This window comes from Phascolarctos cinereus, unplaced genomic scaffold, assembly GCF_003287225.1.
Source record: "Phascolarctos cinereus isolate Bilbo 61053 unplaced genomic scaffold, phaCin_HiC Scaffold_7;HRSCAF=346, whole genome shotgun sequence".
Taxonomy (NCBI): domain Eukaryota; kingdom Metazoa; phylum Chordata; class Mammalia; order Diprotodontia; family Phascolarctidae; genus Phascolarctos; species Phascolarctos cinereus.
The window spans coordinates 79868961-79941049 of record NW_027556180.1 but is presented as its reverse complement, the minus strand read 5'-3'; the positions used below and the strand labels follow the sequence as shown (position 1 = coordinate 79941049).

General features: G+C 39.1%; 1 long non-coding RNA gene across 1 annotated transcript; it reads left to right on the top strand.

Moving 5' to 3' along the window:
* The first annotated feature begins 17143 nt into the window (after nucleotides 1-17143).
* LOC110223316 (uncharacterized) lies at nucleotides 17144-28342 on the top strand. Its single transcript, XR_002328665.2, has 4 exons — nucleotides 17144-17312; nucleotides 17818-19938; nucleotides 22298-22552; nucleotides 27744-28342. It is a non-coding gene; the product is annotated as an uncharacterized LOC110223316 (long non-coding RNA).
* Nucleotides 28343-72089: the final 43747 nt, after the last annotated feature.

Below are 72089 nucleotides of genomic sequence, written 5' to 3'. Positions count from 1 at the left end.
AAGATGCTTTTTATTGACTTAATGTGAATATTATTACCATCGTTTATTATAGCGAAGTATCTTGTAGTAATTGAAATACAATATGGGGCCATTAATCATCCCGAATACAAAATGCTAACTTTAAACTGGTCACACTGTATTAAATGCTCCTCTAACCATAAAACAATTTGATTTGCAATTTGGGGGAGAGTTTATAAAAGGTAGATGCTTAGGATTGGCTATAACTAGTCGTTGGAATATATTTCCTATTCCTTCAGTGTTCCAGTAGTTCGTTCTTGAATGAGGGCTGATGCTTGAAGTGGGAGTTTTCTTATTCTTCAGTATGGATGTGATCTGATGGTGACATCTAGGTGAAATCCTTCCATGGCCAGGCTTTTATTTTCCTTTGTATTTCCTGTTCCTATCTTTGAGGAGCTAAGGGGATTGGTTGAGAGGAGTTACTTTATTTATTTTTTGGGGGGGTGAGGCAATTGGGTTAAGTGACTTGCCCAGGGTCACCCAGCTAGTGAGTGTTATGTGTCTGAGGCCAGATTTGAACTCAAGTCCTCCTGACTCCAGGGCTGGTGCTCTATCCACTGCACCACCTAGCTGTTCCGGGGAGTTTCATTTTTAAAACAGTGCAGGGGAATGCAAAGGAAAACCCAAGCAAGGATGGGTTCCATGAGCATATAGAAACTGGCCACTCCAGAAAATCCCATTCCCAAAACTATGCATTTAATAGCCCACTATACATAGCAAACAACTTAAATCTAATGAAACATGTTCAAACTTATAGCTCTATCATCATACTAGTTGTTGGCATTGTTATGGTGTTTGAATGGTTTGCCAGGTGCTTTACCCATTTTCTTGGGTGTTCCTTTGTAGCAACATGATGGCAAGGAGCACTGACAATGCAATTTTTCTTGATTCTGAGTCTAAGCAGTATCAGACAATGCTTTAAACATTTACATGCGCCACCCCCCCCCCCAATTAAGCCTCGAGTGCTGATGTCAGACATAGAAAAAGGAATGAGAATGAACAGGCCGGGCAATGGTATGTCCCTGCACACATATGTCATTTCTGTTGTGCGGAGTTCCAGAAACCCTGTCAACTGTCATGTGGAGCCTGGGACTTGTGGAGTGAATGATTTGGATATCACACATTTCCTTTACCAAGATGCCTGGTTGGAATGACAAGTGCGGAGGCTAATTAGAAGAATCAGACAAGACTGATAACAAACCACAGCACTGGGTTGGGAGCATTTGCCTTTGCTTAGGTCTGTCTATTGGTAGTATAGAAGTATACATTTAGAGCTGGAAGGTACCCAGAGGTCATCTAGCCCAACCCCCTCATTTTACAGATGAAGAGACCAAGGGCTAAAGAGATGAAGTGATTTTCCTGGAGTCATACAAGTAGTAAATGTCAGAGGCAGGATTTGAACCTAGATCCCTGGAATCCAGAGTCATTTTTCTATGGTTCCTATGGGCAGCATATATTCACTCATCTAAGCCTGAGAATGATATATCAGAAAATATTCCTGAGGTTTACAACTCCATACTTTTTATCGTTTAGTCATTTTTCAGTCATGTCTGACTCTTCATGACCCCATTTAGGGTTCTCTTGGTAAAGATACTGGAATAGTTTGCCATTTCCTTCTCCAGCTCATTTTACAGATGCAGAAACTGAGGCAAATAGGGTTAAGTGACTTGCCCAGGGTCACACAGCTAGTCTGAGGACACATTTGAACTCAGAAAGATAAATCTACCTGACTCCAGGCCCAGTGTTCTATCCACCATGCCATCTAGCTGCCCCTAGCTGAGGTTTACAACTCCATACTAACTCCAAATATAAACGTTTCAGATATGTATTTAAGGGACTTTCTTTGTTATCATAATACTTTGGTAATTCACTGGGTTGTATTTCAAAGCTCTATAGTCCATCTTGAATGTTCTAGAAAGCTGGTTGAACAGTTTATTATACCTATCTATTTTTCTTTTCTTGGGAATTAAGATATAGGAATATTTAGGAAAGCTCTATCACTGGATAGATAATAGAAAGTGATAACTCATCTTTTCAAATTAGACTTTTCTTGGTAGCTTCCCTATGGAAAAGCAGTATTCACTTGTTTTACTGATTTCAAGGAGATGAAAATAAGAACAAACGAAGAGTCCCAGAAGGCAGCTTGGAAAGGCTTCCAGACCCTGTTTACTTGCCTTTGGCATAATTTGAAAGGTCAAAGGTGAAGTGAGTCATGATGAAGCCCCACAGGCTAGCCTCTCATGCCCTGCTCAATAGTCTTTCATCTCTCCCTGTTTCTGTTGACACCAGCTGTGTCTATCTTAATCCTCTCTGTAAGTTTACATTTCTTTCCCAGTAATCTATAAGCAAACCCTAACCAGAAGTGTGGCAGGTGATAGCTAGAAAAAAATGGATGGGTCAGGGAGAGAACTGCAAAAAAGGAAGGAGAGTGTCGACTAGTAGACTGTCTTTGGGTTTGTTGGTTTGGTTTTAAAAAAATAGCACATTTGAAAAGGAAAATTCTGCCATGCAACATCAACCAAGGCAAAAGTGCTTACCATCCACGCCTGAAAAAAATTATGAAATGTTAAATGTCTTCCAAAAGCTCAAAGTGCTTTCCATAAATCGTCTTTTTATTGAATAGGTGACAAACACTTTTTATGCTTTTGAAGGCTTAAAGGAGGGAGATCCATTAAGTCTAAAAGCCATAGCAGGTTAGGCATAATGTTTACATTTTCACGTTTATGTTTACAATAGACCCTGCACACACCTAAGCAAGATGTTATACCTTAACCAACTTTCTTTTCCCCAGAAAAGTTAAGGCAAGGAAAGAGACAGAGGCAGCAGAGAAAAACAGAGAGAGAGAGAGAGAGAGAGAGAGAGAGAGAGAGAGAGAGAGAGAGAGAGAGAGAGAGAGAGAGAGAGAGAGAGAGAGAGAGAGAGAGAGAGAGAGAGAGAGAGAGAGAGAGAGAGAGAGAGAGAGAGAGAGACAGAGACAGAGAGACAGAGACAGAGACAGAGAAACAGAAAGACAGAGAGACAGAAAGACAGAGAGAGAGACAGAGAAACAGACAGAGACAGAGAGAGATTTTAATGGATTACAGGATGCTCTCTGATCGAAGAGAAGGGGATGTCTGGTAGAAGGAAAATCTAGGAACCCTTGGCCGAAAGGAAGATCTAAAAGCATTGATGGGCTAACAGAGCAGTGGAAAAGAGAAGGAAAATGAAGGCTGTTTTGCTTTCTGAAACATGTAAACAAGAAAGTAGAAATCTCCTGATCTGAGTCTCTATTCCCAGACTCATTTATGCACAATATGCTCTTGTCTTGTGGTTCCATTAGTGGGAAACAACAACTTGGAGCCCCACATTGAAACTTAAAGAAAGAGAAGTACTAGAGAATGAGAGACAAATGCAGAGACACAGGGACAGATGGACAGACTAGGAGAGATGGGAGAGACAGGTAAAGAAACAGAGGCAGAGAGAGACAGATAAAGAGACAGGCAGAAATAGGCAGGCAGAGACAGAGGAAAGAGACACAGAGAGACAGATAAAGAGACAGAGGCACAGAAAGACAGACCAACCAGCAGAGACAGGGAAAAAGAGACAAAGAGAGACAGATAAAGAGATAGAGGCAGAGAGAGCATGATCTACAAGATGAAATCAAAAGCAACTCAAGTATCAAAAGCAGCCATATCATGAAAGCTCCCATCTACTGAGTGTTTGGTGCATTACCATTTCATGTCTCTCTCAAAGAAAAAAAATACTTTAGCGTGTGCAACAAAAGGGGAAAAGAAAGGAAAGGTCATCTCTCTAGAGAGACAGCAGCTCAGTAGAGGATATGACGTAGAAGATCATCATTGTCATGTGTCCTGCAGTAACCCATAGCAACTGTCCTCCCCAGAGTGTCTGTCAGGCAGTGATTTAAATAGATTTTCTAGGTACCAGACTTAGAACACACATACACACACACACACACACACACACACACACACACACACACACACACACAATACACACAATGCCCCCATTCAGATTATTTCACTCTAAACATTTAGAGACACCTCTCTTTGGGAAGAGATGAGTTTGCAAATATGTTGTTTCCAATATCAGGCCAGAATGTTCCTTTTCCAACAGGAAAACCATTTCTGTTACAAGCCATAATTACTTGTGGGCCAAAAACAATGCTCCAAATTGATTAAATATGTTTTCCTTTAAAGCCTAAATCCCCCTCAAATCAGTGCATACATAGACTGTGCAACAGTAACTCCCAGAGTCTCTAGCAAGAACTAAGAGGTTTTTTTTCACTGTATTTATAGAACAGAGGCAGCAATGTGTCTCCTCCCATCCTTACCAACTCCGAAGCCTCACTTGTGACCTAAAAACCTCCTGTCCATACCTCTAAGAGCAGAACCAACTGTGTATTTAAACCATATTTACAAATGGCCAGAAGACTCTCTGAAATGGTTTTACTTGGGAAATGCAGAACATTGGATACTTGAAATGAAACTCTTTTTAAAAATGTCAAGACTACCTTATTCAGCCAAACAATGATTACATATTAAGCATTCACTGTGTATGAGGTACTGTCCTAGGTAGTAGGGAAAAAAGACAGTTGTAAAAAATATCCCTGCCATGAGAGGATTTAATTCAATTCAAGGGAGAGAACATGTGTGCACATAAGCATAGAAAGAAAAGATATAAGATAAATGCAACATAATTTCAATGAGGAGGCATCTAAGCTAAACTTTGAAGGAGAACAGTGATATTATGAGGCAGAAATGAAGAGACAGTACATTCCACGCCTGTGCTGAAGGATGCATGTTGCCTTTTGCTTCTCTTTAAAAATAAAATAACAAGATTTGGCAACAGGAAGAGACCTTAGAATCTAACCCTTTTATTTCACAGAGATAAATGATTTACCCTAAGCCACTTATTTTTATCAGGAATGCAGAGGTAGCTAAAACACTTATCTAACTACCCACAGTTGCATGTTTGTAAGAAACTCCAAAGGTTTTTCAATAAATGCCTGCCCCTTCCCCCATTCACATTTACGAAGAAACTGCACGACGTGATGGATAAAGAGATCACTGAGAGCTAGAATAGACCTGGGTTCAAATCCCACTCTTGACAGTTAGCAATTCTATGACCATAGGGAAGCTATTTAATTTCCCTGAACTTCAGGATAGTAACATGAGAGCCTTGGATTAGATGACCTCTGAGGTCCTTTCCAGTTCTAAATCTATAGTCTTGTGCTAGGTAACTCAAGTGATGGCTACATAGAAAACCAATTCTCTTTTTGCCCTTCTATCTGGGATGGAAAAGATAAATGCATGAAGACAATTGCAGCTGGACACCTGTCACACAAGAAGCATTTTTGATTCCTCTGGTAGGGGATGAGTGGTTAATTACCATGTGCCACTGCTGTTAACCTCTGCAAATAAGTCTAATTATCACAGATTAATGAACAGAGCTCAGGCTCATCCAAAGAGACTTTGCTAAGGGTTTTTCATTTCTGCATTTCATTATCTTCATAAGCACTGTTGTCCTCCATACACACAGTTATACTGCTACTACTATTATTATTATTATTATTATTACTGTTTATTATTATTATTATTACTAGTATTATTATTTTAACAGTGCTCTGTGAAATATTGAGAGAAGGGTTCATGTAATTGCTCAGGGCAGGAAACTCTTTCCAGGAAATCTTTAGCAAGCCCTCAAGTTGCATAGTTGTTGCCTAGCTCTTTCCTGATGAATCACATTACACTGGTTCACAGAGAATCGAGTCTAGGTGGTCACCAAGGAAACAGCCTAAGATTTTGGAAATTCCCGCAACAACAGTGAAATTTCTAGGAAAAATCAATTTCTTATTCAAGAGTCAGGTGGGGCAGCATCTGCATCAGGGTGAGTTAGGGGGATGAACACGCATTTTAATGTGATTTGTTCCTGTCTGTAGTGAGCCTGAAAAACCACTGCAGGATTCTGTTCTCACAGAAGAAACAGGGCTTTGTGGAGTCACCTTGAAAAACATCCAGCTGAGCAGGCATTGCAGAGTTGGGCTTGGCGGCCATTTTTGAATACAGGGGCAAGGCTGAAGGTCTGATTGTCCCACTTGGCCTTGGGCAGCCTAATGACAACCCATGGCTACAGAGTCATTCAACACTCAGAGAAGGGCTCTGGTCAAACAGGTGACTTTCTTGAGGAAGATCCTGGGTAACTCTCAAGATTGCTAAGGCAAGGTACATTAATAAATTATTAGATTTGCAAATCTTGTCAGGAGAGATTGCTGTCATGGAGCTAATGAAATAAATAATGAAACCCTTTTTGTGTGTGTTTCTTGGCTTGTTTTCAGAACTGAGCATCTTCTTAAGTTTGTTAGGATGTACTGCTGTCCCTTGATCAAAGGCTGCCAACTTCAAGAGATGACATCGATGGGCCTAATGACTACTTTCTGCTTTTTAGCTGTGATCTCTGAAAATATGCCTTTTTGTATGACATTCTTGTTCAAGCAAGAGACTCTATTTTAAAAAGTTTTATATATGGTCTCTGATTTTTATAGGACATTTCAGGATATGGTCCCACACTCTCCTGCCTCCTCTGAACTGAACCCTCCCCTGAAACAAAGAAAAACAGTCAAGTAAATATAACTGATATGATGACCACTTCTAATAATGCATGCAATATTTTGCTTCTGTGGTCCCCTAATTCTCTACCAAAAGGAGTGAATATTCTTAATTATCTATCCTCCAGGACCAAGATGCAAAGCCTCTTCGAGAAAATATCAAATGTAGAAACCTTAATGAGCAAATAATCTAAACTCTGGAAATTTTGAATTATGTTTTTAAAGAACAAAGGTGATGAACATTGAATTAAAGGGACAGTAATAGGGAAAGATCTACAATATGTCAGGAAAACTCACAACTTTGTTCAAACAGCTACAGGGTCTAGGGGGCAGCTAGGTGGCACAGTGGCTAGAGTGCCAGTGCTGGAGTCAGGAAGACTCATCTTCATGAGTTCAAATCCAGCCTCAGACACTTATTAGTTGTGTGACCCTGGGCAAGTCACTTAACCCTGTTTGTTTCAGTTCCTCATCTGTAAAATGAGCTGGAGAAGGCAATGGCAAACCACTCAGCATCTTTGCCAAGAAAAACCCCAGATAGGGTCATGACGAGTCAGATACAACTGAAAATGACTGAACAACAAAAATAGGGTCTAAGCTGCATAGTCCAAAACTTGGAACACTTCCTGTTCCAGAAACAACCCAATGTGTAGAACAAGAGAGATCTGTTTTTCCATGGTTCTCTCCAGCATTATGGTGATTTTTCATTCCCATGAGTTTAACTTTCTGGTTAGTCTTTTGGATCAAAGCAAGGGATCAATCAACAATATTTTATTAAGTGCCTACTATGTGCCAGGCTCTGTGCCAGAAACTGAGGCTACAAAGATAAAAATGAAACAGTGTCTCCTCCAATTAGTTTACATCCTATGATGAGTAGATGATACGTTCACAGACATGTTAATACCGGATATAACCAAAATAAATGCAGAGGCATTGTGGGGAATGAAGGGGGATAGGTGGTGAAGAAATTAACTGCTAAGGACATCAGTAATAGCCCCTTGAAGAATCAGAGTGAGGAGAGAGTGCATTCCAGGCATGAGAGCCAGCCTGGGCAATGGAAAGACAGGTTAGACCAATCTTTAAGGGGCTTTAAATATCAGACAGAAGGGTGTGAATTTGACCCTAGAGACAATAGGGAACCACTAGAGCTTCTTAAGCAGGGGAGTGACACGGACAGAGCTGCTCTGATGAGCCAAATGTGCTCTTGAGCATTTTTCTTTCCTCCTATACTATTTCCAAGAAATCTTAGCTATTGTTATATTGGATACATTGGGACCTAGAATCACAGGAGGTAGAACTGGGAGGGACCTGAGGGATTATCCAGTTCAACTTACTTTACAGATGAGGAAACTGAGGTTTAGAGAGAGGAAATTATTCAGCCCACAGTCACACAGGAAATAGTGACTTCGAATCCATTGTTCTTTCTGCTACACAACTACTGTTATTCTTAGGGTGAGGACATAGAGACTGAAGAGACAGAGACAGATGGGCAGACAAAGATAGAGATAGATAGGGACAGAGACAGAGACAGAGAAAGAGAGAGATTTTATAACAGGAGAGGAGAACTATGCTGGAGGAATTTTATTGTGAAATTTGCACTTAAAGTAATGGGGCCATAATGTTAGCTTCCATATGTTCAGGTGTGTTGTTTATTAGGTCTGAATTCAAAGCAATTCAATTCAATATAGCAAGTGCCTACTCTATGCAGTCACTGTCCAAGGTACTGAGGATAATTTTTTTTTTTAAAGAAACAATACCTGCCTTCAAGGAGCTTACTTTTAGTGGGGGTGGGGAAGTGGGTGAAGCATGTGCTCTAGTAAATAAATGCAAAGTAATTTCAAAATGGAAAAAATATTCATATTTGGGGAAACTGAGAAGACCTCCTATACATGATGCAGTGGACAGAGTTTTGGATCCTGCCTCTGACCCTGATTAGCTGTGTTACCCTGGCCAAGCCACTTAATCTCTGTTTGCCTCAGTTGTAAAATGGAGATAATAACAGCACCTACTTCACAGGATTGTTGTGAGAACCAAATAGATAATGTATATAAAGTACTTCTTAAACTTTAAAGCATTATCTAAATATTAGCTATTATCATCATCATTATTATTAATGTTATTATTATTTCAGTAGTAGCACCTGAGCTGTACTTTGAAGAAAGATAAGGATTCTGCCAGTTAAAGGGACACAGTGGGTAAGAATATCATACTTGAGGTCAGAAAGACCTGAGTTCAAATCCCACCTCGGATACTTACTAGCTATGTGACCCTATGCAAGTCATTTAATTTATATCTGCCTTAGTTTCCCTGTAAAAAAAAAACTCTAAAAATAATAATAGCACCTCTCATACAAGCATTGTGAGATCAAATGAGATGACATATATACAGTGCCTTGCAAACCTTAAAACACTACACATAAATGTTGGCTGGCTATTATTATTTAAGGACCCCTAAATAGCCAATTATTATTTTAAGGGGCAACTAGATGGCACAGTGGATAGAGTGCCAGGCCTGAAGTCAAGAAAACTCATCTTTCTGCATTTAAATCCAGCCTCAGACACTTACTAGCTGTGTGAGCCTGGACCAGTCACTTAACCTGGTTTGCCTCAGTTTCTTCAGCTGTAAAGTGAACTGGAGAAGGAAATAGCAAACCACTCCAATATCTTTGCCACAAAAACCCTAAGTAGAGTCACAAAGAATCAAAAATGACTGAACAACGACATTATTTCAAACTCCCATTGAAGCCTATTGAAGCAATACAGTTTAATGACTGTTTTTTAGCCTTTCTCTGAATCCCCAGTGCTTAGCACAGTGACTGGCACATAATAGACACTTCATAAATACTCCTTGACAAGATGACTAGTGGACAGAATGTTGAACTGGGAGTAAAGAGAGATCTGTTTTTTGGGAAAGGCTTTCATTTCTCTGGGTCTCCTTTTCTTACCTAAAAGATTAGGAAATCAGACTGGATGACTTCTAATCTATGATTCTATAACTAAATCACCTGTAACTGTAATATCAAAGTCCTACCCTGATGCCTCATTGTGCCATGGAGGTTGTCCTGGACCTGCAAACTAGAACAACTTTGAGTACAGAACCATTTGGATGGTGCCTAAACTGGTGGACAAGTTCATCACCAGGTTCTTGATCACCAGGCAAAAAACATCTTTAGCTTCTGAAATTCATAAAGACTACGTGCTGAGATCAATAATAGAAAAGAGAGAAAGAGACAGAGACATAAAGACACAGAAATAGAGTCAGAGACAGATAAAGAGAGAGAAACAGAGATGAGAGAGGGGGGAGAGAAAGACAGACAGAGAGATACAGACAGACAGAGAAGGGGGGGAGAAAAAGACAGAGAGAGAGACAGAGACAGAGAAAAGAGAAAGAGAGAGAGACAGACAGACAGACAGGCAGAGAGAAAGACCAAGAGAGAGAAAGAGAGACAGAGAGAAAGACAGAGAGAAACTCAGAGAGAGAGCCAGAAACAGAGACAGACAGAGAAAGACAAAGAGAGAGAGCCCATACCAGTAAAATCACAAATCCTTGATGTACTGAATTAGAACTTTATATCACATTTTCACTTGGGTCAAGAAATAACCAAGCCTCTCGGTTCCAAGAATTTCCATGGTGGGATTTTTAATTGTGTTAGATTGGAAAGGGGGAGGAGATTGGTGTCGAGGGAGGGTGAAGATTTTGTCTTAGATTCAATATATTATCAAAACTTGATCAGAAAGTAATGATGGAGTGCTTCTGTTCTACCCCAGGCCTGGATCAGGGCTCAGTCAATATCCCCATGTAATCTCTGCTTTATGAGTCTTGCCACTGCTTGGAGTCATTGCTGAGGTAATATTGTGCATTTCTTGTTGGCAGTCTAGGATAAGGATACAAGCAGAAAAATGAAAGCCCAGAGGCTGAGCTTGGCTGCTTTTCCATACACAGCTGGTACATTCATTAACAGCTCCTGACTCCTCTCTGATACCTCCTTGTCGGCTACCAGAGTGTGAAAGTGGGCTGCACAGTGCTTGTTTTCACAATCTTCCCCACACACACACCACCACCCTTTTTCTGGTTTTTGAAAGACAAGCGTTGACATTTCCCAAAGAAAGAAAATTCTTTAGGGTACAGGAGAGAGAATTATAGAATAACCTTCTATAGCTGGTTTGAATTATCTTGAAGGGAGATAGACTCTCTCAGGCTCCCTGTCCCCCACCCCCCTTACCTGGGTACATCAACTCCACAGTTAGTTACTATATCTGGTAAGAAAAGGAGGCCCACTCACCAATTTATTATTGATATATCCTTGTCCCACTTCTTTCAGGTAGATTTCCATGGTAAAAACAGCCTAAAAAATCTGCTAAGCTGCATCTGGGTTGTACATAAGGATAGCAAAGCATTAGAGACTGCCATAAATCAGCTTGATTTTACTTTGTTTTCCTTTCCAGATTTCCTCCATGTTGGCAAATCTTGAGACAAAAGACTGGCCCCATACCCATTATGGGTAGTTTCCCTATTTTCCCCAGAAAGATAGGGTAGAAGCCAGAGTTGAGAAGACATACTGAACTTAGCCATTCTCACAGAATCATCAACCCTTTGGCACTGACTCCATTTTATTGGCTAATCCCAGTGTTAGTGAACCCTACAAAGATGTAAGCTATCTGCTTTCATTGTTAAGTATTTAGGACATCTCAGATTCATTGCATTTTCCTTCACAAATGAGGAAGACATATAATGGAAACTTGTTGGTCACTCATTCTTCCTATCCATCCTCCTCTGTAGTGACTCTTCTCATTATTCAGGCATCCTTCTTTTCTTAGTTAAAGGCATTCCTTTTTTTCCTGATTATGATTGGGTTTCATTGTCCTACAAGAGTGAAAGATCTTTTCACACTGTAGCTCATTGATCCTGATCTGGGTAATATTCTTATATTAGTTGTGGGTCCAGGGCTTGAATTAAGGGAAATTAAGCAGGGGAGATAGAGAGGAAAGAGCAGTTCCCCTTGTTAAAATAAATTAATTAGCTGGATATATAGGAGGAGACAGAAAGGAAGATGCCTTGAACGTGTCCTATATTAATAACTCATGTGGGAGTAGCCGGATTGGATTAAAAGTGGAAGAAAAAAAATGCTGCAGAACTGCATCTCCAAAGAGTAGTTGACTTGATTTTTCCTTCTGACTACTCCTTTACCCCTTCATACACAAACACACATTCCCATTCCTGACATGAAAATGATGTCATCTTTCTTGTTGACTAGCTAGCCGGGCTACATTAATCCCCTGCAGTGTGATGGCCAGCAGGAGGCTGCTTAAGGGACTTTGGGCCTGTGAATAAATGATGACCTACTGGTTAGAGGGAGGCAGCCTAGATACATTCAGGATGCATTAAAGCAATTAGCTAGAAACAAGAGGGAGAGAGCACAGTTATGAGTCCGAAAGAAAGATCATGCCATGCCTGGAGCAGGATTGGGATCCTTGGTCCTTCCAGAATGGCCATCAACCACCATCTATGAAAAGGGAATGTATTTAAAATGATTGTGGAAATTGGCCATTGTTAACTCAAACTATTTTCATAGAACTCTGTGATCAATCTCCTTTTGCACCCAAGAGACAGCCACATCATAGATGATTCTAAATGACCCCTAACCCCAAGTTTGACCAGGACCATCAGTTTCCAATCTAGACCTCTAAGGAAAATTTTGAAAAGAGATACTCCCCCCCCTAAAATTATTACTACCCTGAGATACCTCCACCATGAACTCTATGGCATCCCCAAACTCTTTAAGAATGAATTTATTAGGGGCAGCTAGGTGATGCGGTGGATAGAGCACTGGCCCTGAAGTCAGGAGGACCTGAGTTCAAATCTGGCCTCAGACCAAACATTTGACACTTACTAGCTGTGTGACCCTGGGCAAGTCACTTAACCTCAATTGCCTAAAAAAAGAATGAATTTATTGTTTACTCTGTGCCACTCACTGTGTTAACCATTGGTGATACAAATATAAAAGTGAAAACACTCCTTACCTTCAGGAAGATTACATTCTAAGAAGGGAAAACAACACTATCAGGGGAGTGGTAGCCAGGGAGGAGCATTTTGGTTAGGAAAGTTACAGAGATGGTCAGTGGAGCCATTAGGGAATAGATTGGTGTGCCCTTTCCAGTGGCAATGGGATTTGACTGTTGTTCTAGAACTGGAAAGGAGATTGGTGTGGGGAGTGGCAGTAGAGGATTCCTATCACTATGGCTATTAATTACAGTGCAGATAAGGTGGCCAGAGAGAAAAAAATGAAACATGCTTAGGGTCCGTCTATATAGAGGGCCCCTTGAGGCGTTTACCAGTCATACCAGCAAAGGGACTGGGGGGAATGAGGCAGAGGCAAGGCCCTGTAATTCTCCAGCTGAAAGATTTAAGTCTTTAGGGCATGGTTTATGGTCCCTTTACCAGAAAGCCTCCTGAAAAGATAGTTGGGGAACACAGTGAAGCTTGTTTGGGGTCATTTGGATATAGTGGGCCATGGGAAGCACTCACCAGTCAGACCAAGGTGGGGGGCATGGGGGACTGTCAGACTGAAGGGGGATAGCTAGCTAAATGGTGTAGTGGGAAGAGCAGTAGGCTGGAGTTTGAATTTCTTCTCTTACACATATACGCTAGGTAGCCATAGGTACATCTGTCAAACTCTCTAAACCTCAGTTTCCTCATCTGCAAATTGAGGATAACAGGGCTTGCTCCACCATCCATCCATCCACCCTTCTGCCTTTCTGCTGTTCCACCCTCAAGAACTTTCTTCACTACTTCAGAGACCATGCTTTCTCTTTCATGGACAGGAAAGGAGAAGGAATCCTCTCAATGTAGGATTCGTCTAAGGATTGAATGCTGAGCCAAGGAGAGTAAACTCACCTAAAGCACAATATCTAACTAGCCTCAGACATGGAGCTTCACATCCCATACCACCACCCATGTGTCTTGTCATCTGCCCTGACACTGAACTGGGAACCATCAGCCCTGTTTCAACTTTCAACATTCTGTTCTGAAACAGTAGTCAAGTTCATAAAGCCCATCCTTCTGGAAAGGGTGTGATAAACAACCACTGCCAGTCCCTGTGATTCACCAGCCCCAAACTCCCTTTGCTGGCCAGGAGGGCCCTCCAGTACGCATTATCTCCTCCTATAAGAATGCAAATTCCTTGAGGTTAGGGACAGTCTCACTTCTGTATTTGTATCCCCAGCATACAGCAAGGTCGAGCATTAAGTACACAGAGTACTTAATAAATGATTTTTCATTCATACATCCTCACAAGCGGCTGATTGAAAGTGCTCTGGAAACCTTGACGTGTTACATAAATGCAAGTTATTTTTATTATTATCAATGCGGTTATATCTGTGGTCTTCTTCTAATTTTGCTCATATTTTTAACTTAGTCAAGGACAGCTGGCCATCCAATTATATCTGTGTTTGGCTGAATGTGTGCACCTGAACACCACAAGGTTCAATTCTGAACCTCGTTGGGCAATGCCGGACCTCATTTGGAAGGAAAAAAGGAAGAATAAACATTTATTAAGTACCTACTTCGTGCCAGCACTGTGCTAAATTACTTACAAATATCATCTAATTTAATCCCTACAACAACCCTGTGAGGTGCTATTATGAGCCACATTTTACAGTTGAGGAAACTGAGGCAGAAAGTGATTAAGTGACTTGCCCAGGGTGACATAGCTAGTAGTATCTGGGGCTACATTTGAACTCAGTTCTTCCTGACTCCAAGCCCACTGCTTTATTCCTAAATAACAGCAGCAAAACAAAGCTTGAGCTAAAAGTAAGTGCAGAGTTCAGTCACCCCAAGTACAATGAAATGTTAGGAAGGAGTACAAGAATGGGAAGGAAGGTGGAGATTTCAATTCTAGTTCAATCCCTGCTTATAACTTACCCATGTGGCCTTGATTAGGGTATCAGTTTAATCTCTCAGACTGTTTTCTCATACATGAATCTGGAAGGTGAAAAGATAATGTCCCAGACCCTTAGAGCTTTGAAATTCTGTGGTTCTCCAAATTACCCTCCAAACATTCAGGAACCACAAAGCCAGAGGTCAGAGGCCTGGCCTCAAAAAAAAAAAAAAACCTTGATCTGGTTTTTTTTCCCTTCTTGTCCCAGCTTGAAACTTGAATTGATCATGCTTTGTACAGGTTTTTCATGTTCTCATGCTCTTATCCAACGAAACTTCAGTTAGAAATAACAGCAACAAGAAAAATTCCCAAATCCATACGAAATCCCAATTACCCATCTTCTTTCTGTAACTTCCTCACTCCCCAATCTATCTCCCTCTGATTCTTAAGATCCCTCTTTCCTGCCTTCCTCCAAATGGAAAATCACTTCATACTAGTTAAAGATTTAGGCTCTCTCCCCACCTGATCTATACCTCCCAACTTCTGGGCCACTAATGGATGTGTCAAAAGTTACCCACTTCTGTTTCAGACAAAGCTGAAATGTTTTTTAAGACTACTTAGAATTGTGTATCATAGAAAAAGAGTAGTACCAGAGCGTACAGAAGAAGATGGTTTTCCTCTTGTCTTTCATCCCTAGCACATAGTGGTATTGTACCTGGCACAAAGTAGTGCTTGATAAGTGCCATCGATTGATCTGGCACGTAGCAGTTCTTAACAAATGCCATTGATTGATTGAGTTGTCTTAATGGACAGAGTTTTATGCCTGGAGTCAGGAAGACCTCTGTTCTAACCCTGCCTTGGACACATGCAACCAATGGCTCAAGCCTAGAACTGAGTGTGTCATTTCCTGAAGCTAGAATCCAGAAAATCAACCATTCTATCTTCTCCAAGTTCTCACCAACTCCAGCCCTCACACATGCATGGAGCAATAATTCTTTCCGCCATTGAGGAAAATAGTGTAAATGCCAGATTTGAGCCTTGGGTTACACTTCACAGCTGTATGGCCATGAATGAGTCATTTAACCTAAGACTCCATTTCTGTTTCTGTAAAAGCTGGTAATGGAGCTAGTAATGCTCAGAGCACCTACTTTGCAGAGCTGTGGTGAGGCTCATATGAGAAAATTATGTAAAGCGCTTTGCAAACATTAAAGGACTATATAAATGTCAGCTATTAATGCCAGGGACAAAAGCAGGAAGTGAATAATTCAGCAACTAAGGCAAGTTTGAATTAACCTTGACTTAAGGATTTCTTTCTTTCCTTCCTTTGTTTTTTCCAGCCTAGAATTGGCTGGATACATCCAGGTGTGCATTTTAATCCCTTCAGGAAACTTCTTCTGCTCTATTTGGATTGTAAAACTGAGAACAACCAGAAAAATCAATGGCCTGTTCAGTTCCTTTCATCCAGGAGACCCTCAGCTTCTTTAGATAAATCTAGAGGGATGGAGTCCACGGTGGCAATAAGAACCAGTGAGAAATGACCACCAAATGCCCTTCCTTCTAAATCCGCTCCCATAGTCAGAGATTAATTGGAGTTGGGATTTGGGTGATGTTGATCCCCTGACTTCCATTTCACTCATCATTCATCAGTACGTCTTCGGAGAGTTTTCTTTCCAATGGGGTGAGATGGAGACCATACAAGAAGCAGGTGCTTCACTATGTATTTGGACCTGACCTCTTGTAATACATTATCACATACACAGAGCCATAGACTAAGCAAAGCTCCATTTCCATAGAAGTTGTTCTCACTCTAGACTTCTATCTGTGAGTCACTTGGCAGAGAGGGTGGAGACTGGTCAAATGACACATGGATGTGTGTGCAATACAAACCAGAGGGAAGGATGTGAACAATTGATCCTATGTAAATAGAGTTCGGTTTCCTTGGTTGTGGCAAGAAATAAATACTGTGAGGTTTTGGAAAGGAGATGATACATGTGCCCTACAATAAAACAAAATCTCTTTTTTTTTACCATAAGAAACATAATCTTGTAATACTGGTAAGAATAACTTCTACTAGAGCTATGCTTTGTCACTAAGCTTTGACTCTCTGATCCCTCAAAGTATCTCTTTTATTCTTTCTCTTCCATCCTAGTCCTGGAAGTGAGAGGTCAATCAGTCATTTGCCAAGTATTTGTTAGATGCTTGATGATTTAAAAAAATGCAAGAGTATTGCTAACATCACCAACATTTTTGCCTTTATTAGCAAATGATATTTCAAAAGCATGAACTGACTGATGCCAAAATGTTTCCCTCTTTTTAATAAAATAATTCCACTCTCTTAAAAAAGCATTTATTATGTGCCAGGCACTGGACTAAGCAACATCAAGTTGACAAGCATTTATTAGGCACCTAGTATGTTCCAAGCACTATGCTAAATGCCTGGAATGAAGAAAGGCCAAATAAAAACAAAGTCCCTGCCAAGTGATCTCATCCCCGTTCTTCAGAGAAGGGAAACAAATCACTATGCACAGAAAAGGAAAAACCTGAGTACCAGAGGTAAGTTGCCGAGGTTTATAGGCTTTGGGCCAAAACTTTCTTCCTGGATGACAAGTATAAGTTGGAAAGCTGTTCGGTAGGGGAATAAAGTTGCTTCCTAATGAAGTTTCACTTGCTGATGCCAAGAGTGTGGACAAGCAAGTTTGAAATCACTTGTTACAAAGCCTCGCTTGTTCCTATGGGAAGAGAGGATGGTGACCTAATGAGCAAAAACAATGCCCTGGACAAGGAATCCTTGAGGAATTTGAAAAGATGGAACTGCAGGTACCCCAGAATGAAGGGTCTTGAGAAGAGGGTGCCCCACCTAACAAGTACTGTGTGGGAAAAATTTTAGACAACTAGCCTGAGGGGGAAAGTGGGAAAAATCTCTTGTGCTTCAATATTTCAAGGATCCAGGATTTTGCCACTTAGTTTCTTTAGCAACACAATCTACAATTCCGTGGCTATGGGGCTCTCTATTTGTTTGCTGAGGCCAAGTTGGGGAATGAGACTTTCTGAATTTAACTAGGTTGGTACTCCAAATATTCTTATGAACTATTTGTGCCAGACCTGTGGTAGAGCCTTCCAAGTTCCTATTGGTCTGATCAGTCACAGTCAGACACACTGTACCTTGACCTCAACGTAGTGACGTAATTTTGGTCCTTAACAAGAACAAAGGACAAAAACAATTGGATACCAAGCAAAGGCGACTGTGGAGGTGGGGATGGGAGGGAAGGAGTATTAAAGGAGATGGGCTTGAATCCTGACTTTGTTCCTTACTGTCTTTCAGGCTAAGTGGATAGAGCATTGGGCATGGAATCAGAAAGACTGATCGTCCTGAGTTCAAATCCAACCTCAGACACTTACTAGCAACCTTGGGCAAATCACTTCACCCTGTTTGCCTCCATTTCCCCAGCTGTAAAACGAGCTGGAGAAGGACATAGCAAACCACTTTGCCAAGAATCTTCAGATGGGGTCACAAAGAATTGGGTATGACTGAAATGACTGAGCAATAAAAACTTTGTAAATCTCCTCACATCTTTCATCTCACTGAGTCTCAGTTTCCTCCTGTATAAAATGAGAGTATTGGACCAGGTGGCCCCTAAGGTTCCTTCTGGCCCTAAATCGATGAGCTTGAGGGTTTGGGGGAAGGGAGTTGTTTGTTTTTGCAGGTGGATGGAGTAGTGGGGGAGAACTGTGTCTGCGATTTCTTTGGTCTCAGGAGCGCCTTAGCGAAGAAATTCCATCCATCAATTCAAGAACAAGTTCATTCTGTAACTTCCAATCTTACAGGGTTGCTTGGGAACCCTAGGAGCCTAAGTGATTTGTCAAAGGATCACAGATTTAGAGCTAGAAGGGACCTCAGAGGCCATCCACTGCAATCTCATTTTGCAAATGAGGAAACTGAGGCCTGGAGAGGGTCACACAGCCAATGTCCAAGGCCAGCTCCCTATCTGCTGCTGCACTATGGTCTTTGCTGAGAGCTCCTGAAGAGCAGGGATGGCTTTTGCTTTTCTTTGTAACTTCAGCAAAGCGCCTGGTATCTCTTAGCTACTTCTTGTTCTTGTTGTTTGCCCTTCCTTCTTCTTCTTTTTTTTTTTTAGCTAGGCAATGGGGTTAAGTGACTTGCCCAAGGTCACACAGATAGTAAGTGTTATGTGTCTGAGGCCGGATTTGAACTCGGGTCCTCCTGAATCCAGGGCACCACCCAGCTGCCCCCGTTTGCCCTTCCTTCTCAAAGCTACCTAATGAATGCTTGTTGACTGACTTACCAAGGGTCACTTAGGAGGAGTAGAGCTCCTCCTGGAGAAGAGTAGGCTTTGTACTTTTTGGGGATTTGAACCCAGGCCTCTTTGACTCCAGGGCCAGCTCAATATATACCCCTCAGTGCCTGGGTTGGAGTAATCACAATAAATTCTTGATGAATCAATGAATGAATCAGGTTGCCTGGAGTCACGTAGCCAGGACCTGAACCCAGGTCTTCTTGACTTCAGCACCAGTTCCCTTTCTACTAAATCAAACTACCTTTTATGATCCTCTCATAGTTTGGTCAAATCACTGCTCACTTATAGCTAAAATTCACTGGCTACTGTGCTAACAGAACATTCCAGTAAGGAGAAACCTCTGCTGGCAGCCTTTCGCCCTAGGCAGCTTCCTAGAAGGCAGTGTTTATTTGTAATTAGAGCTTTCTCTCCAGAGTTGGGGGGTTTGTTTCGATTCCCAATTATGCAAATGCAGCTGGTGACTGGGAAACTGCAGCCTGGCACTCTCTCCAGAGAGAGGCTCAGCTGCTGTCACCACCTAAAAATCATCACTTGGTTTGTTTTCTCAAGGTTTATTTTGGGGAGAGGGGGTAGTGGAGGGATAGGAGATGCATGTGGGGAGGAAAGTTAATAGCTCCCTGCTACCTTGTAGGTGCTCCCACTGTGCTTGCAACTGCTGGTGCCGAAGACTCCATTCCCCTGGCCAGCTCCGGCCTGCTGCTCACTTTCTACCCCAGTGGATTCCAAAGTGACAAGTTCACTTGTCTCCCACGGTAAACCTGCAGTTTTCTCCCTGACCTACTTTCCTCTCTGAAGCAGGGTTGGAACAATGCCTACTCTCTGTTCCCTGCTCAGACCTATCTTATATTTGCCACAGAAGCTCAGTCATTGGCTTCTATGGACAGCTAAATTCTCAGAGTGCCAACATAGAGCCTGAGCGACCCCCAAGAAGTACAAAGCCTACTCTTCTCCAGGAAGAGTCCTCCCCCCTCCTTAAGCAGAGTAGCTGTTGAGCCTGAGCCAAAAGAATTTTGTTGATCTTCAGTATCCATCTGCATCCACTCGTCATTTCCTAGCCTGGTGCACTGACTTTTCTATGCATTGGCAAGATCCCCATTCCCTGAGATCATGGCTTGCTGAGACATAAGGTATGTAAAGAGCCACTTTGGCAAGTAAGTTTTCTTACAGGGTCAGGCCCATGCCCATGTTGCAGCGCTATGGGTTTTGTTCAACTTTGACCCTGTATCCTCATGAGGTCTGCTGGCTACTCCTGACTTGACCTCCTGGTCCCAAGATGCTTGGCTGGCATCTGACCACTAATGTCACAAATTCTCTCTTTGATCTCCTAGTCCCTAGGCCTCTAGCCCATTTCTGAATTCTGGTAGCCACAATTGCTTTGGCCCCATAGGGTGGCATATAGCAGTAGAAAGCATTGAATTTAAGCATTAGTTGGTTAGGGTTCATGTCATGGCTCTGCTAAAACTTAACCTGTGTGATCCTCAGTTTTCCCACATGTAAAATAGGGCCTGTAACACTTCCACTGCCTACCTCACAGGATTGTTGTAAGTCTTACATGAGATAATGTATGCAAAGTGCTGTGTAAACAGTAAAGTGCTATATAAATGTCACCTGTGATTATGTTGGCCCCAGACTTTGTAAGTCTCTTTCCTTGGTTCTTTCTGTCCCTGCCAGACTATTGCTGCCTTTCTTCAATTTCAGTTCACACACAAGAGCTTACCATCACCATCATAGTCTTTGGACATTCACCGTATTCGGCAGTCATTCTATGGAACTCTTGCAGCTTCCTGTTTGTTAGATTCCAGTGTAAGGTTTAATGGGTGGGAGAGAAAAGGCCTTCAAAAGGATATGTATTTTTTCCAACAGTAACTGATACCTTATGTCCCTTCAATGACATATGAGATCAAGCTGCATGTCTTGAATACAGAAAACAGTGAATAAATGTTTGTTGAGTGAAGTAATTGACTAACAATTCCCCTGATTCCCTGGTCTAACTTTCTCATAACTATAGAACTATTCTGTATCTACCTTCATCTATCTATGCAAGATTGGCTGACATTTATATCATACTTTCCTTATATACAATGCTTTCTCCTGACAACAACCTGGATGTCAGATACTGTTGTCCCCATTTAAAAAAATTTAATTCTTTTTTTCAATCAATGAAAGTCTACCTTCTCTCCCTCTCCTTTTTTCCCATTGAGATAGAAAGAATAACAAAACTCTTGTTATAAACATATTTAGTCAAATAAATTCCCACATAGGCCCTATCCAAATATGTACAAACATAGCACACACATACATGTACACAGACAGACATATATGCCCACAGATATGCATATATATGTGTGTGTGTGAGTGTGTGTACATGCTTATGCCTCAGGCTGCAATATGTACTATTATTTTCATTTTTAAAAATTGTTATTGAGGGGATGCCCATCAATTGGGGAATGGCTGAACAAGTTATGGTGTATGAATGTAATAGGATACTATCGTGCTATAAGAAATGATGAGCAGGAGAAGTTAAGAAAAATCTGGAAAGACTTACATGAACTGATGCTGAGTGAAATGAGCAGAACCAGGAGAACACTGTATACACTAATAGCAACATTGTGAGATGACCAGCTTTGATAGACTTAGCTCTTCTCAGCAATATAATGATCTAAGACAATTCCAAAAGACTCATGACGGAAAATGTTATCCATATCCAGAGAAAGAACCATGGAGTCTGAATGCAGATTGAATCATATTATTTTCTTTTTTTTTTCTTTCTCATGGTTTTTCACTTTTGTTCTGATTCTTCTTTTACAACATGACTAATGTGGAAATATGTTTAATATGATTGTACATGTATAGCCTCTGCCAGATTGCATGCCATTTTGGGGAGGGGGTGGGGAGGGAAGGGGAGAAAATTTGGAACTCAAAAGCTTATGGAAGTGAATGTTGATGGCTAAAAATAAATTTTAAAAATGTACCTGAAAAAAAATTAAAAATGTGTTCTTTTTTAAATCAATGAAAATACACCTCTCCTTCTGATTCTTTCCCATTGAAAAAAGGAATAACAAAACCCTTGTTATAAACATATATGGTCAAATTCCTGCATTGGCCATGTCCAAATAATCACATACACACACATACATACCCATGGAGAGAATCTGAAGATTCCTTGATTTCAAATCTGGCAAGTTTTGCATTTCCCCCCCCAGTATTACACAGCTTTTAACTATGAATATAAGAGAGTTATGGGTTATAGTCCTGCCTCCCACACTGACTTGCTCTGTAAGGACAGGCAAGTGATTTCACCTTTCCTAGTTTCATCTTCTGTAAAATAAAGGACAATAGTACGTAATGCAGACTGAGACATAAGTGTATCTACACATACACATATGTGTACATGTCCATGCGTATGTATGTGTGTGTATGTTTGCATTTATTTGGACATGGCCAATGCAGGAATTTTACTGCCTTTTCTTATCTGTCTTATTTTAGGCAAAAGAATGGCTAGGTGGCACAGTGGAGAGAGGGCTGCGCCAGGTATCAGGAAGACTCATCTTCCTGAGTTCAAATCCAGCTTCAGATACTCACTGTGTGACACTGGGCAAGTCAGTTAACCCTGCTTGCCTCAGTTTCCTCAGCTGTAAAATGAGCTGGAGAAGGAAATGGCAAACCACTCCAGGATCTTTGCCAAGAAAATTCCAGATGGGTGAGACATGACTGAAAAATGACTGAACAACAACATTTTAGGTAAGGCATTTCATTTCCCTAAGTCCCAGGGTCCTCATCTATGAAAGGAGGTGGGGTTTCTCTTAATGGCCTCTAAAATCCCTGCTACCTCTTAAGTCTATGATTCAATGACACTTCTTTCTACCATACCAATGACCAGTCTTCCAGGATCTGGCTTTCAGTTGACTTGCCCCAGTGCAGTAACAATGGGGAGCCTGTTTCTATTTCTTCCTTTCTTTTGCTACATTATCACAGCCATCAGTCTTTCAAGCCTTTTCAATTACATTTAATTATATCTCTTCCCAGAGGTTCCCTAAAGCAAATGGCAATTTGAAAAAACAAATAAATAACAATGCACTAGGGGTTTGCTTGGACTCCAGTTGAATCTGACAGGCCCACGTTCAAGTGTGACTTTTTCCAGGCTAGCTGGGAAGAATGGGATCTGGATTTCCCATCTCCAATCTACCTGTCCCCAGTTACTTTCTGTATCACCCTGGTAAGTCATTGAGCCTCCATGGCCCTCAGTTTCTTCATCTGTAAAAGAAAAGGGTTGGACTGGATGGCTTTTGAGGGCCCTTCCAGATCTAGGTCTGTGATATGATAGTGTGTGTTTCCAGAACATTTCCTAGGACAAAACTTCAAGCCAGAAAAGACAGAGTTATTTGTCCCCTACCCTCTAAATCCCTAGAACTCTCTCTATATATTCTGCCAACCTAGTCCCAATATCATTGGTTTTAGCAATCTGTTTACCAACAGGAAGAGCAACCACAATCACCTCTCCTTCCTGGAGAAGGCTACTTAAACTCATCCAGCTGCCCCACCTGGGTTTTCTGATGCCCAGAGAAGAGGAAAAAAGAACATCTTGACAATTTATTGTGATCAGGAGAATCAGCAAAAGGTCAGGGTTTCATAGCCTCTACCTCTTGGGGTCCAAGAGACTGGGAAATGACCTTTCATTTGGGAAAGGGGTTGGAGACATCTGGTACCATTTTTTTAAGGTTTTTTTTAAGTCATGAAAGCCCACAGTAAGACAACTGTTGGTATCACTGTGGCTCCCACCCCTGGCTGTATACATTGTCTCTTCTCCCCACTGGTGACCAGTTCAGGATTTTCAGAGGACAGGGTGATACTAAAAATGATGGGGCACCTCTATCTCTGGCCCACATCTTCATCAATCCCTTTCCCTTACACTCCCCCCTCAACCCCACCCTGCAAAAAAAAAAATACAAAAAACCTAAGTCTGAACAAGCAAAAGGAAAAATGTATAAGGGGGGAGGTGGGGAGGAAAGGCAACCATCTCAAATGCTATGAATGAAGTAGAGAAAATTGTTTACACAGCAGCACCTGACTCCCATGATATGATTACTGGAGGTCACTATCACTATCACTATGTAGATAGAAAAGAAATAATTGGCACAAGCTCCTTGAAATCTCTGGCTGCAGCTACCCCCAGGAGGCCTCCAGGAGATTCAGATAACATTTGAGCCGCTAGTACTCAGTAATAAGTACTGACATTCAGGTGTATAGTACAAGAGATGTCTCCCTCCCAGAACCATGAAAAGTCCTTTAATCAGCTGGAAACTTGCTAGTGGGAAAAAAAATAAGAAAGATACACTTATTTATTTTTCCCTGAATTTTCTGGGAGTGTTTCATCTTAAAGCTACCCATCTCAATGGCACCTTACAAAGGATGGCAACCTGACCTACCACTTGAGCAGTTTTTGCGAATTTCAAGTGCCAAACAGCATAGCTATAATGCCCAGAGATGGTGGGCTAATGGCCACGAGCTTCCAGTAAAGATTGCCTTTGTTTCCAGCTGCTACAATTCACATTCTCCTTGTAAGGAAGCACCTTATTTATTAGTTCCCTGGGAGACCCAGGAGTCTTCTTCTTTGGAGAAAAAAAAAGGCTTTGAATTGGTTCACTGTCACATTATCAACCAATCACACCCCAGGACACCCCTTAGGAAATCTGATTTGTTATAAAGTCAAAACCACAATCTCAAAGGATGACGGTTAAAGCCACAAAATACCCAGAATGAAACTCCAGAAAGTTTGAAAGGAACAAGCTGGGGAGATATTGGTGTTCCTCTAGCTGAAGTGAAAGATGAAACCAAGCGTGTTTCTTGCCCAAGGCAGAAAATACAAAATTAAACAGGCCCCTTTCCCAGGTAGATAACATAATGTGAGGTCACTCTTCTCTCCACTCTGTCTCCTCAATCAGTGGTGACAGTCGTATCCGCAATCTATTTTTCCTCTCTTATTCCTCTTAGCTAAAGTGGAACTTCCATGCCCTAGGAGTGACAGAAAGGTAGGATCAGATATCAAAGAAGTATTTATCATTGTGAGTGCAAATGAAGAATCACAGAAAGAGATTTAGTGCAAGAAGGTACCTTGAAGGGCATCTACCCCCAACCCCTTCCTTTTACAAATGAGCCCCAGAAAGATGACATCACTTGCCCAATGCCACACAAGTATTAAGTAGAAGAGCCAGAGTATGGCTCTTTTAAAAGAGCCAGAACATGAGGCTTCTGACTCCCAATTCAAATAAGTAAAAGAATAGAATTTCAGAGAAATGACCCAAGGGATTTTTAAAAAATGCTTTGAGTTCTGAAATATGGTTACGTGTGCATGTGGATACAAGGGATTTTTGAGATGGACCCCTGCAGGCAGGAAGGAGTGTTCCAAAAGTGACTGAGTTTCTGGGAGATGTAGTCCCAAGCAGACAATGGTTGTCTTCTCACTCTAGCAGGTACTAAGCTCATGAACTCTGAGCTAGACATGGCTACAGGAATACGAGATGGTGGCCACAGAGGGGTGGTGGGTTGTGGCAACAATAGCAGCAATATCTGCTGTTTCAAGCAATCAAGGAGATGTACCGGCAGTTGAAGCAGGAGTCAGCACTATGGCCGCCTCCGTTTTCAGTGTCCAGAATGGGATTAACTTTTGTTGACTTTCCATTTGGGAGAATAGGTATCAAGATATGAAGTATAGCCTCTATCCTGCCCAGGTAGGGAAGAAACTGATTCCAAAGCTTATTCCGTCATGTAAAGTTACTTTTCTAATATCTGTTAAGCAGTTTGAATTTTTTTTGCTAGCAGATGAATTCAATTGATCAAGTTGCTCTTGATCTATGTATTGCCAATTGGCCCAGTGGATAGAATATTGAGACAGGAGTCTAGAAGACCTAAATTAAAATCCATCTTCAGACACACATTACTTATTCTCCTTTCATTTCATTTCGATTTTTTCCACTCTAAAAGGGGGTCATGCCAGCACTTATCTGCCAGGGATGGTGTAAAGGTCAAATGAGATGTCTGTTAAGAATGTACCACAGTATCCCAAAGAGATCACAAAAAGAAGGGGAAAGGACCTGTACGTACAAAATATCTATAACAGCTCTTTTTGTCATATCAAAGAATTGCAAATTGAGGGGATGCCCCTCAATTGGGGAATGGCTAAACAAGTTGTGGTATATGAATGTAATGCAATACTATTGTGCTATAAGAAATGATGAGCAGGCAGATTTCAGAAAAACCTTGAAAGACTTACATGAACTGATGCTAAATGAAGTGAGCAGAACCAGGAGAACATAGGCGATAGTAACAGCAACACTGTGCAACGACCAACTTTGACAGACTGAGCTCTTCTCAGCAATACAATGATCTAAGGCAATTCCAAAAGACTTGTGAAGGAAAATGCTATCCACATCCAGAGAAAGAATAATGGAGTCTGAATGCATACCATTTTCATTTTTTTTCTTTCTTGTAGTTTTTCCCTTTTGTTCTGATTCTTCTTTCACAACATGATTAATGTGGAAATGTGTTTAACATGATTGTACATGTATAACCTATATCAGATTGCTTGCTGCCTTGATGAGGGGTAGGAAGGGAGAAAGGGGAAAAAATTGGAACTAAAATTTTACAAAAATGAATGTTGAAAGCTATCTTTATATGTAATTGGAAAAAAAGTAAAATACTATTAAGGGGGGGGAAATAGTGTACCACAGTGCCTGGCACGTGGTAGGCACTGTATGAATATTAGTTGTTGTTGTTGTTAGCAGCTCTGTGTGAACAGGGAACAGGACAAACAGTGTTTGGGTATTCATATTCAGAGATACATAAAAGAAAAAGACTCACAGTCCTAGTCTTCAAAAGTGCTAGACCAGAGGTGGGGAACCTGCAGCCTACAGGCCACATGTGGCCCTCTAGGTCCTCAAGTGCGGCCCTTTGACTGAATCCAAACTTTGCAGAACAAAATCCCTTAAAAAAAAGGATTTGTTCTATAAAACTTGGACTCAGTCAAAAGGCTGCATCCAAGGACCTAGAAGGCCACAGTTTCCCCACCATCATGCTAGACTTACTCCTCACTAGAAGCTGAGTCAAGAGGAGGGAGAAAATTTTATGGGTTTTATTTTTATTTTTGATAAAATTCCCAGAAGGGAGAACAAAACTATATATATTTGGGGACTTTTCCCCTTTGTCTTATGCTTTGGAGAGACAGAGAGAGAGAGAGAGAGAGAGAGAGAGAGAGAGAGAGAGAGAGAGAGAGAGAGAGAGAGAGAGAGAGAGAGAGAGAGAGAGAAAATATGCCATTTTTGATGTCCTGCACAAGGCTGGGTGGTAAGGACTTTACTTTCTCCTTCTCCCTTCTCCCCATCCCACACATGCATATTGAGATTTTTCTTCAAGGGTGGAGTGGGTGGCTTCTAACTAGGGAGTAGGGATTAGCCAGCGGGAGGAGAAAAGTTGTGGCTACACTTGGCCAACATCACTCACATTCCAAAGGCTGATGCCAGAGGAGGTAATGAGAACTTCCTTCTGGTAGTGGTCCAGGTGAGCCTTATTTCTCATTTCAGCCAAACCTTCAAAACCAAGCAGCACATAAAGCTATATGTATATCTATGAGAGATATTTACATATATACATACACATACATATGTATACTCATGCATACACATACATGTGTGTGTGGGTGTGAAAGGCAGTCTGGTATAGTGGATAGAGCTTTTCTTGGAGTCCGGAACACCTTGGTTCAAGTCCTATATCTGAAGCATATGTGATAAATTTTCAATGTGAACATTTACACTTGGAAATTTGCAAATGCTACAAATTAGGGCTTCATTTATTGTTTTGTTGATTGTCCAGGCTTAAGAAAGTGATGGAGACAATATGCAAAATGAAGGTTAAACTTTGATGTGTCCTATGTTTTCAGAGAGCTGGTGGTACCACGACCCCGATGTTTACTGAGAACAAAGTAGAACTATGCATATCACTGGAAATCAGCATATCACAGCCCCCATGTTTATTGAGAACAAAGTAGAAGAAAACTTCAGATAGTTTTCCTAAGCACCTCACAGGCTCTGCTTCCAGTTCAGCCACCATAATAACCATTATCTGCGGGAACAACATTTATGGACATGGGACCTGGCAATTACCTCTACAGTTACTTCTGCCCCTATCTCTTCAGCAGCCACAGCTATTGAAGACCCAGAAAAGAAAGTTCTTGCCACCAGAATCCCTTGCATTGTCAAATGATTCAACATCAGAAACCAATGTGGTTTCATCAGTGGGAATGACCCTAAAGAAGATGCTTTACCATCTCCCTTGCCGTTGTACCATAAGGACTGCTGGTCCTTTCTTTATGGATTATAGCTGAACCTTCCTGTAAGCACCCCACCTATTAGAATGTGGGTACCTTGAGAGCAGGGTCTGACTTATAGCTATTGTATCTTCTATCTATTTGCATCTCTATCACTTAGCACAATACTTTGCATATAGAAAGTACTTAGTAAATGCTCTTTTATTCTTTCATTAGTCATTGCTACAATTCTAATTGTAATAGAATCATGCAACTAGAATACAATTCTAATTGTAATAGAATCATGGATTCATAGAATCTTGAAGAGGTTGAAGGAATCTTAGAAATCAGTGGGCGCAGCTCTTACAGAATATAGGGATTCTTCCTGCAACCCTGAGAGTTTCAGCTTGAACTCTTTGAAGGACAGACACTCCTAAATATGTAATCAGAAGAAAAGCCAATATTGTCCCCTGCCTCACTTCAGCTTGTAACAGCCCAGAAACACAGGCCCATGAAACCACCATTTAGTAGAAAAAGGGAAAGAAGCAAGATCATTCTACAATTGAGAGGGAAACATCTGATAGGGAGAAATGCACTGAACCCAGAAAGGCAGTGACCATCCAGGGCCAAGCAGATGGGAAGTTTTCTTAGGACTAGTAATGATATTATTGGGTAAAGTTTCTAAAAGCTGCAGCCTGATAAATATAAGTCCCTAAAAAATAGTGAGAGGAAGACTTCAGTGGATAATCAGGCATCTTTTCCTTGAAACTTTGAGCTAATGAAGGTGTGTAGTAGTCAATTACAAGGCCAGAGACAAACCAGCAAATTTATGATCAAAGAACAGGGAAATGGGCAAGAAAAAGAACTGAAAATATTGCATACCACAGAGGGAAGCGTTTAACAGGAATAATTCCCCAAGCATATGGAAAAAATTGGGCTTGTTCCATATCTGCAATGACCAGGAAAAGTGGGAGGTGGAAAGAAGGTTTCCTAATAGACTGCTCCCACTGTAGTGAAAATGCCAGAGAGGAACCGGTTTAGGTAGGGTCACTAATCACCCAGGCTGCTGACTTTTCCTAATTGTTACAGCCAAGATTCGAATAAGGCTGTTTAAAAAAAAAATTCTTGTGAAAGGAACATTGGAAAAAACAACTGAATTCAAAAAGTATTTGAATGTTTGATTTTGGTGAAGTGGGAGGTTGAGTGAAATATCCCATGGACATCTAGCTCAAGTAGATCCAATGTGACTTAGGGGATAGACTGCTGGACCTAGAATCAGTTCAGATCCTACCTTTGACATTTACTGATTGAGTGACCTTTAAAGCTCTGGAAGTTCCCTAAAACTAATCTACTAAGTCATAGATGGGTTATTAATTTGTGTTGGTGAAGTGAGTTCCTATATGCTGACAAAACCATAAAGCCTTCAAGTAGTCACATATCCAGATTAAGTGACCTGAAAAATGGTTCAACTGACCTAAATGTTCATTGTAGACCTCTTTAGGAGGTTTGCAAATAGCAAAGAGCTTGACTAAGAACTGCTGTCCACCACACGCACCTCAGAGCACCAATTGTTTTTCTCAGATACAATTGTTGGTTGGTTTGAAAATTGGGATTTAGTTGCAGTCCCACTATGGTAATACACAACTGAGCCAATACTGTCCCCTGCCTCACTTCAGCTTGTAACACCCCAGAAACACAGGCCCATGAAACCACCATTTAGTAGGGGAGGGAACAGGCAGTGAGATGGGAAATCTCACTGAGAACATCATTCAGCCGAACCATAAGCATTTATTGGGCACCTACTATTTGCCAGGCACTGTGCTAGGGACTAGGGGCACAAATCCAGAGAATAAAATAATCCTTGATCACAAGGAGCTTACATTTTAATGGGGGAGATGTCAGTTACATATGCGAATATATACGTATATATGTATGCATATATATATATACATATATATATACACACACACACACACACACACACACACATAATAACTATAAAAAACACAAAGTTAGTAAATATAAGACATTTTGAGAGGGACACCATTGGCAACAGTTGAGAGGGGGGAAGGGGAGTCAGGAAAAGTTTCTTATAGAAGATGGTGTTTGAGCTTTGCCCTAAAGAAAGTCAAAAGATTGTGTGAGGTAGAAGTGAAGAGGGATGCATTCCAGGAAAGGGGACTGCCTGGGCAAAAGCTCAGTGATGGGAGATTGTATGTGAAGAACAGAGGTCAGTTTGTATGGCCCACATCATATAGGAGGGAGAAGCACCTACAGCAACAAATCAATGCCATTACAAGTATCTTCAGGAGCACTCAGTGAAGATTTCTACCTGGTTATAACAGCAGACCTAAGTAGCTATAGTCAACCTTGGATATCCTACTACTTACTCACCAAGGTCGTTGTTTGTTTTTCATTCTTAAAGGACATGACATCGGGGAGGTGATATCATGACATGCAAGTATTATAAGGATACAAACACTGGACCACTGAAATGGGGCCCACTGAACTGGGTGTTGGCAGCTAAGTGGCATCATGGATAGAGTGTCGAGCCTAGAGTCAGGAAGATTCATCTTCCTGAGTTCAAATCAGTGACCCTGGACGAGTCACTTCATCCTGTTTGCCTTAGTTTCCTCATCTGTAAAATAAGCTAGAGAAGGAAATGGCAAACCACTCTAGTATCACTGCCAAGAAAAGCCCAAATAAGGTCACAAAGAGTTGGATATGACTGAAAAACTACTGAAGAGTAGCAGGGCTGGCTGTTTGATATCTCTGGTAGCTCACTCCTTCTTTCTCAATTGATAATACCTCATATTTACATAGTTCTTTGAGGCTTACAAAGCATTTTCTCTCCACAGCCCCTTGAGGTAGGTAGGACAAATATATGTATTGGGAGGACCAGAAGAAACTCCCTCTACCAATGTAGCTTGGTACCTTCTTTATAACTTGTAGTCTTAGATTGTTGCCCAGGGCACAGACTGTACCATATGCCATTTTCCACTAATGGCTTCATGACAATTCAAACCACTTTCCCTGTAATCAAAACTCAAAACAATAATAAATTACAGTCCTAGGAATTTTTATCTCAAATAGCAAAATTTCACTAACCACAACTTAGGGACTGAATATCTTTCCTGATGTTTCCCTAACAGTTAACATTTCATTTATCTTTTAAATTGAAACTATCCATATTCTGGGGTTTTAGACATGTAGAAAATATCTGATAGTTGACTAATTATTAATACATTGCAGCTACATCTTTAAACTGCCCTATAAATTTTCATAATAGCCAAGAATTTCGAATGAAAATTTGCTATTATATATTATCTGCTTTATAAAAAATATACCTCATTAAATATTTAACAATTTTAAAATATCTATTTTTATCACAACCTTTTAAAAACCCAATTCATGTGTAACAGCATCCAGATTAAAAAGCTCTTTTGTCTAATAGCATTTCTGTTACAATGGTCTCTCAAATTTCAAAATGTAATAGAATTTCAAAATACAATAATAATAATACACACAACATCATGTATTTAAAACATGAAGCAAAACTTCAAATGCCATCAATTCAGTAAATTGCATTTGCAAATTATCACATATAAAAATCATTAATCTTATTGCCTTTGGCATTTTTAAAACAACTTTGGAATTATCAGGTATGGAACAGTTACATTCAATTTAAAGAAATAATGTAATGCTTAGCATATGCCAGTCACTATGTTAAGCACTTTACCATCATTATATTATTTTGACCTCACAACAACCCTGGGGGTGGGTACCATTATTATTTTTCTCTTTACAGATCAGGAAACTGGGGCAAACAGGATGAGATAATTTGCCTAAGATTACACAGCTAACAAGCTTCTGCAATTGAAATGTAATTCACGTGTCTGTACGTTTTTCCAGCATTTTTTTCAACACTTATATTTGGGAATCTGATCTTGGATATAGGGATTAACAGGGAGACAGTCTTTGACCTGGGGGAGTCACAGGAATTTCTTCAACAATCTTTTCTCTTTTCATAGTCAGAAATGTCAAGGAAGGGTTAACAAGAGTTTGCTATAAGGTACAAACTATTTACCTATTTTTTTTCCTTTCTTCACTCTGGGATTACTTCAAAACAAGCTGCTGTCCTTCATTGCCTCAGAACAATGAAGCTATTAATCTTGACATTTACTTCTAAAACTTTTAGAATTTAATTCTTATTTTTCCTTAAAACAAATGCTACAGAATGGTACCCCAACACTTATTAAGATATTTCCAAAGGGAGTGAGTTCCAGGAGTTACACAAAGTCTCAGGTGTTCTCTCTCGCAATCTTTTTTTTTCCCTCCACTTAACAGTATTTTATTTTTTTCCAATTATATGTAAAGACAGTTTTCAACATTCACTTTTATAAGATTTTGAGTTCCAAATTTTTGCCCCTCCCTCCCACCCCATTTCTTATGACAACAAGCAATAAGCTATATATGTATAATTATATTAAATGTATTTCCACATTAGTCATGTTGTGAAAGAAGAATCAGAACAAAGGGGCAAAACCACTAGAAAGAAGAAGAAAAAAAGGAAAATAGTATGCTTCCATCTGCATTCAGACTCCATAGTTCTTTCTCTGGATGTGGATAACATTTTCCATCATGAGTCTTTTGGAATTGTCTTGGATCATTGTATTGCTGAGAAGAGCTGTCCATCAAAGTTGATCATTGCACAGTGCTGCTGTTACTGTATACAATTTTCTCCTGGTTCTGCTCACTTTGTTCAGCATCAGTTCATGAAAGTCTTTCCAGGCTTTTCTGAAATCCACCTGCTCATCATTTCTTATAGTAATTGTTACTACTTTTTTACATATTCTTATAGTAATAGTATTTCATTACATTCATATACCACAATTTGTTCAGCCATTACTCAATTGATGGATATCCCCTCAATTTCCAACTCTTTGCCACCACAAAAAGAGCCACTATAAATATTTTTGTACATGTGGGTCTTTTTCCCATCTGTATGATCTCTTTGGGATACAGACCTAGAAGTGGTATTGCTGGATCAAAAGGTATGCACAGCTTTATAGCCCTTTGGGCATAGTTCCAAATTGCTCTGCAGAATGATTGGATCAGTTCACAACTCTACCAATAATGCATTAGTGTTCCAATTTTCCCACATCTTCTCCAACATTTTTCATTTTCCTGTTTTTTCATATTAGCCAATCTGATAGGTATAAGATGGTACCTCAGAGTTGTCTTAATTTGTATTTCTCTAATCAATAGTCATTTAGAACATTTTTTTTATATGACTATAGATAGCTTTAATTTCTTCATCTGAAAACTACCTGCTCATATTCTTTGACCATTTATCAATTAGGGAATGACATGCATTCTTATGTATTTGACTCAATTCTCTGTATATTTTAGAAAAGAGGCCTTTATCAGAGACACTGGCTGTAAAAATTGTTTCCCAACTTTCTGATTTATTTTTAATCTTGGTTGCATTGGCTTTGTTTGTGCAAAACCTTTTTAACTTAATGTAATCAAAATTATTTATTTTGCATTTCATGATGCTCTATATCTCTTGTTTGGCAATAAATTCTTCCCCTTTCCATAGATCTGACAGGTAAACTATTCCTTGCTCTCCTAATTTGCTTATGGTATCATTCTTTATGTCTAAATCATGTACCCATTTTGACTTTATCTTGGTATATGGTGTAGGATGTTGGTCTATCCCTAGTTTCTGCCATATTGTTTTCCAGTTTTTCTAGCAGTTTTTGTCAAATAGTGAGGTCTTGTCCCAGAAGTTGGGGTCTTTGGGTTTATCAAACAGCCGATTACTATAGTCATTGACTACTATGTCTTGTGTTTCTAACCTATTCCCCTCATCCACCACTCTATGTCTTAGCCAGTACCAAATAGTTTTTATGACTGCTGCTTTATAACACAGTTTTAGATATGGTACAACTAGGCCACCTTCTCATGCATTTCTTTTCATTAATTCCCTTAATATTCTTGACCTTTTGTTCTTCCAGAAGAATTCTGTTATTATTTTTTCTAGCTCTATAAAATAATTTTTGGTAGTTTGATTGGTATGGCACTAAATAAGTAAATTAATTCAGGTGGAATTGTCATTTTTGTTATGTTAGCTCAGCCTACCCACGAGCAACTGATATTTTCCCAATTATTTAGATCTGACTTTATATGTGTGAAGTATTTTGTAATTGCGTTCATATAGTTCCTGGGTTTGTCTTGGCAGGTAGACTCCCAAATGTTTTATATTGTCTATAGTTATTTTAAATGGAATTTATCTTTCTATCTCTTGCTGCTGAACTTTGTTAATAATATATAGAAATGCTAATGGTTTATGTGGGTTTATTTTATATCCTGTAACTTTGTTAAAGTTGTTAATTATTTTAAGCAGTTTTTAAATTGATTCTCTAGGATTCTCTAAGTACACTGTCATATCATCTGCAAAGAGTGGTAGCTTTATTTCCTCATTGGCCATTCTAATTCCATCAATTTCTTTTTCTTCTCTTATTGGTAAAGCTAACATTTCTAGTACAATATTAAATAACAGTAGTGATAATAGACATCCTTATTTCACCCCTGATCTTATTGAGAATGCTTCTAGCTTATCCCCATTACATATAATGCTTGCTGATGGTTTGAGATAGAGGCTACTTATCATTTTAAGGAAAATTCCATTCATTCTTACACTCTCTAGTGTTTTCAATAGGAATAGTGCTGTATTTTATCAAAAGTTTTTTCTGAATCTATTGAGATAATCATATGATTTCTTTTAATTTTGTTATTAATATAATCAGTTATGCTGATGGTTTTCCTAATATTGAACCATACCTGCATTCTTGTTATAAATCCTACCTAATCATATTGTATTATCCATGTGATAAGTTGCTGTAATCTCTTTGCTAACATTTTATTTTAAAATTTTGCATCTATATTCATTAGGGAAATTGGTCTATAATTTTCTTTCTCTGTTTTGACTCTTCCTGGTTTAGGTATCAGCACCATATTTGTATCATAAGAAGAATTTGGTAATCTTTACCTATTTATTGTAATTAATTGTTGTTTAAATGTTTGGTAGAATTCACTTGTAAATCTATCTGGCTTTGATGATTTTTTCTTAGGGAGTTCATTGATGGCTTGTTTAATTTCTTTTTCTGAAATGGAGTTATTTAAGTATTTTATTTCCTCTTCTGTTAATCCAGGCAATTTATATTTTTGTAAATATTCATCCATTTCACTTAGACTGTCAGATTTATTGGCATACAGTTGGGCAAAATTGCTCCTAATTATTGTTTTAATTTCCTCTTCATTGGTGATGAATTCACCCTATTCATTTTTGATACTGGTAATTTGGTTTTCTTCTTTTTTTTTCAATCAGATTAGCCAAAGGTTTATCTATTTTATTGGGGGTTTTTTCATAAAACTAGCTCTTAGTTTTATTTGTTAAATAGTTTTCTTAATTCAAATTTTATTAATCTCTCCTTTGATTTTCAAATTTTCTAATTTGGTATTTAATTGAGGATTTAAAATTTGATCTTTTTCTAGCTTTTTTAGTTGTATGCCCAAATCATTAATCTCCTCTTTCTCAATTTTATTTGTGTAAGCATTTAGAGATATAAAATTTCCCCCTAAGAACTGCTTTGGCTGCATCTCATAAGTTTTGGTATGTTGTCTCATTATTGTCATCTTCTTTGATGAAGTTATTGATTGTTTCTATGATTTGTTATTTGACCCACTCATTGTTTAGGATTAGATTATTTAGTTTCCAATTAATTGTTAGTCTATCTTTCCATGGCCCTTTATTACGTGTAATTTTTATTGCATCATGATCTGAAAAGGATATATTTAATATGTCTGCCTTTCTGCATTGGATTGTGAAGTTTTTAATGCCCTATTACATGGTCAGTTTTTATGTAGGTGCCATGTGTTACTGAGAAAAAGATATATATTCCTTTCTATCTCCTTTCAGTTTTCTCCAGGCTCCCCTGCAATCTTAAAATAATTAATCTTCAAGCTCCTTAATATGCTAAGATGCTTTTAGTAGTTCCACAGACTTTGATTATCTGATTTTATTTCTATAATTTCAACATAGCCAAAGCTGAAATGACTGGGGGAGGGGGGAAGTGTCTTGCAGATTTTTTTTTCTTTTTTGCTTTTCTTATAACCTAATCTCCCACAGAAAGCCTAAAGTAGTAGCTAGTCCTGCTTACTGGGACAATTGCTTCAACTAAGAAAGTTCATTAATTTTTTCCAGTGTTCTAAATTCTCTGGCTACAGCTCTTAGAAGTTTTTCTGGCTGGCTGCATTTCAAATCTTTCAAGGTAACAGAATCTAGCTCACAACACAAACATGACACAGACATTTTATATTTTACAAAGACACAAACACAGACACAGACAAAACAACAAAATAGATACAAGCAGACACAAAGAATTCTAACAAAGCATACAATCACAATTCTATACAGGCACACGGTTACTGAGGTGTGCAGTTTTAAAACAGCAGAGGCACACAAGAGGGGCCAATTTACAGAGATGTGCTGTTTAAGAAAGGATATCTTTACCAGAGTGATCCAAGATGAACTGGGTCACTGGAGGGGCCCTGGAGAATGGTGAGCTTGATTGAGGCAAGAACTCAGAGGACTGGAGCAGAGACAAGGGCAGAGGACTCATCAGATTGTGGAGGTGGTAGTTGAACTCTGGAGAAATAAGTCTCTAGTGATACCTAGTCTGTTCCCACTGGTATCAGAGAGTCCAGTGGCCCAGTTCCACGTCCAATCCCACTTTTGAAACTAATTAATGTCAACTGGACCAAACCAGCCTCTACCAGCCAGTCAGAAATCAAACAGAAGTTTAATTTCAAAGTGTGGGAAATGGCTTGCAAGCAAGGACACATGTACTGGAGCCTCACCCCTAGAGCGGTATAAGTATCTCAATATTTATACACATGAGTGTTCAGTGAACTGCAGCCCTGACAATGAGGGGTAACAGCAAAAAATGTGACAAGTTTAATTCATAGCAGAGCTTCATGACCAGATATAATTCTAGAATTTTGTAGTGGTTGAGATCATCCAGAGGGTGAACGCAAAAGATTGTTGTTATGCCAAGCTCAGGGCATAGCTTACTTACTGGGCCTTAGCTCTGGAAAACAGGATATTTTCTAGTATCTTGATGGATGGGACAAATGAGGATGAGTCTAGATGTATAACCACTGGGTTATGTACCATTAGTAATATATCAGCTTCCCTTCTCCCTAAGTGAATGTGAGAATGTGAGCTTCTTGAGGGAAGGTCTGTGTTTTTGTTTTTCTTTGTATCCCTAGCACTTAACACAATACTTGGCACATAGTAAATGTTTAATAAATGTTATTGACTGACTGACTATCACAATGAAACCAATATAGAAACTTTCCTAATTGAAATGAAATACTTGAACCTCAATTTTGGAAAGGTAACATAGAACCAATGTCAAAGGTGGGATACAAGAAGCCAATGCCCAATAGCTGTAGCCAAGGCACAAATAGGAGCTCTTACGGGTGAGGCAGTTATCCACATCAAAAGGAGGTTGATCAGAGGAAGTAGCGAATCTAGGAGGGAACGCAAAATGTCAAATTCAACAAGATAGGTAGGAATAAAAACTGAAATGGAAAGTGACTAGACTCAAATGGGAAAGAAGAAGACCAGGAAAGATGGGACAGTTGATTGATAAAATTGGGACCAAAACAAAACAAAACAAGCGGTCAAAACCAGTTCTCTCATTGTAAAACAAAAGGGTTGGATCAGTCATTCTTCTAAATCCTACATCCCAAAGAACATGAAGTTCAATCATGGCAGCAAGTTGTTGAAAAATATCTGTTGTGGGGCAGCTAGGTGGCGCAGTGGATAGAGCACCAGCCCTGAAGTCAGGAAAACCTGAGTTCAAATTTGGCCTCCAACCAAACACTTGACACTTACTAGCTGTGTGACCCTGGGCAAGTCACTTAACTCCAATTGCCTTAAAAAAAATAGAGAAAAGAAAAATATCTGTTGAGAGAGAACAAAAGAAAACTTACAAGGAAGCAAAAAAAGATGGACAGCTCAACACGATGCATCGCATTTATAATATAGGCTTTCTTGAGATGGGAATTTATTGCTGTATATTTTGAATCCTCTCACGTTCTGCTGTGCACATGGCAGTGCTTTTTTTTCTTTCCTTATTTTGTATTTAAGTTTCAATATTTAACTTTATAATATGTTTCTTTTCTTATTGTGTCTTTAAGCTCTACTATTTAACTTTAAAATTAAAAAAAAAAGAATGAGAGAAAAATACCTGTGGAATGACAAAAATGAGAGTGGAGAATGCAGGGACCATGACTAACTTTATATTTCAAGGGCAATACTAGGGTAATATGAGTTCTGACATATCAAATGCCAAATGAATATAAACTCCTCCAGTAGAATGTAAGCCACTTGGAGGCAGGTAGTACTTTGTTTTTGTATTTGTATTCTTGAGACCTAGCATCCTGTTTCACATATACTAGATACTTAATAAATGACCATTAAATTGAATTGTTGTTAAATGCTAAAATGGGAAAGAATTCCATATATCATCTAATTATACAAATGCAACCCAGCAGCAGAATTGCCATGAAGATAGAGACATAAGATCTACCAACCACTAATGTCATGGCACTGCATTATCTGGGACTGTTCACAGAGAATCCTGGGAGGAACAAGAAGGAGAGTCAGGAGATGAAGAGTTCTGAGTTTTGACCTCCATCTTTTTCCAGGTAGATAGCATCATGGAAGCAACAAACACGAACTTGGACAGACTTAGAGAGATAGTGGAAGATAGAAGGGCCAGGTGTACCATGGTCCATGGGGTCAGGAAGAGTCGGACACAACTGAACAAAAAACAACAACAATAATCCACTTGACACCAAACACCATGCCAACATTTCCAAATCATGGGTGATGGCAGCCAGCCATTGATTTGTGTTCCCTGGGCTTCCCCTACAAAGACTCTGAGAGGTAGCTGTAGTCACTTTTATTAGTCACAGTACAATTAGTGCTGAGCCAAGAGAGACTGTGGCCAGCGGGCACCCAGGTGATCAGACTCAGCTTGGTGAGATGACCCTGACTGTTCCTTGGGTACTATATACTCAAGTCAGAGAAGGAAGCAACTGCTTGAATCACTTTTCAGGGCAGCAAGGAGTTGGTGACCCAATTCTCTACTGTAGTTAGCAATATCCTTAGCTGCCTGCCTATGCCCACAAACAGGTTATCTCCTCACCTCTGTTCTCTCCCTCACTACTATTTATTTCTAATAGTTTTAACAAGGATTTTTTTTCTCCTTCCTACTTTTCTCTTCAATATTAAAAGGAAAAAACCCTTATATGCATCATCAAGCAAAACAAATCCCCCAATGGACATGTCAAAAAAAATTGTCTCATTCTGTGTATTTAGTCCATTATCACTGTCAGGAGGTGAGCATTTGGCTTAATTATTGATCTTCTTGAATCACAGTGAACTTTGTGCTGATTAGAGTTCTTAAATCTTTTAAAATTATTTGTCTTTACAATGTTGTTATTACTGTATGAATTGTTTTCTTGTTTCTGCTTGCTTTACAACAATTCATGTAAGTCTTCCCAGGTTTCTCTGAAACTTTCCCCTTCATCATTTATTACGGCAAAACAGTATTCCATTACATTCATATACCCTCCAATTGATGGGAATTCCCTTAGTTTCTCAGTCTTTCATACCACAAAAAAAAGAACTTTTATATTTTATATTTTATTCCTATCATTATATTAAAAAAAATTAATGGCCATTAGCCACTGTGTGGTGCTTGATATTAGCTAAGGTGGTAGAGGTTTGGGGAAGGGAAGTTTGGATTCATCTCTCCTTCCAGTGGAGGATACACCTAGCCTTTTACCAAGCAATCATTTCTTCCCAGAGAAATTACAAACCTGGTGGTGCTATAGCATTCATTAGCCAGCTCAAAGTGACAAATAAGAATATTAGTAATTTGGAGTAAATCAAAATCTCCTAAACTGAAGCTATCTTGTAAGCTTTTCCAGTACAAAGAGAGAAAGGAATTCCTTTTTTAAAAAATCATTTATGGCCACCCACCTGGGTTCCCCTAAGCCTATCTCCTTTTTAATTAGCAGTTTACCAGTGAGAGATTATGTCTGTAGAGAGATTTCCCTCAGCGCCCTCACTTAGCACCCACACCTATTACTGGTATTTTATATTATAGGTAGAAACTACTTCTCATATAAGTCTTTCCCCAGGGTACCAGTCCCTACAAAATGTACAGGTGAGATACCTGGAACAAACCAAATTCTCCTCTTCCTTCTTCCTTATGCATCTTACACATATAGGGCAAGTCTCTTATTCTTATTACACAAGTACAGTAACTTCATCACCAGAGAAATTAGGTGACTTTTGCAAAGTCATGACCAAACTGACAACAGCAGAGGTCTGGGAACCCATGTTCTAACTTCTGTTCTGACTCCATCTTTGACTTATATCCTGCGTAATCTTGGCAAGTCACTAAAACTCTCTATCCCCAGTTTTCTCCATCTGTAAAATAGGGCAGCTACTTAAACCTTGCTCCCACTAGGAGGGCAGAGATGTCATGTGGGTTCCTTTGTCAAGCACTACAAAATTTGTTTGGTCCTTTCTATCAAAGGAAATTTTTGAGTTAGTGGCTTTAAATCACTCTACTCCTTTTAGCTCTAAAAATAACTCAGGCTATCTTGGTAGAAAACCTTCAGCCTTTATATTTGGGAATCAGATCCAAAGCCTTACATGGTGCCTGGCAGCATCTTTAATCCAATAACAATCTCAGAGCTCAACATCCCTAAAGTGCTTCATAGCTACCCGACAAACCCAACCTCCTCCAAAGAAGGTCAAGAATTGACATCAGGGGCAAGCAACCTTTTGATCTCTGGGTGCCTCCACTGAGGTTAAGCAGTGTCTGTGGACCACTGGGGAGAGTGACACATAGGTGTGGGGTGGGGGGAAGAAGTGAGGATGAGGAGTAGGTAAGACACAGTGAAAGAAGAAGAATAATGGTTGATATTTCTATAGCATTTGAGGGTTAGGGAAAGGGAAAGGGAAGGAGAAAGGGAAGGGAAGAGGAGGGGAGGGGAGGGGAGGGCAGGGCAGGGGAGGGGAGGGGAGGGGAGGGCAGGGGAGGGCAGGGGAGGGCAGGGGAAGGGAGGGAAGGGGAGGGGAGGGAAGGGGAGGGGAGGGCAGGGGAGGGGAGGGAAGGGGAGGGGAGGGCAGGGGAGGGGAAGGGAAAAGATGCCACTGCACAATGCTATAGGTCGTCTACCTCCTAGCCCTTCTTCATTATTGTAATTTCACAACTGAAAACAGTGAAAGCAGAAAGAACAGATGTAATAACTGCTACCATCTCCCCAATGAAACCTTTTCCAATTCCTTTAGCCTGTGGTAATCTGACCCTTCCCTCACTCCCATCATACATTCCATCAGTACCACATAGTTAAGCTAGTAATAAATAGTATTCTTGTGTGTTGGTTTGTTTTCTCCAAACTCTTCAATTATAAGCCCATAGTTTATCTAGTTTCTAAATAGTTCACTGTACCCAACATGGTCCCGAGCATACCACAAGTGCTCAGCGAATACCTGACTGGTTGATTGAGCTAGAACTTCAGGCTACTGGGTTCTGTCCTTAATCTTTTGAGCCTAGTAGGCCAAGGCTATGTCTTATACAATGAGTAATTTGGACCCTATCAGTTTTTTTATTGTTCAGTTGTTTCAGTCATGTCTAACTCTTTGTGACTCCATTTGGGGTTTTCTTGGCAAAGAAACTGAAGTGGTTTTCCATTTCCTTCTCCAGCTCATTTTATAGATGAGGAAACTGAGGCAAAAAGGGTTAAATGACTTGCCCTGTGTCACACAGCTGGTAAGTATCTAAGGCTAGATTTGAACTCAGACCTTCCTGACTCCAGGCCAGGTGCTCTATCCACTGCACCACCTAGCTGTACTTCTTACATAGCCCTATCCCCATCATAGGTGCAGGGGCACAAAAGGCTAGGGATGATCAGAAGGTGGGGTCACATCACTGAAAAATAATGAGACAGAAAAGCAAGTAGCCCTTCTCTGTCTATAGAGATAAGTGTTGAGATTTGAGAAAAACTATTTTCTTCAGATTTTTAAGGAGAATGAATGTATAGATTACTACATATTTTCCACTTAGAAGAAAACCACTCCTGTCTATGAGAAGGCATTTGGAGCTCAGGCAAAATAACTTAATAAGAAATTTGAGACGTCCATTTGAAGATTACTCAAGATCTCAATCCTTATAACACAAAGGGATCAAAGCCATTTAGTCTACATATTGTAAGTCAATATCCAGCCTCAAATTCAAAGAATTAACCACTGAATAACACTTTAAAATTTTTGAGAACTACTTAGAACTGGATAGACAGAAATTACCAAAGTCCTAGACCCCTTGGTTATTTTGTTGGTGTTAGCAGTCTAGATCTGATCCATTTGGACTAACCCTATAGCCTGCGTTTAGTCCCAAGTAACAGGGATCAGTCATACGAATGCCATCAAGAAGCAAAACTTAACTATAATCCAGATAGGCAGGCAGCTGGGGAAAGGCAACAGTGACTCTTCAGCATGTCTCATTGATGGTTATGGGGAAGTATGTCAGTTCCTCTAATTTCCACTGAAATTGGATTGACTATACCTTGCAGTGCCATCCCATGCCATCCTAACGACAACCGCGGCTCACTAAAGCCCTCCCACCATTCCTGCAATGAAGAATAGGGACTTATGGCTGCACACATGGCTCCACTTTAAGCCCCATCATAAGAAGAGTTTTTTAGACAAAGCATGATTTGTCCTTCTATGATATAGGCCTCTGGCCAGTGAGAATGACAAGAGAACATTGCTGTGATTAGCTGTGTATATTTCACAAACATCACCCAACATGCCTTTTGTTTCCTCCCCAGATCTCCAAACTTACAATCTGTTCCCATCTGTGGTTAACTTGAGTAAACCTTGAGAAAAGCCTGAGGTTATGAGGCATGAATCATGAGCAGGAATATCTGTGAATGTTGCTTCCATTTGGTACACTCACATGTTCAGAGCAGTCTAGTGGGCCCCAGCTCTGACCCTCTGTGTTTTCAGTCCATGACTGATGCCTTCAGGAATGTGTTTGTGCGAAGGAAAAAAGTGTCAAATAAAGCATAATGGAGAGTCATTGATCTATTTTTTTTTCCTCTGCTAAGGCATAATAAGTACATAAAGGCTGCTTCCTTACTCAAAGACATATAAACAGAGAAATAAAACCTCATTGCTTAGTGACTTTTCATTCTATGTTCTAAGCTGAGTTTTTTCAATGAATGAAAGAGATCCAAGTTCCTAACTGGGACAACAACCCCCTATATGTTAAAGGAGAGAAAAGGAATCTGGAAAGTATTTGAATTTTAACTTTTGGTGAGGTGGGTTGCTGAATGAAATACTGAGGGGAATCTAGCATAAGGGAGTCAAAAGATTGCTTAACTGAAGCAAATATTTGTGAGGCTGAATCGCTCTATCTGCCCTGGCCTGCCTGAAATCACTATATTCAAGTAAGACAAGTCCAACCATAGGTAGCCTCGTACAGAGAAAGAATATGGAAAACTAGAACCTGCATCAGACCTTAGGGGGAAGAGGAACCAGAATCAGATGAGCTGGGTTCTGCTCCCAGCTCTGCCGCTTCCTACCTGGGTGACTTTGGACAAGTTTCTTACCCTTTCAGGGCTCCAGATGGCCATACTTACAAAATCGGGGAGTTGGACTGGCTAAGCCTTAAGAGATCTCCTTCCTAGCTTTAGCATTCCATGATTTTATTTCAGGCCTAAAATGTCTTAATGTAATGGATAAATCCTTTACTCTTACTAGAGCAATTTTAGAAGAGAGATAGCCTGACCGTTCCAATATAATGAGACAAGTAATATCTTAGCACAATTCTTGGCCCATATTTGGCACTTAATAAATGTTTGTTGATTGATTGGTTAATTAATAGTAGGTACAAGGCACTGTGCTAGGTGCAGAAGATTTTTTAAAAAGTAATATAAATAATAAGAAAATTCTGCCCTCAAAGGCCTTACATTCTGCGAGCGGTGCTAGTGGTGGTGGTAGTAGTGATGGTGGTGGTGGTGGTGGTGTGTGTGTGTGTGTGTGTGTGTGTGTGTGTGTGTGTGTGTGTGTGTGAAAGAGAGAGAGAGACAGACAGACAGACAGACAGAGAGGTGGAGAGATAATATAGATATAAGTATAGATGGGCAGCTAGGTGGTTCAGTGGATAGAGTGCCAGGCCTGGAGTCAGGAAGATCTGAATTCAAATCTAGCCTCAGATACTTACTAGCTGTGTGACTCTGGGCAAATCATTTAACCCTCTTTGCCTCAGTTTCCTTATCTTTCAAATGAGTGGGGGAAGGAAATGGTAAACCACTGTAGCATCTTTTCCAAGAAAACTCCAAATGGGGGCACAGAGAGTCAGATATGACTGAAAATAAGTATAAGTATAGTTATAGAGATATAGATAGAGGCAAATATATCCACACTTGATAATGTGAAAAGGGAGGTTTTTTTCAAGGCTAATACTTACTTTACTAGGACATACACACACATGTTCCTGTGTGTGTAGGATACCTGTAAAGTCCAGGGGGATCAGGTGGGATGGTATTGACATAGAATTAATGGTTAATATCTTCTTCCTTTCTCAGTGTTTCCAATAAGATCCCAATGTCACTCATTAATTCAAAAAGTATTTATTAAGTACCTACTATGTGTCAAGGTCTGCACTAGGTCTGGGTATACAATGACAAAAATGAAATAGTGCCAGTCTGTGGGAAGAGCTGCATCTGTTTGACATAGGTTAAACTGGTTTCCTTTTAAGGGACAGGGTGTGGAGTTCTCTGCATTATCATTAGTTTGATGGAATGAAAGTCCCAGTTTATGAATAACTGGTGCTGAGAAATTCTATCAGAATTTCCATTGCCTTGCAGCAACTGTTTTCTGACTTAGTGGTCATTTAGAGGGGAATGCCAGAGGTGGAGAGAATTTACATTTTATCTGAAATATATACTTTTTCATCTTAAATAAAGTTTTAAAATTACGATCTATGATCCTGCATATCGTATTGAATTCTTATCTAAAGCCCTAGCTAGGTCTAGCTTAGAATACTGTCTCCAAGGTGCCTACATTGAGAGGGGAGTAGGAGAGGAGGAGTGAGGGAGAAGGAGAGCTGGAAAGAGAAAATCAGATACAAAACCTACATGAAGTAATTTCTGAAGGAAGGTCACTAGCAACTGGAAGAATCAGAATAGACTTCCTAGAGGATGGGGAACTTGACCTGAGCTTTAAAGGAAGCTAGAGATTCTACAAGATGGAAGACAGGAAGGAGGGCATATACATAGGTGGGAGGGGAAATATTCCTCTCCTATGGATTGCCTCCTACCTCTTTAGTGGCCCAATCTCAGTCTCCTTTGCTGGACTTTTATCCATATCACTCCTACTAACCATGGAGGTCCCCTAAGATTCTATCTTTGACCATCTTCTCTTCTTGTTTTCTACTGTCTTGCTTGACGATATCAGCTGCCATGGAATCAATGATCAGTTCTGTGCTGACGCTTCCCAGATCTATATAACCATCCCTTTCTCTCCAAAGCTCCAGAACATCTTAAACTGAATATCTCATAGGCATCTCACACTCAACATATTCAAAACAGAAATTATTATCCTAATGCCCTAACCCTCCCCTCTTCCCAATTTCCTTATTACTGTCAAGGGCACCACCATCCCCCAGTCACTCAGGCTTATAACCTCAGTGTCATTCTGGACTCTCCATGTACCGGATTTGTTGAAAAGATCTAGTCTTTTCTAACTTCACAGTATATATCATACACATCTCCTTCTCTCTATTCACACAATCACTACTCTTATGACCTTCATCACATTTTGTCTAGATGATTACACTAGCCTTCTAATTGGTCTTCCTGCCTCAAGGTCATCCCCACTCCAATCCAGCTCTCGTTCAGCTGCCAAAGTGATTTTTTTAAAGCATTGTTCTGCCAGTGTCCCCTCCTAGCACACATTCAGTAAACTCCAGTGGTTCCCTACTCCTTCCAGAATCAAATCTAAAGTCCTTTGTTTGGCATTTAAGGTTCTTCACAACCTACCCCTCCCTCTTTTTCCAGTCTTCCTACACTTTGTTACCCTACATGTACTCTTAATATCCAGCTCCATTGGCCTATTTGGTTTCTCAAACATGACATTCTATCTCCTGACTCCTTTCCTGTACAGTGGCTAACCGCATGCTCAGAATATTCTCCCATTCCTTGGTCTATTAGTTTCTCTAGTTCACTTAAGGTTAGTGAAATCATCTAGACAAAATGTGATGAGGGTCATAAGATTGAGCACAAATCTACCTTCTTCAGGGGGCTTTCCCTTTCCTTCCCATGCTGCTAGTGCCTCATATTATCTCCAATATATTTTGTGTATATTGTTGTCTGTACCTAGCAATTTTCATGTTTGTCTACCCCATTAGAATGTGAGTTCCTTGAGCCTTCTTTGTAACCCCGGCACTTAGAACAGTGCCTGGCAACAGCAAATATTTAATGGAGGCTTATTGAATAGACTAACTGGATATTGTGTACTTGGAATGACAAGGGGGTCACTTTGGTTGGAATGTAGGGTGAGTAAATCAGAGTAACATGTGATAAGTCTGGAAAGGCAGGCTGGAGCCAAAAGGACTTTAAAAAGCAAACTCTGGAATTGTTATTTTATCCTAGGCTCTAGGACCTTAAGGCAGAATGGAATTAATGGATATTCTTGAGTAGAAATGCAAGACAGTCAGACCTGTGCTTAGGAATATCGATTGGGCAGGTGTTTGGAAAATGGATAGGAGAGAGGAGGTTGGGATACCATCTGGGAGGCTCTTGCCTTAGTCCAGGTAAAAGGTAATGAGAGCCTGAACTAAGGTGGTGGTAGCAGGTGAACAGAAGAAAAGGGCAGGGAAGAGAGATGAAATATATTGTGGAGGTCAAATTAACCAACAACCTGGTTGAATTCGAGGAATGAGGTAGGGGGGAGGGTAAAGGATAACTCCAAGATTGAGAACCTGGGTGACAAGAAGGAAAGATGGTGGTGCCCTTGACAGAAATAGGGAGCAATGAAGCAGGGAGTATCAAATTATCCTTCACATGAGGGCCATCCAAAAAAGGACTCTTTTTTTAAATTGTGTTTGTTTAGACTAAAATACGGTAGTTGTTTTTTTTAACAGACAATTAATTGTAAGTTTGGGAGTTTGGGGTCTTCTGGCACCAGAATAACTCTATTATATGTCAGTGACTTTATGAGGAAAAATTCTAATAACATTATAGTATATGATCTGAATCTGATATCTTATTTGATTCTGCACCTGAATAAAACTTAACTGGCATCACAGGTACATAAAGAGTATCCCTGCATAATAATAGTAGGTAACATTCATATAGCCCTTACTATGTGCCAGGCACTGTGCTAAGCACTTTATTAACTCATTTGATCCTTATAACTCTGGAAGGTTGGTGTTATTATTATTCCCAGCTTACAGATGAAGAAACTGAGGGAAAGGTTAAATGAATTGCCCAGGATTACACAGCTAATAAGTATCTAAGGCTGGATTTGAAGTCAGGTCTTCGCGACTGCTGACCTGGCACTCAATCCACTGTGCCATCTAGCTGCCCTACATCATTGTGAGTGCAGCAGGATAGGGAATGGCCAAAAGTTTCAGTTCAGTTCAGCAAACATTGCCAACAAACCAGTCTACATGTATTAGACAGTATACACACCCACACACCCACACATATATATACACATATATACAGGATAATTTGGAGATAATCTAAGAGGGAAGGCACCAGTATTGAAGGGAACCAAGAATGGTTTCTTGCAGAAGGTGGGATTTTATCTGAGACCTGAAGAAACCCAGGGAAGCCAAGAGGCAGAAATAAGGAGAGAGAGAGAGAGAGAGAGAGAGAGAGAGAGAGAGAGAGAGAGAGAGAGAGAGAGAGAGAGAGAGACAGAGACAGAGACAGAGAGAGACAGAGACAGAGAGAGAGAGAGAGAGGGAGAGGGAGAGAGGGAGAGGGAGAGGGAGAGGGAAAGAGAGAGAGAGAGAGAGAGGGAGAGGGAAGAGAGGGGAGAGAGAGAGAGGGAGAGAGAGAGAGACAGAGAGACAGAGAGACAGAGAGAGAGAGAGAGAGAGGGAGAGGGAGAGAGGGGGAGAGAGAGAGAGGGAGAGAGGGAGAGAGAGAGAGGGAGAGAGAGAGAGGGAGAGAGAGAGAAAGGGAGAGAGAGAGAGCAGCTTCCAGTCATGTGGGCAAGGAAGTAATAATACAGAGTAGGAGATGGAATATCTTGTTCAAGGAATAGCAAGTGGGCTAGCGACATGGTATCATCAAATATATGAAGAGGAGTAAGGGTCAAGAAAACTGAAAAGGTAAGAAGGGGCCAAGTTGGGAAGGGCTGTAAAAGCCAAATATAGGATTTAGTATTTGATACTGGAGGTCATAGGGAAATATTGGAGTTTATTTAATAGGGGATGACGTGGTCAAACCTCTACTTTATGAAGATCATTTTGAAAGCTCAATGGATCATAGACTAGAGTGGAGAGAGACTTGAGGTAGGCAGACCAGCCAGGAGGCCATTAAGAAAGCCCAGTCATGATATAATGAGTGTCAGAGAGAAGGGGGGATGCATATGAAAGATGTTAGAAAGATAGAATCGACAGGGCTTGGTCAATGATTGGATATGGGAGGGTGAGAAAGAGGCAGGAATATAGAATATGTCAGTTGTAAGACTGGGTGACTTTTTTCAGGGTAAATGGCTCTAATTCCTTCAACCAATCCTCCTCCAGACATTTCTAGCCCTTTTCCTATCCTGATTGACCTTTTCTGAATTTTTTTTCTGTCAGGAACCCTCCCCATACTCTCAGCATTTTGAAGGAGATATAATTTTATCAGTGTTGGTACTCCCCGTGACCGATGAAGACTACAATCCCTCTAAATCTGGCAGAGGGTCTTCAAGAATGGGTTGGCTAATAAACTCATTGCCTGTAGCTAAGTAGGTGACAAGCTTCTATGAACTAAGCCAAGTTGGTCTTCAGACAACAAAGACTCAGTTTGTCATTAGACTCATTTATACTCAGTCATTTTAGATCATTTAAACCTGCCAGAGCTTATGCTTCCCAAGTACAGCCTCTGAGAAGCCAGGTCATCTCCAGGCCATAAAGAAGCATTGAAAGACTCCTTTAGTGCAGAAACCTTCCCTTCCCACCAGAGAAGGTAGAATATGAATCACAGAAACTCCCAATTCAATCACAACCCACACAATTAGGTATAATATAATGCTTTGTGTGACTTCCTGCACTTGTAACTTGTTCCCTCTGTGAACAGTTAATCCCTTCCCTCCCTTGCAGTCTTGACCTCTCCCCAGACTAAGATAAACTTATACTCTAGTCAGATAGGATATAAGCTAAGATGAGCTAGGAATTCATCAGCTTAGCATTAGATCAGTCTTGCTGGTGTTCCTGCATTGATCTGTAGCCCATTCCCAATAACCGGACTTTTTCCTCATTCCCTTAGGGTGAAGTCATGTCTTAAATCCCAGTTCCAAGTAATTAGATCTCAGTTTTGTCCATCATGGGCCTAAATCCCTATCTTGGTCCCCTGCCTGGTAGCCCAGTTCTAATAAAACTGAATTTCTATATGAACAGTTTTCAAAGAAAGATATCCAAGCTATCAAAAGCCAATTTTTAAAAAAAAGTGTTCTAAATCACTAATAATTGGAGAAATGCAAATTGTAACAACCTAAAGTTCCACTTCAAATCCATCAGAAAGGCAGAGTTGGCAAGGGAAAATGACAAATTCTGGAGGGGCTTTGGGAAAATAGGTACACTGATGAACTCTTGGTGGAGTTGTGAACTGGTCCAAGCATTCTGGAGAACAATTTGTCCCCAAAGTTATTAAACTATGCCACTACTAGGTCTATATACCAAAGAGATGAAAGAAAGAAAAAAAGGTTTATGGATAGATAGATAGATAGATAGATAGACAGACAGAGAGTATTTTGGGGGAGTGGCAAAAAATTGAAAGATGAGGAGGCACCATCAATTGGGGAATGGCTAAACAAGTTGTATTTGAATGTGATGGAATAATAATAGCTAATATTTATATAGAGCTTTAAATTTTATGAAGCATTTTATAAATATTATCTCATTTTATCCTTATATTATATATTATAATTACTCTCATTTTACAGATTTAAAAAATAAAACAGATATAAGTTAAATGACTTGCCCAGGATCACACAGGTATTAAGTCTAAGCAGCATTTTGATTCAGGTCTTCCTGATTCTAGGTCCAGTACTCTATCCATTGCATGACCTAGTAACCTATACATGTTTTTTTTTTAAATTGAAGTAATGATTTCAGAGAAACCTGAGAAGCCTTGTATGAATTGATACAGAATGTAATGAGCAGAACTAAGAGAATGATTTATACAAGAACAATATTTTAAAAACAAACAACTCTGAAAGATTTAAGAATTCTGATCAACACAATGACCAACCATGATTCCAGAGACTCAGGATAAAGTGTATTGCCCACCTCTTACAGAGAGGTGATGTACTCAGAGTGCAGATTGAAACACACTGACAGACACACAGGAATTTGTTTTTACTTGACTTTATGTATTTATTTCAAAGGCTTTACTTTTCTTTCCTCTTCAAGGGCAGGTGGGGAATGTGGGTTTGGGCTCATTAAAAATGATAAAATTTAATTTTTTAAAAAAGAGACTTTTTACATTATTATCCAATCCTTCATGGAACTGGACTTCTTCCCTGTGGTTGAGTCTCTGATGATCTGTCAGATGCCTACTACTCACCTCTCTAGAACATCACCAGTGTTTAGCTTCCTAGTACCCTTCCAGTCATATTCTTTCTGCCTACCAAGATTTCCATCTGCTCCTTAATCTTAGACCTTCCTGTTACTGGCTATCTGTCCATCTGGACTTCCCCCAGTTACATGTCTCACCCTTTTCTGATATTTGGGTCCTAGGCTTCCCTGATTTAACTCATTTTCTACCAACTCAGTTGGAAATAACTCCCAGCATCATAGCTTTATTATCTTCAAAAAAATTGCGTGAGGTATGAGGGCCAAAGGGCTAGTCAATCAGCCAGCAAACATATATTAAGCACTTAATGTGCCAGGATAGAAAAATTATCCTCATTTATACTGGACTCATTTAGTCACATCTCTGACACGTACCGGGTTTATTGCTTAACTTCTTAGAACCCCAGGCAACTCTCCAGGACTATAAGGTTTGGGGGATCAGACATGAGGCTTCATTGATATGGGGAGTTCTTCCAATGAGGCTTAGCACTTTCTCTGCAATTTATAATCTTAGAGAGTTGCCAGGGTCATTGAAAGGCTAAATAACTTGCCCAAGTACACTTGTTAGTATATGTTTCAAAGGTGGGACTGGAACCCAGGTTTTTCTGTTGGAAAGTCCAGTCTCATATCCACTACATTGTCTGTTAATCTACATTACATATATGAGAGTATATATAATATAGACACATGTGTGTGTACATACATATGTGTGTGTTGTTGTTGTTCAGTTGTTTCAATCATGTCTGACTCTGTGACCCCATTTGGGGTTTTATTGCCAAAGATATTGGAGTGGTCTACCATTTCCTTCTCCAGATCATTTTACAGAGGAGGAAACTGAGGGAAACAGGGTTAAGTAGATTACCCAGGGTCACACAGCTCACAAGTGCCTGAGGACAGATTTGAACTCAGGTCTTCTTGACCCCAGGTCAGGTGCTCTATCTACTAGCTGATAGATAGGTAGATAGATAAGGAGAGAGAGATATATGTATACGCATGCATGTATACATACACATACATACAGTTTACATGTACACATGTATATATGCGTATAATATAAAGTGTATGTATTGTATAGTATATTTAAATGATATGTATGTATGTGAGTATATGTGTATATATAGTATGTGTATATATACATGTGATTATATGTTATGAATGCATATATACATAAATGTGTGTATTAAATGAGTATACACACATGTTTATATTGTATATGAGTGTTTCTCCACATTCTGCAAGCTCTATTTCCCTTCCTTTTTGCCTCATGCCCTACTATACACAGATGTACACTTAGTAAATGCTCTTGATGAAGGTCACCCTCTCTTAAAAGGAAATTGGATTGATTTGACAAGATCTGCTCTTCACTAAACTGTCCTAGTTGTTATTCAACAACCTGGGATCTTCTTGGTGTTCTGCAAATTGATTCTTTAATGACTTTGCAGGAGTATCTTTCTAGGTTTCGAGGTAATAAACTAACAGATCTATAATTCCCAGATCCAGCCACTTTAAAGTTGCTAAGGGCAGTTGTCCTTTTCCTAGTTGTTAGATCCTTCATAATCCATGAATTTGCCTAAAATTAATCATTGTGGAACAACTCTGATTGGAATAAGAAATGTGCTCCCAGAGCTTCACATCTTGAAAATATCATGTTTGATGTAACTCTGGACCTTCTCTGAATTTCTGTTTCCTCATCTGAAAAACAAGGGGATTAGATTACTTGATTTCTAAGATCCCTTTTAACTCTCAATCCTGTGACCTACTACTTACTTCCCTCTTTCTAGCTCGTTTTGCTATCCTCCCATCATAAATGTTACAGGTTGCCTGCCTTAACAAATTAAAGTTTGTCTTTTCAGGGTTATCTGTTCCTAGTATCTTCACATCTAATCACAAGGCAATGCTTTCTCTGATCCATCCCTGCTGGTTTTCTTTAGATAATGCATCTCTATTGTCCTTCATTTCCGCTGCAATTGAATCCCCTTGTTTGCCCAGTTCCCTAATTATATCCGCAAATGGTCAGTTTCTTTCATGCTACTAATTGGAACGCCTTCCTGCTGTTTACTGTGTTCTGAGCAGTGTTTCTTTCCACAGCTTTTGATTTTGCCACCTTGATTTCTAATTACCCATCTTTTTTACTGGTTAGCTATCTCTTTTGTACTTAAAAAATCATTTCCTTAGGAAGCAAAATGAGTTCCTAAATTCACATCCTTTTTTCTTTTTAACCTCCTTCCCCTGAGATCCTTCCTATCATTTCACTAAATTTATCCAAATTAATGGGGATAAATGTAACACGGATTCTCTTCCACCATGAAACTCCCTGCTACCTCAGGTTCAGTGGAGATTGTTTGGGGTAACCAGTAAGTACGGAAATACAGCTGAAGTCCCCACCCAAGCATTCTCTGTCAAAACAAAAAAAACAAACAACACATTTAACAAAATAAATGACAGAGAAAATGGAGCAATGCACTCTTTCTTACACCGATTCTACCCCAGTATGTGACTGGGTATAATCTCCAATGATAAAAACTAGCATTTATATAGTGCTAATTTAAGGTTTGCATGACACTATACAAATACATCATTTGATCCAAACTTAGGGGGTAGGTACTACTATTATTTCCAATTTATAAAAGAAGTAACTGAGACAAAGATTAAGTGACTTGCATAGGGAGACACAGCTTGTAAGTGTATAAGGCAGGATTCAAACTCAGGCATTCCCTTTTTAGAAAGAATATTTATTTTTAACATTCATTTAAAAAAATTTTTTTGAGTTCCAAATTTTCTTCCTCCCTCAAGCCCCTCCCACACACATTGAAAAGGCAAGCAATATATCATTTATACATATAAAAATAATAATAATAAAAATCCATGCTAGCTATGTTTTTTAAAGGCAAGAAAAATAAAGTGGAAAAATTATACTTCGTTTTGCACCCTGAGTTCATCAGTTCTCTCTCTGGAGCTGGATAACATTTTTTATCATGAATCCTTCACAAATATCTTGAATCATTGTATTAATCAGCATAGCTAGGTCTTTCCCATTTCATCATCGTTACAATATTGCTATTACTATATACAATGTTCTCCTGGTTCTGCTCACTTTACTTTGGCTCAGTTCACTTAAGTCTTTCCCAGATTTTTCTGAAAGAATTCTGCTCATCATTTCTTATAGCACAATAGTATGCCATCACAATCATATGCCACAGCTTGTTCAGCCATTCCCCAATTGATTGGCATCCCCTCGATTTCTAATTCTTTGCCACCACAAAAAGAGCTGCTATCCATATTTTTGTACATATGGGTCCTTTTCCTTCTCCTTTGATCTCTTTGGGGTACAGACCTAGTAGTGCAAACTCAGGTCTTCCTGACCCCAAGTGCAGCACTCTATCAATCAACAAATCACCCCTTAGTTCCACTTAATTCCACACTGGTGGAATTCGAACAATTAATTCATGTTCCAAGATAAGGGGTGTTTGTTCTGCAGCCGGGGACGGGGATGCCTTCAGCTTCTCCTGGCAGCTTTCTGTATCTTTGTGCTCTCAGCTCCACCTTTTTCAACCTTTATCTACCAAAGTTCCATCCTTGCTGTTCTCTGCCTCTGAAGCTCTAGTTCATGGCTTCTCTGTCAAATTGCTGCTATCTTCTACTCCCTCATATCATCTGCTGCTGTGTCTGATAATTAGTTGAATATAAGGAGAAGTTGGAGGAAGGGGAGAGGGACTAGGTTTTATCTTTGTAATCTCAATGCCTAGGACAGTGGCTTGTACCTGGTAGGCATTTAGTAAGTGCTATTAAACTGAGCTGAGGTTGTCATCTGCCGCTGGGCCATTATCTTTTTTTCCTCCAGGCAGTGTTACTTCCTTCTTGCAGAATCCATTCTTGGCCAACATACCCATAGGCTAACCAACACATTTTTGGCTCTTTTGTTAGAAGGCCAGCAACACACCCAAGACTTGTCTACCCACTCTGTTCATGGAAATATCTTTAGTCTTAATTCCTAGCTGCTCAGGGTGTATACATTCCTTTAACAACTTCTTCTCTAACCCATGGTGCTTCGTCTGCTTCCACATGGTCTGCAGTTCCCAGAATGTTTTAAGGTTCAAGATAGGGACGTGTTCTATTTTTTTGTTGTTAGTTTTCCCTTCTAGCTTCCAATCATTTCCCCTGCCACATAGAGCGGATCCTTGAAAATTGCCTTGAAGCTTTGATAATCCTCTAGGAGGCTCAAAGCTGGCAACCTTCCCCTTGCATTTACAGCAAATATCACTTGACCCCTTACATGAATTATAATTTAACTCCATCGAAATGACTACCTATCATACAGACTTAGATACATCAAGAGATAGAATGGTGATAAGAAAGAGCCCTTTTCTTTGAGCCACAGGATCTAGATTTGAAACCAAGTTCTCCAAGTTACAACCTATATGACCACAGGCAAATCACTTCATCTTTTGGGGTCTCAATTTCTTCATCTATAAAATGAGTTTAGCCTAGATAATCTCTACCCTTTGAGCTCTAAATTTTAGGACTCTATGTGTCAAATGATATCCTCCAAAATATAATTACTTCTAATAAAAGTCTAATATATATACAATAAGTCATATAAGGATGGTAACCTTTCTAAAACAGTGTGTCAAGTATGTATCCACTCACTCCCTTACAAAATACTAATGATCTCTTAATACCCAATATGATGGCCTTTTCTCAATCTTTATCCTTTTTAACTTTTCTGAAACATTTGACATTGACATCATTGAGCGTCATCCAATCCTAGATGTTCTTTTCTTTTTGGTTACTTACTTTTTTTCCCCTTCCTTCTTTTCTTTTTTTAATGGTACTACACTCACTTTGTTGTTTGGACTATCCCTTCTCAGTTATGCCCTTTCATTATAGGTATATCTTAAAGCTTGGTCTTGAGCTTTCTTCTATTATCTCTCCATACACTCTTACTTGATGATGTCATCAGTTCCCACAAGTTTGCTCATCTCTCTGCAGATGACTCTTAAATCTACATATCTAGCTCAAGTCTCTTCTCCCCAGAGGCTGGCACATAGCTACCCAACAAATGTTTGTTGACTGGCTTATGCTAAATAGATTGGAAGCCAGCCATGGTTGTTGTTCAGTCATTTTTCAGTGGTGTCCAACTCTTCATGACCCCATTTGAAGTTTTCTTAGTAAAGATACTGAAGTGGTTTGCCATTTCCTTCTCCAGCTCATTTTACAGATGAGGAAACTGAGGTAAACAGGGTTAAATGACTTGCCCAGGGTCACACAGCTAAATAAGGGTATGAGGCCAGTTTTGAATTCATGAAGATGGATTGGCCCTCTATTCACTGTTCCACCCAGCTGTGAGCGGAAACCACTCACACTCATTTGAACACTGGAAATGTATTTGACTGGCCTAGCAGTGCCCCAGAGCAAAAGAGATCAGAGGCACTACCCAGGTTCCAGGTCACTGGCAGTCCAGGGAACTGAGACAAGGAGGGAATAGCTAGTCAGTAAAGTGGCAAGCTCCCATCCTCCTACTTCTGTGTCTGTGTTGACTCTCTCTCCAGTCTCTCTAGTCCTGCTACTAGACCACTAAAAATGCAGTTCAATAAACATTTATTAATCGCCTACATGCCAGGCACTGTGCTAAGCACTGGGGTACAAAAAGAAGCAAAAGAGTCCCTGCCCTCAAGGACCTTACAATCTAATTGCCATTGCCAGGCCTGTCATGCAGAAGCTTATGCCTCAGCACTAGTGTTATAGTGATACAATACATTACATTTTCCTAATGGACATGCATATAGCACTTTAAACTTCCAAAATGCTTTACATATGTGATCTCATTTAACTCTCCCAACAAACCTGTAAGGTAGGTAACATATTCAAGAAAGTGCTGACTTAAGAGTTAGAACGTCCTAGATCCGTGATGTGCTGGATCCAGCTTAGGTCAGTTCTTGAGAGATCATTGTTAAATTTCTAGTGTGAGCATTTACATTTCAGGAATCAGCAAAAACTAAAATTTGGGGCTTAATTTCTTGGGCTTTTTAATGTCTAGGCTTAAGAAAATAATGGAGGAAATGTTAGTAACACAAATTAAGCTTAAAAGTGTCCTGTGTGTACATTTTTTCTCAAGGCAGCTGATTGTTAAACATTTGCTAGCATGCTAATGGCTCCCTATTGCCTCTGAGATCAAATAAAAGCTCTAATGTGCTTTTTAATACTGGACCAGACACTTGTTAGCTGTATGACTCCTCAGAAATCAATTAACCTCTCAGCTTCAGTTACCTCATCTGTAAAAAGGGGGTGATAATAATAATAGCTGCTTCCTCATACAATTGTTGGGACAGCAAATGAGATAATATGAGTAAAATGCTCTGCAAACTTTAAGCAGCTATAGAAATGTGAGCTAGTATTACCACAGGTATTATTTTCATTTTATGGCTGAAGAGACTAAGGTTTAGGCTAAATGACTTCCCTTACAGCTAGTAAATATCCAAGGTGAAATTTGAACCTTTCTGACTCTGAGACCAATTCTCTAGACACTGCAACATTCTACTATTCTTATTTGAATCTCAGTAAAACATTATTCTCATTTTAATAAAACTTCTAGTTTCAGAAACATCCTGAGCACTGTGTAGTTTTCCCAGACTCCTGGTTGATGATAATATGATCTATTGTTTTCCTAACAACCAGGCAGATTCACCAATATCCCTCATTCCCCTATTTTTGCAGTCTTTTACCAAGAAAGACATTAACAGCAAGCTGCACCATCTACTCAAGCACTCTTCGATATAATTGAGATGTATTACAGTCTATTCCCCATATGCATGGCAAGTAAAAATGGTTATCTCCACTATGTAACCAATGGACTTCACCTTCAAATTCAGTAATCACTTTAGTCCCCAGGAGGATCTCAGTTTCCCTACATAGAAAACTGTAGGAGTTAGGAGGATTGCATGTCAATAACTCTGTAAGAATAACATCCACAACCTGTGTCCTCAGGCCTTCTTCAAAGACATAGATCCACAACATTTACAAAGAGGCTTTAAAAAGGAACAGGAAGATGGATAGTCAAGGCAGAGTGGTATTTCAGGGACTACCCCTTTGTTCAAGAGGGAGGAGATAGAGAAGGGTCTAAGTTTTCCTTCAGACCTGAAACAGCTCTCTTAAGTAATAGGAGCTAAGAAGGATGAGGGATTCAATTCAATAAACATTTATTAGAGGAAAAGCATGTGGTCAATGGACAGGAAGGGCCTGGGGCTAAATGTTAAGAGAAGCATAGTGTCCAGGACTGGGAAGGTGATATTCACACTGTGCTCTGGCCTGATCAGACCATATCTGGCATATTGTCTTCAGCTCTAGACACATGTTAGGAAGTATGCTGATAATTTGGAGAGCATCCAGAGGATAGTTAAGGGAAATCAAAACATATAAGGATAAGCTGAAGGACCTGGGGGTGTTTAGCTTGGGGAAAGGAAGACTTAGGGCAGAAATAGGATCGGGTTATTTTAGGTATTCAAAGAGTTCTCATGTGGGGGAGGGCTTGGGCTTGGTTTGCTTGGCCCCAGAGGACAGCACCAGCAGAAGTGAGCAGAGGGTGCAGAGTCAGATTTCAGTTCCATACAAGGAAAAACTTCTTCAGTCCAAATGCGGAATGGACTTCCTTGGGAGAAACTGAATTCCCTTCACCCTCACTAGAAGGTTTCAAGAAAAAGATGATAACCGTTTTCCTATATTTTGTAGGAGGAATTCTTGCTCAGGAATGGATTGACCTCGGAAATTTCATTTTACTCAAATGCTGTGAATTCCACCAAAAAGAACTTTTCATGTCATACTTCAATCACTAGAATTCTCAATTCTGTGTCCAATAAAAGTGGTAAAAGTGCACATCTTTGTTTTGTTATCTGTGTTAGGAAAATGCTTCTGATGTTTCTCTATTTGATATTATTTTGACTCTTGGCTTAAAGTGGTTTTTTAAATTGGTTTAAGGAAAATCCCTCTACTCCTATTATTTTTAAAGGAAAGTACAGCAGAGACGGTACCATGTTTAGAGGAATCCCCATGGGGTGGTCTCTGGATTTACTTGTGTGAAGCTGCTCTGGGTGAACAGAAGGCATACAGCTGGGGCACTCTGCCTGTCCACATTTCAAACAGACGTTATTTTTACAATCTGTACACCTCAAAGAAAAAATATACTTCCCTCCCCACCCATTTCAGTCCCCACCACACACACATTTGATTTTTTCTTTTTTCTCTTTAGTTTGTAAGGTTCAAGAACAAATTTAATTCTCTCACCTTTCAAAAATCCAGTAAGTGCTTTTAAAGTATCAACCTTTTTGTTAGTAAAATAATCGACTGAACGTTTCTGTATCTCTGATGCATCTACTGACCATTTCTTCATCGGCAATTTAATTCAAAAAGAAGCAGAAAGGAAAGTCTTCCTAAATCCACCCAGGTGGTCTTGATCTCTTGCAAATCAACTTTTCGTGCTAATTGACCAAGGATGACATCATTGGGTGTCAAAATGGTGATGCTTTTCTGTATAATTCCAGTCCAGTGGTGTCAAATTCAACTAGAAACAGGGGCACTAACCCATACCTAAGGATCTCCATGGGCCACATATTTACCTACCTTTACAATGTAATATTGTCTATATTTTGTAGATTTTTTTCTTAATTTTGTTGAATATTTATCAATTACATTTTGGTTGGTTTTTTGTTTGTTTGTTTGTTTGTCTAGGCAGGGGGGTTAAGTGACTTGCCCCGGGTCACACAGCTAGTAAGTGTTATGTGTCTGAGGCCAGATTTGAGCCCAGGTCCTCCTGAATCCAGGTCCAGTGCTCTATCCACTGCTCCTCTTAGTTGCTCCTCAATTACATTTTAATCTGGTTTGGGCAGCACTGGTGGCCTCAGCATCTTTGACATCTCTGTTTCAGAATTGTGTATATATTTGAGATAAGAATTGAGATAGGGACTCAACCCATGTGTAGGAAACTCCCGGGTGAAAAAATTCTCTCTACCAGTTTAGTTTTAGGCCTTCTCTACAACTCATAGTCTTAGAAGGTGGCCTAGAGAATGGAAAGATTAAGTAACATGTCCAGGATCACATAGCCAGTATGTGTCAGAAGTGAGAGAGGAAGTAGAGTCTAAACTAACACTAATTGTTAATAGGTAAATCAGAGATGCATCTCTTACTTACCCTGTAGTAGGGTGGGGTAATAAAACGTGGCTCTTGTTACTTTTTCCTACACGTTCTAACCTAGATTCCATGTTCTTAACCTTAACCATAATATTTTGTTTTCATGGGTGCCTGTAGCCCAGCCTGGTGTTGTCTATGGACTCCTTAGAACAACATTTTTAAATGCATAAAATTAAATACATAGGATTACAATGGAAAGTAATTATATTGAAATACAGTTAGTAACACACAAAAAAAGTTAAAACAAGTTCATAAATCCCAGAGAAAGAACCCTTGTTCTTGATCGTAAGGTTTTTGATGACAGGAACTGATAATTACTTATTTTTGTGTCTTCTTCAAGGTCTAACACAGTTAATGCTCTGACCATAGCCAATCAGTTCTTAATAAATGCTGGATAAATGAATGATTTCCTAACACATTTTAACATTCGTGGCAGGATAGAGCAGGCTTTTTGATGACTCCTTTCTGGTCTTTGGCTTCTCATCATATCACTGGAGCTCTGTCGTTTGTAGAACGACATATATTCCACATTGTGAGGGTTAGGAGAGCAATTCCCCTGTGATCTGGAAAATCCATGTAAAATTTTTGGCCTTCCATTCATACCAGAGAAGAAGTTTAAGTATTATGGCATTGAAAGATAAAATATATTGATATTGTACGATACATATTTTATGCATTTTTGAGTTTCTAAACTTTCTCTGTGTCATCTGCTGGCCTTCAGGTATCATCTGCAACTTCCACAAAACTCTCCCCACAATTACCATTTAATTTCTTGTGCCAACCCATGATATGTTGAAACTGCAATAGGGAAAGTCATGATGTAGAAAGGATAAAGGTATACCATTTTGATGCATATTGTTGACAGAAAACATTCTCTCCACAAATTCTCTCCATAAATTGATACTGCATTTCTACATCAGAAACAATTTTCACATTTAAAAATTTAATCAAAATACACATTATGTTGAAGGAAGCAGATTTTTAACTAACTAACAGATTTTTAAGTAACTAACAGTTAAAGTTGATCAATTCTACCATATTATCACACATGCATAATTCAGTATTTATTGTAATATCAACAAAAGTGTTGCAGTAGGTGTAATGTACCAGTAACATAATAATTTTGTTCCACTAAGAATGCATCATTATAATTTCTGTTTGCCTCAGTTTCTTCAACTGTAAAATGGGGATAATAGTAGTACCTACCTCCCAAGGTTGTTGTAAAGATAAAATGAGTTATTTATAGCAGTACTTAGCACAGTGCCAGGCACCTAATAGGTGCTTTATAAATGCTAACTGCTATCATCATCATCATTATTACTAATTAGAGAGAGGGGAACAAAAAGTAAGGATAGCTTTCTAATTAATGCTGTAGCCATAAAAACAAAGGCCTTTATTTGGCTGCAGCAGGCAGAAGGAGCATGCTATGCCACCATACTCCAGCTTCATTCTCTTAATAAGGTACTATCCCCATATGCTAAATGTTTTTTTAAACTGGATGATTGATTCAAAGAAAGCTAAAGAAGTCATTCGAATCCTAATTTGTCATGAATTTATAGGACAATTTTTTGGTCTGCTTTTTTAGAGAGCCTCTTTCTCGAACTACCTAGAATAAGAAGTTTCATCATTATAAAAGTGTCTGGCCTTATTCTCTTATCATTTGAGGATATGCTAAATCATAGTTTCCCTTTGCTAAACAGTAGAAACTCCTTGGTTGAATCTTTTCAAAGCAGCTGATATTTTGGGACAGTGAATCCAAATGAGGTCAGAGATTCCAAAGAATGGCTGTATTCTTTCATTCATTCACTCAGCAAATATTTATTGAATGCCCACGCATATGACATCTTAACAATGTTCAATTCCTTTTGTTGTTGTTCAGTCATTTTCAGTCATGTCTGACTCTTCACGACCCCAATTCTTGGCAAAGATACTAGAGTGATTCACCATTTCCTTCCCCTGCTCATTTTACAGGTGAGGAAACTGAAGCAAACTGGGTTAAGTGATTTGCCCAGAGTCACACAGCCAGTAAATGTTTGAGCCCAGATTTGAACTCAAGTCTTCTTGACTCCAGACCCAGCACTCTATTCACTGCATCACCTAGCCTTTAAAAACCAATTCAAAATACCACCTTTTCCATGACTCCTTCCCTGCTCCCTGATGTCAGTAACAACTCTCCCTTCTCCATCTTAAATAACATCATTAAACCTCTTTAATAATAATAGTTGACATATAGGATCTTATTGTTACGAAACACCACAAATATACACATATATGTTTGTGTGTATGAGTGTGTTGCCTTAGTTGATCCTCACAACAAACCTATTGTAATATAAGAACTAACTTAGCTTAATCCCCATTTTATAGATGAGGAAACTGAGAGAGGTTAAGTAATTTTCCCAGGGTCACACAACAAGTAAATATCAGATATAGATTTCCCCCAACTCCAAGTCCAACCTTCTTTCCTTATTTAGCCTCTCTGTACTTTCACCATATAGTTTGTCTCTAAAGCATTTTGTACTAAAGTTATCAGTGTTAAAAGATTTATGGGACATTTACATGTATGTGCCATATTCCTTACTGGACTACCGATTCCAGGAAGGTAAGGCCCACATCTTACCTCTGCTAAAGCCTAACCAAAAGGAGCATAATGAGTATTTGAATTGTATTAATACCTGCTGCTTTATAGCAATCAAAATGATACCAAATTTCTCTCTCTAAATACATTTCTCCATTAGTTATCCATACAAAAAAAGTTGGTAGGACCCTATATATTTTATAAGGAAAATATGAAATTGATCTTAAAATGTGACAGATAATAATAAAAAAGAAAGTTAAAAGATTGATTTTATGTTGAATATAGTTTCAAAAATAGTAAATAAAAATGAGCTAAAAATCTACAGCAATATATTTTAAAAATTATTCATCAAGTAAAACAGGGTTTGTGTTTATATGCAAGGCTGGCTCAACATAAAACAAATTAGTATAATATATGATCAAAAACTCTAAAGCCCCATAGGATGAATTTAATAGATTCAAAAAAAGCCTTTAATAAAAATCTAACATTCATTCATTTTTTAAAAAACATTAAAGATAATAGAACTAAACAGATTTTTTAACCCAATAAAAAGTATCTTTAAGTATCTTATTACCTTAAGCCAAAAGTCAATATAATATTCAATGGAACCACATCAGAAGCATTCTCTTTAAAAACAAGGAACCAACAATTCCTACATCAATTTGACATACCATTGATAATTCCAGCAATTTAAAGCAGCCAGTAAAAAATATTAGAGAGCTTAACACTGAAAACAAAGAAGAATAAGTGTCATTATTTGCAAACTACGTGAAAGTGTATCTAGAAGGTCCAACTATCTCCACTAAAAAATTAATGGAGACAATAATGAGTTTAATAAAGTCTTGGGGTTTATTTAATCAGCACAGATCACTGAAATATTACTACTTAGTAAGTATCAAGAAAATATCCTTAAAAAGAAACCCCACCTATAATAACAAAGAATAAAATATTTGGGAATTAACTTACCTAGAAAAATTCATGGTAAATATAAAACTATAAAGACTGAAATAAAGTAGACCTAAATAATTGGAGAGACATAAAATATCCATAAGTGGATCATAGTATGATAGTAAAAATGATAATAGTCCTTAAGTGAGATACCAATTAAAATTCCAGAGAATCTTTTATGTAACTGCAAACAATTACAAATATAGATGGAAAAGTAAACACCAATGGTGAAGGACACACAAAGAACACACACACACACACAAAAAAGGTTGATGAAGGTGGTCTTGTACTCTCAGATCTTAAAACATATTACAAAAAAGTTATCATTAAAACTACCTAAAACTATTCTCCAAATTTCTCTATTTGTATTAAGTATACCACCATTCTTCCAGTTACCAACATTTCCAAACTTGGATCTACCCTTAACTCTTCTCTATCCCTTACCCATCATATGTAATTGGTTGCCAAATTTTGCCTACTGTACATCTACAACTCCTCTCTTTGCCTATACATCTACCTGCCTGGTTCAGGATCTCATCACCTTTTGAATGGATCATTTCAAAAGTTTCCTTATTGAACCCTCAGTTTCCAGCCCATGCAGTCTTCAGTCCAAACTCTATATATGCCACTACCAAAATAATCTCTTAAAAGAATAGTCGGGGGGGGGGTGCCGCTAGGTGGCGCAGTGGATACAGCACCAGCCCTAGAGTCAGGAGGATCTGAGTTCAAATCTGTTCTCAGACCAGGCACTTGACACTTACTATGTGACCCTGGGCAAGTCATTTAACCTCAATTGCCTCACAGAAAAAAAAAAGTTAGGAAGAACAAAAGGTCAAGAATATCAAGGGAATCAATGGGAGGGAAATGCAAAGGAAGGTAGCCTAGCTGTACCAGATCTCAAATTATATTATAAAGCAGCAATCATCAAAACAATCTGGTACTGGCTAAGAAATAGAGTGGTAGATAATGCAGTAGATAAGGTACACAAGACACAGTGGTAAATGACTATAGTGATATGGTGTTTGATAAACCTAAAGACTCCAGCTTCTGAGATAAGAATTCACTATTTGGCAAAAACTGCTGAGAAAAATCAAAAACAGTATGGCAAAAACTAGATATAGAACAACATCTTACCACATATCAAGATAAAGTCAAAATGGGAACATGATTTAGACATAAAGGTTGACCAAATTAGGAGAGAAAGGAAAAGTTTACCTGTCAGATCTATGAAGAAGATAAGAATGTATGACCAAATGAGATAGAGAGCATTACAAGATGTAAAATGGATAATTTGATTATATTAAATTTAGAATTTTTGCACAAACAAAACCAATGCAACCAAGATTAGAAGGAAAGCAGAAAGCTGGGAAATAATTTTTACAGCAAGTATCTCTGATAAAGGCTGCATTTCTCAAATATATAGAGAACTGAGTCAAATTTATAAGAATATAAGTCATTCCCCAATTGATAAATGGTCAATGGATATGAATAGGCAGCTTTCAGATGAAGAAATCAAAGCTATCTATAGTTATGTGAAAAAAAATGTTCCAAATCACTATTGATTAGATAAATGCAAATTAAAACAACTCTGAGGTACCACATCATAACTATCAGATTGACTAATATGACAGAAAAGAGAAATGAAAAATGTTGGAAGGGATGTGAGTACATTGGGACACTACTGCACTGTTGGTGGAGTTGTGACCTGATCTAACCATTCTGAAGAACAATTTGGAACTATACCCAAAGAGCAATCAAACTGAGCATACTCTTTGATATACCACAGCAATACCACTACTAGGTCTGTATCCCAAAGAGATCATAAAAAAGGGGAAATTTTGTACATATACAAAAATATTTATAACAGCTTTTTGTGGTGGCAAAGAATTGAAAACTAAGTGGATGCTCATCAATTGGGAATGGCTGAACAGGTTGTGGTATATGAATGTAATGGAATACTATTGTCTTATAATAAATGACTAGCAAGCAGATTTCAGAAAAAACCTGGAAAGACTTACATGAACTGATGCTGAGTGAAGCGAGCAGAACCAGAAGAATATTGTACACAACAACAGTACCATTGTGTGAAGATCAACTATGATTGACTTGGCTCTTCTCAGCAATACAATGATCCAAGACAATTCCAAAAGACTCATGATGGAAAATGCTATCCAGATCCAGAGAAAGAACTGATGGAGTCTGAATGTAGATCAAAGCATATTAATTTCATTTTTTTTTATGCTTTTTTTCTTTTGGTCTGTTTCTTCTTTCACAACCATGACTAATGTGGAAATAGGTTTTACATGGTTACCCATATATAACCTATATCAAATTGCTTACATTCTAGGGAGGGGAAAGGAAAGGAAGAGAAGAGAAGAAAGAGAAATTGGAGCTCAAAATTTAATATTATTAAAAATGTCAAAATTGTCTATATGTAATTGGAAAAAAATAAAATATTAATTAAAAATAGTTAACATTTGTATAGTTCCTTAAACCTTGCAAAATGCTTTGCAAATATTATCTCATTTAATCCTCACAATAACCCAGTGACATCGGTTCTATTATTATCTCCATTTTACAGATGGGGAAATTGAGACATCATGTATTTAAGTGATTTTTCCCAGGGTCACACAGCTAGTAAGTGTCTGAGGCAGGATTGCACTCAGGCCTTCCTGATGCCAGTCCAACACCATCCACTATGCCACCTAGCTACCTATAGCACAAATCTGACTATGTAATTCCCCTTCTTAAGAGTCTTTAGCGGCTATCTTTTGCTTCTAAGAGAGAATATAAATTCCTCAGCTTAGATTGGAGGCAGATTACCTTTCAAGGCTTATTTTACATTATTCCCCTTCTTGTGTTCTGTAGTGTAGTTCTACAGTCTTTATGCCAGTTCTTGCCAGTTCATTTCACCCCCCATCTTTTGATCAGTCTGTTCCCTATCCCTGGAAAACATTCTCTCCTCACCTCTACCTCTTACATGGTTTCCTTCAAGCCTTAGTCGATGGATTACCTACTATAGGTAGAGTTTCCCAACTCTCTCTGTGAGTATTCTCTCCTTCCATAAAATATCCCATATATATTTAACCATTTACATGCTATGCACTCTCTTTCCAGTAGAATATAAGCTCCTCAAGGGTAGAAACTATTTTGTTTTGTTTTGTCTTTGAGTCCCCAGCATCTATCATATTGCTTTGTGCATAATCAGGGCTTAATACATACTTGTTAGACTGGATAGGATGTAAATAATAAAAATTTTGACTAGGAAAATTATTCATTATTTGACAAGTGCACTTGAGAAAACTTGTTAGCAATTGGGATGGGGGGGGGAGGGAGCCAAGCATTTATGAAGCACTATATGACACCATGTGTCAAGCACCATGCTAAGTGCTTTACAAATATTATCTCATTTGATTCCCACAGTGACTCTGAGAGATAGATGTTATTATTATCCCCGTTTTACAGTTCAGGAAACTGAGGCAGATAGATGTTAAGTGACTTGCCCAGCATTTCCCAACTAATATGTGTCTGAGGCTGGATATGAATTCAGATCATCCTAATGCCAAGCCCAGCACTCTATCCACTGTGCCACCTAGCTGCCTCAAGTTGGTGAGAAATTGTTTTAGACCCATATCCAATACCACAACTCTGGGAACTCCAGATGGATGAAAGTGTTAAACATTTTTTTAAACCTATAAAAGAGATGGAAGAAAATGAAATCACATACTTATCTCAGTTGTAAAGGGAAGATTCTTTTTATTATTATTATTCAACAAATACAGGGAAATATTAGGGATAAGATAAGTGGGCTTGATTAATTTAAAATACAAGTTCCATGCAACAAAAACAAGATCAAGAGAAAAAAGAAAAATAAAAGATGAGGAAAATGTACAGTAAATATGACAGATAAAACCATGACATCCAAAATTCCTAAGTGACTGCTAGAAATTTATAAATTAATTCCCAGTTACAAAGGTAATTAACTATCTAATCAATGTCAATGAATACATAATTTTCTTTTCTTTTCTTTTCTTTTTGCCTTTTGGTGAGGCAATTAGGATCAAGTGACTTGGCCAGGGTCACACAGCTAGTAAGTGTCATGTGTCTGAGGTCAGATTTGAACTCAGGTCCTCCTGACTCCAAGGCTATAGCTCTATCCACCGTGCCACCAGCTGCCCCAGAATACATAATTTTCAAAGGAGAAAATATTTTTAAAAAGTTAAGCATTTGAAAAATGTTCAACCACTAATTACCAAAGAGATTCAAATTACAAACTTTGATGTATTACATCACACAGCAAATTGCCCAAAATAATTGAATGAAACCAAACTCAGTGTTGGTAGAACTGAGGAGAAACAGATATGTATTCATTCACTGGTAGAATTAGAAGCCTACAGTCTTTTTGGAGAGCAATCTGACAATCTGCAGTAAAGTAATCTAATCTTTGAGACCATAATTCCATTGTTGGGAACACACCTTGGAATATCATCCAAAAGAAAGACCAAATTATCTGTTCAAAGATTTTCATAGCATCTCTGTCTGTAATTACAAAACCAAATAAACAAACTGGAAGTCACCTAAACATCCAAGAATAGGGAAATAGTTAAATAAGTCACTGTACATTAGTTACTATATAAGCTAAACAAGTAAGTGAATATAATGAAATCTAGAAAAACTTATATAGCTTAATGCAAAGGAGGAAAAAAAGGACCAGAACAGAATACATCTTATGATCAAAAAGAGAAAAAGTGAATGGAAATGAAAGGCAAAGAATCCTGATAGAGACTTACAGAGAAAAACTGAACAATTATGACATTTTACACATTGAAATCTATTTAAATGTAAATAGTTGTAAAACAAGTGTTATTAAATTTACCTATGTTTAGTGGTGTTTTGTAATAAATCATTTTAAGAGATATCATAATAAAAGATATTACAAAAAATTGTGAACAGAAAAGAGGGTGTGCCTGCCAAAAAGTCAAGCAGAAGAATAACAGATGAAAAGCCCATGTGCTTCATTAGAATCCATGAGGCATATTGAGTAGACCTTCTATAGAAGGCATAGAAAGGAGCTTATGGGAAGTTATAGACACAATTCATACAGGCTGGGGAAGTATGTGTCAGTTGTGAGATGTACTGTTGCAAGGTGAACCCAGATTAGTGAACTCATAGATCTGTCAAAGTTCATGATTAAATTCTTATCTAGCTCCCTTCAAAAGTTTAGCTTATGCAGCTGTATCCTATATGAAGCTTTCCTGCATCCCTTCATTTGCTAATGCCTCCTGTCACATATTTATCTTTTAAATATTTTGTATTTACTTACATGTGTACATGCTTTCTCTCCTGATAGACTATAAGTTCGTTGAGGACAGGGACTGTTTTGTTTTTGTCCTTTTATCCCCAGCATCCAAGATTATATCTGAAACCTAGCAAGTACTTAATAGATATTTATTGATTTATTAATAGTTATTAAAGGGTAAACATCTGGTTTATTGTAGTACAATTGATTGTTTTAAATATTTGATTTTGTGCTCTCTTGACTTCTCTGAATAATTTCAACCTGAAGATATGAGATGTAGCTATGATTAAATAACAAAGTTATAAATACGTTAGCAATTGTAGTCAGTTAATGCATGGTTGTTCGAGAAATCAGGGCTTTCTTTTTTAAATCACTAGATCTCAGATCTTGTGAGACTGCCACTTTCCCTCATTAGCTCAGTTTAAATCTTGGAATCAAGTCTTGATAGCACAGATAGTGTAATGGATTGGGGTTCTTTGGATGGTATATACTTATTCAGATTAAAACTACGACTTTCATCACCTTATTGCTGAAAAAACATAGTGGTTATGTTAAATCCTGTGAGCATAAAGAAATAGCTCTTTCCAAAGGTCTATTTAGCCTTCAACATGGCTATGGATCATGAGATCAAACAAAGTGTCTGAATGAGATATTGACATCAATTCATCCAAAGTGACAAATTACTATGGTAGTTCAGGTTATATATTAACATTTTTCCCCTAAGGTTTTCCTGACTTCACAGCAATACTAATTTTCAGGGAACTCCTGTGAAGTAAATAAGTGGCCAGAAGGGTTGGCTCCATTTCCTAAAAAGATACTTAATTCAGGAGATGCCCTGACTTGCCAGTGGCAAAACAGTGGAGAAGAAATCCCAGGCCTTTTGTTTTCCTGGCCCAGGCTCCTCCTTACAAAGGTACTAATGCAAGATTTTTTTTTAATTGAAATGTCTGGGATTCATCTCCAAAAGAAGCAGTGATCAAGAAAAATTTCCAGATGACTCAGTTTAAAAAGAAAAAAAACACCCTTCTGTAATTAATCAATGAAAACAGAATGAAGGCTGCTAGGTTAACGCTATAGGAACTTAACCCATTTTCTCTATGGTACGTCAACTGCAAGTTTATGGTTTGGCCTAGACACACAAATGAATACTGCCTATATTGCTCGCCACTGGTATGATCCAGGGAATTTTATTGACTTTTCAATATTTGTTGCATAAATAGCTGACAGAATCTTAGACAGTTATATAATAATTATTAGTATTATTACAAGAGCTAGCATTTATAGAGAGCTTTAAGGTCTGCAGGGAACTTACATATGTTATCCCATTTGATTCTCACAACACTAGTTTTTCTGCTAGGGAAACTGAGGTTGAGAGAGATTAAGTGGCTTGCCCAGGGTCATGTAATTACTATGTGTCTGAAGTAGGATTTAAACTCAGGTTCAAATACATGGGGCGGGGGGAGAACAACCCCCACATTTATCTGAATTACCCACCTAAGGAGAATATCTTCTTAATACACACACACACACACACACACACACACACACACACACACACACACACACGATATAGATATATATGTATATATATAGTGCATGTATATAATATGTATATGTTATATATGTATATGTATGTATTGTGTGTGTGTGTGTGTGTGTGTGTGTGTATCCTAGATTTTGTACATGGTCAGATCATCTAAAAAGGAGGTATTCATGTGGGAGGTCCCTGTATTCTGCTTCTAGGAGACGTTCCATGTTCTTCTCCTATTTGTATAGGAATAGCCTCTTTCCATTGGCTGCATAGCCACAACAGACTGAGCCATTAGAAACATCAGACTGGGACACTCACTCTTTTTCCAAGTGACATCCAGGGGTGAAGCTCATTTACTCAAGCATAGGCAAAATGTACTAAGCTGGGTGGGGGAAACGCCACCTTCCTGTGTGGGACAGTGACTCTAAATCAATTAAACTCAGAGACTTCTCAAGGTAGAAGCAAAAGTTACCTTTTATTACAATCTCGCGAGAAGGGGCATCTGCTCCCCTGGTACACTTCCAGGAGGAGAGAGACAAGGAACAAAAAGTGAAATGAGATTATATACCTTAATGCAAACAAACCTCCACCCTCCACTATCCCTTATTCCCATTGGCTGGGGAGGCAGGCTTACATTCTTAGGAGCCAAAAATTCAAAGACAAAGAACAAGGAAATACGGTATAGCCAATCCAAACATACATGTCCTTATTTAGTAAACCTAATGCTGACATAGCAGTGGTGTGATCAGGAGGAGGTTTAGGGCTGAATTCTCATGAGTTAAGTAATTCCTAGGAAACCAAAAATTTACTGCAGTTTTCCCTCCCTAAACCCCTCCTCCCTTATCCCAGAGACAAGAAAAGGTGGGAAGCTTTTCAAAGGGCAAGCAGTTCAGGTTGAGGGTAGGGCTATTCTTTCTGAGAACTATTGATCTCTGAGGAGGCTTCACTTTTGAGAGATCATCTCTCACGTTCCTCTTCCTCTTTAAACCCTGTTGCCCTGAGAAATCAGCTTGGATTTAAGGTCTTGTTTCATTCATTCTTCTTCAGTTTAGGTACAGGGAGTGGGGAGTTCTGTACCCAGGAATCTGTGTCTTGAACTTGGAGTCAAGATTTCAAACCATATGTTGCTACCAGCCCAGCAGGGAAACCCTGAGAAATTAGGGTGCCAACCAGGGGGTGTTAGACTTATAATTTAATGGGATTTTACTATATAGGAACTGAGCTAGGTTGACCTAAATCTTCATCCCTTTCCCAGAGACTGAGGTGATATAGAGGGTATTATGCCCCTCAAATGTTGGAGAATATTGATATGCTTGTTCTTGCTGTATCTTTGTAGTAAATATTCCTTTGTAAAAGCTAATCTCACTGTTAAATCATTAAATGGAACTGGAGTGCTTGTGTTGAGGTTTAGAGGTTTAGGAGTGCTGAGACCCCAAAATCACAACATGTGGGTCCTGTCCAAATGACCCAAGACTTCTTTCAGCCAAAGGCA